Source organism: Phoxinus phoxinus (assembly GCF_949152265.1).
Source record: "Phoxinus phoxinus genome assembly, chromosome: 5".
NCBI classification, from domain to species: domain Eukaryota; kingdom Metazoa; phylum Chordata; class Actinopteri; order Cypriniformes; family Leuciscidae; genus Phoxinus; species Phoxinus phoxinus.
In genome coordinates this window covers 10098548-10159495 of record NC_136880.1, presented here as the reverse complement: position 1 = coordinate 10159495, position 60948 = coordinate 10098548, and the positions used below count along the sequence as shown (strand labels likewise).

The window sequence follows — 60948 nt, the reverse complement described above, 5'->3', positions numbered from 1 at the left end:
CTACAGTTGGATTATTAGACAATGTCGAAATATAGTGAATCTGCAGAGTTTTGCATTTAAAGGCATGTAAAGGGAAACATTGACACAGAGAAGAAAGAGTTCAAACTCTTCACATGTGCTCGCGCTGACCGCTACTGAACATCTGAACACAAACGACGATCAAACGCACATCGACGGATCTTCTTCTGTCTGTTCTCCAAAATGTAGCTAATCAAATGTATATTTCTGCATGCATGTTTAAACTGGTCAACAGTGTCTAAGGCAGGCAAAGGCATTCGTTTTCAAGTTGAGTTCGCACGCCACTGCGCAATACACACATTACCGCGGGATGGCGGGTGTTCATTTCATATGTGGACAATGGTAGCTTATTTATTGTATAAAGTTATAGGCCTATGTCCAAAAAAACGGGTAATGTCATACTTTGAAGTAGTGCTATCATATTGTAATAATCTGTTTGGTTGTAAAATGTATTACCTGAATGAAATTAAATCGAATATCGTCCTGTGGAACGATATTCGTTCCCCACAGGATATATCGTCCTCAGCATACGAAGATAATAGAGATCTTCATCGCTGGCAAAAATTATGCATTTGCAGATTTGCTTTCACTTGACTGTACTGTAGGTCCACAGCCACTTCATCCAACGCTCTTAATGTTCTTAAATCTTCCTGTTACGACTCCGAGTCGAGTGTGAATTGAAAGCGCTTCAGACGATTCAGTGCGTGCAGGAAACTGAACAGATCATACAAACTGATTCGCGAACCGATTTAGACAGATCTGCCCACTTGTTTGATGAAGTCTTTGAACAGAATCGACTCAAAAGAGTGATTCATTTGTGAATTGAGCATCGCTCATGCCCAGAAAAAAGACTCAGCGCGCTTGGAATAAACTACGCATTTAACAACACTTACTGCATTAAAATAAAGTAACGAGAGGAACGTCGCTCAACGTAACGAAGTAAAAGTACCGTTTTTTTATTAGAAATGTACTCGAGTAAAAGTAAAAAGTACCCACATTTAAATCTACTCTTAAAAGTACAATTTTCCCCAAAAAATACTCAAGTAAATGTAACGAAGTAAATGTACTTCGTTACTACCCACCTCTGGTATCATCACCTAGTGAGTTTTACTTTATCAAGCAGCAAAAAAGTTATAGCATGGTGTGTTTGAGTTCATTTCGTTGAAAAGAGCCCTGACCTGCATCAAGCTCTATGGGGGAAAAACACTGGAAGTCAAGTAAAGTTAAGGTAACCCATGGGTCAAACACTTTTGGCCTTTACAAATATAAACTGTAACTCTTTAAATTTGTTCTAATTACCTTGCCCCTCCGTGGATTCTGGCTGCTCCACTTGCCCCTCCGTGGATTCTGGCTGCTCCACTTGCCCCTCCGTGAATTCCTGCTGCTCCACTTGCCCCTCCGTGGGGCTCGCCTCGCAGGGTGTAGGCTGCAGAGTAATCAGCTGATCCTCATTGCCACTGGAATCCTGGGTCCATCCTGTGCAAGTTAACAAGTATTGTGTTTTGCTTATTTAAAACAGAGGTTAACCATAAGCTTGATCTGTACCTGTTTTAACTGTTAGGTAAATGTGTACCAAATTTTCCCCAACCAGATTTGAAAAGGCACTTTTGATTGCAGGAGAACTATTGAGAGTCTACTGGATGTATTAGATATCTGTAATATATTTGATTGATTTTCTATGACGATAACCAATATATCTTTAAGTCAGGAAAATAAAACCCAGAGTGCTCATAATATCTATTGAAAAAAATGACAAGTATAATGTTTGTTTACAGTCTGGGTCAAACAATTCAGTTAAGACTAGACTGTGTGCGCTAAAAAACTTTGGGCTTTATGCCTCAAAGTTAGTAGCAGTGTAAGTTTGTGGTGTATCCAGCAAAAATTTGATGGTTTTCTTTTTCTCTGTGTTATTTCCGTTAATGATCTACATTTTAGCACTGTCCTCGATATTGTTTCAATGAGTATAGATTCATCGTCATTTAATTAATTGACCCAGTGACCAAAACGGGTCTTTGCAAATGTAATGTGTTCAATTAGTATGTCACTACAAAAAATGCTGTGGTCAGTGTGCCTAAACATTAAAAAATATGGTTGTATGTGGGCTGAAAACAGAAATGAAATATGGCTCCTACAAAAACATACCAAACATAATTCTAAAGTTGACAGTATATGCTTGAATGCACTTAACTCTGGGTGCCAAATCCCATTGTAGACCAGTGTGCTGCATGCTATTAATACAAACAGGGCTCAATACACTTAAAATCTACATGTCTACATCTGCAGTTGCAGGAAACTACTGTTTTAAAACAGTTTACTTCAATTCCCATAATCAATTGCCAGGTGTGAATTTTTATGTTTTTCTACCCATTTGCGTCTACATTAAATGTGTTGGTAGAGACCATACAATCAAGATCATACAAGCATTCAGCAGCAGAGGTGAATTTTAGAGGTGAGCCATTCCTTTAAGATTTAAACATTAATAAAATATTTTGTTGTGAACTGTGACTTTAAGATACAGTGCATGCATCTCACCTTCACAAAGGTATTCATAAAATGAACCTATCTTCTGTAGGTAGTCCTGGGCAAAGGTGGAGAGTGTGCAGCGAGGCGTTAATATTTCGCACTTAATTTCTTTTTTTTTTTGTTCTCCTTTCCGAGTAGCAGAACAGGTTTGTAGCCAATGGCATGGAGTTTCTCAAGCTGCAATGACAAAATTGTGTGTTTGCTGTTTAAAGTAATAGAAAAACAACATAAAAAATAACTAAGAATATTAATTTAAATTACAGTATGAATGCAGTTCATGTGTTATTTCTCATCCACTCGATAAGAAAGTTTGATTATTAAATTGCACCTGTAATTCCTTCATAATGCATGCCTGTATATGTTATGAACTCAAGAATTCCTGAGTTTCAATTATATTTGCTGTGTGTTAAAATTTTGCTCTGGTAGATCATTTAGGTATGTGATGTATTACGGTGAAGATGTGATAACTTTATGCTTGTATTACCACCACTAAAATAAAAACTACAAATCACAATTACGTGTGCCTTCAAAGTTGATAGTTAAATTATACTTTTAAATTGATTCTGATGACAAATGATGATGATTCTGATGATTCTGGGAGGACAAAGTATCATTGGGGAAAAAAATATTCAAATTTATCTATATTGGCAAAAAATAATGCCTTTCTGATCTTGCGCTGGCATGCTCAATAACAAATGGTACCACTGAATGTACTTCCTAGATGATCGTTTACTGTCATGTATGAAATTGTACGTACCATGATAGTGGCTTCATCCTTGATGGATGCAGTGTTGTGGTTTTTCTTACGACCAACCACCCATTCCTCTCGCTTCTCATCAAACCTCTGAAGCTTCTTCTTGAGGCGCTGCTTGAGAGGCTGCTCCTTTTTACAATGTGAGCAGATTCTTTGAGCACAAAATATTATTCCCTGACAAAAGGGGCAGATCTTTTTTGTAGACCCCCCTGGCATTATAGCAAACAGTCAAATACAGACAGACAGACAGACAGACAGTCAGATACAGACAGACAGACAGTCAGATACAAACAGACAGGCTGACAAAGATGGGTAAGACAGACAAGTAGACAAAGACAGACAGGGAGAAAAGAAAGAGCAATAGATACAGACCGTGAGATAGATAAAGATTGAAGAGATGGACAGAAATATAGATACAGTGAGAACAGAGAGGATGTAAGATATAGAAAATGAAGAGATAGAGGTTGGCTCTTAAAAGTGCCTTTGGGTTTTTGACAATCAGGTTCGGATAGGTTAGACAGGTGATATGTTTTACAGGATCTGCAGGGAGAACAACAGAAAATGTTAATTATGTAGTGTTATGTTGATATAAGATTTAAAAAGTGTACCCTAATAGTGAGTGATTCCCATTTTCTTATAAATGCTTAGGATAAATAAATACATATCACGTTGTTCCTATTTCCTGTGCTACTGTTAAAAGTCGCGTAACATTTTTTTAAATTCATTTTTATTAATATTAATATATATATATATATATATATATATATATATATATATAACCTATATCTAGGACTAGAACATGTTTTTTTTTTATAAAATCGTAATTTTATTAATTTTGGATGTGTAAATAATGCTTATGAATTCATCTTGCTTATTAGACTGTTGTAAGCGACTTACCGTGGTGGAATCGCGCTGGGCAATGGTTTCTGCGATGGTCGCACACACAGTGACGTGTTGCACAATATTGCGCCAAAATATCAATCATAATTAAAAAGTACAGTCTTAATATTTTATATCCGTGCTCAAAATTTTAAAGGGGTCAGCAAATGTCCAAGTGAAGGAAACACGAGTATGTAGCCATTACATTTAAACACATATCACTTCCCAGAATGCATCCATCTCTTTGCCAAAGGATATGTCCATATAAAGTAATATAAACATTTCTGCAGTAGGCTATATAATTAATTTATTACAACTTCATAATCAGTATTGAGATGAAAGTTCTATAAAAGTAGGCTATTCTTTTTTTCCTTTTTTTTGGCGCAAAAAAACAAAACAAAGTAGGCTCACTATAAACCATTGCAAATTGAAATACCATCGACAATTATAAAATATCCCACAATAAATTAATGAATGTTTTAAGCATATAGAAAATATGCAGTCCTGCAATTATGTCGTTTTAATGTAGTCCAAAATTATATGAAAAAGAGAGGAAAAATCGTGATATTACCGAATTAGAAAAGGGTTTCAGCTATCTACCCTCAACGTTATGGACGTGAGGGGGAAATTACAATATGTGATCGAAAATGATCAAATATCCCACCTAAATTAATGAATGTTTTAAGCATATAGAAAATATACCGTCCTGTAATTATGTAATTTTAATGTATTAAATTATATAAAAAAGAAAGGAAAAAGAGTTAGTGTTAAATAATTAAAGTTCAAAATTCAAAGATGAGGGATTTCTCAAATCTATCGGACGACCCTCTCCGTTGTCAAGTGACGAATGGGGGTACCCTCAACGTCGGCTTTGGACGTGAGGGGGGAAATGACCAAACGGCATAGCCTATGTTGCAAAGAAAAACGTGGTGCAGGCACGGAAAATACGTCCCATTGAAATACATTATATTGAAAGTCGTGTTGTGTGGCACGAAAAAAAAAGAAGGAAATTCGTGCCTAGGACACGAATCAATTCGTGTTGAGTAGCCTACCGATTAGAAAGCAATACAACAAGGATTCAAATCTCCTGATTAAATGTTGAGTGAGTAATGTAGCCCTTAAAGTTTACAAAATGAATAACAATTGTAAAAAATAAATAGTGTGCTCTCGGAAGAAAGACATGGTGCAGGCACGAAAAATACGTGTCCCATTGAAATACATTGAAAGTCGTGCGGAGTGACACGAAAAAAAAGAAGGATATTTGTGCCCTTGGACACGAATAAATAGATTAATGTTGAGTAGCCTAACGAATATAAAGCAATAAAAACGAGGATTAAAATCTCTTGATTAGAGTAGCCTAATGTAGCTCTTAAAGTTTGCAAAATGAATAACAATTGAGAAAAAACAATACTGTGCTCTCGAAAGAAAAACGTGGTGCAGGCACGAAAAATACGTCCCATTGAAATACATTAGATTGAAAGTCGTGCCGAGTGACACGAAAAAATGGGGCAATTCGTGTCCATGAACACGATTCAATAGATTAAATTTCGTGACTATTTCACGAACTGCCGTGAGACTGGGTTGGCCTACAAGGCACAACAAATATATATGTATATATATATATGTGTGTGTGTGTGTGTATTTTGTAAATTTTAAAAAAAAGGAATTTTAACCAGAACAAATCTAAAATGTATTCCCAAAATCATGCAGCCCTAGTTTCTCTTGATATCAGCATGTTCACAGGTTTTTTATATTTTTTTTTTAGGTACCCGTCCTGTTGACTTCAACATGAGCATGAGGAGGTAAAGTGAAAAATCAAACACCTTGGAAATGACAGGTATGTACTATGTTTCAGGAATGGCACAAAGGTGTGTGACTGGTTAAGTCTCTGTCTTTAGGTGTGTTAAATAATGTGCTTTTTTTGCCATTTGTTGTGTATCTTTGGATTATGTTATGTTGTAAATAAATCCAAACAATCAAAAAGCCATTCTTTTTTAAGTCTCCTCATTCTTTGTGCAAGGTAATGCAATGATAGTGCCTGAGAGCTCCTAATAGGGCCATTATGGGAGGGTCTATGTCTTTCTCAGGTGTGAAACACTCAATATTCATGGTGGTTAACGCCTACTCGCATAAAGCTTTCTTACACAAGACATGTCATACAAATTTGAAATCAATATATTGTCTTATCTGAATGAGTATTCAGGATGATTTTCACATAGTTTTGGAGCAAAGATTCTAGGCTACGTGATACAATTTTCAAAAGTCTTGTGAAGAAATAATCAGTTTGGGTTTCTTGACCTTATTTCAGTGACATTTTTTTATTGTCATTTTCACAAACTACGCATAAATGTTATCTCAAAACTACAAAATTTTACATACATGCTGCTGACATATTATTGTAGCAGAGTTTGTGCTGAATGCAGTGTAATAAGACCTTAGCCATGAAAATGTCACAAGTAACAGAAATAAGCGCAAATGTTAGAGCATGTCAGAACACCTCCAGGACCCAGAAAACACCTCAGACCCCAGAGGGTTAAGCTCTAACAAGCTATAACAGACTCACCTTGAAGTTTCTAATGAGTCTGAAGGCCTTAATTAGTTGGATCAGGTGTGTTTAATCATGGTTGGAGCAAAACTATGCAGGACAGTGCGCAGGATTGGACATCCCTGCTATAATGTGATATGGATATATTTGTGTTTGCGTTAATGTCCATTATACCTTTGCCTTTAAGGTGATCCTGCAATTGGAGACGGTGTGACGTTCGCAACAGTCATGTCGAAACTCCAGCATGGTTTTGAACCACAACTTGGTTAGTGACCTATACAACACGTTCTTTCTTGTTCTATTTTCTTAGGATAACTTTTGGCGCTTTTCCACTTCGTGGTACGACTTGGCTCGGTTCGGCCATCAAAAGTGGCTTCAGTGTCTGGCAATTGGAGAATGTGCTCAGGGCACTTATGTCTGAAAATAAAGACTATTAGCCATTTACTTCAGAAACACTTGGAAGAACTCAAAACTATTATTATAGTGTTTCATATGGCCTTAGGCCTTGTGTGCATGGTTCAACAAACATATGGACATCAAAAACATTGCATCTAGCTTTATTAATAAAAAATATTGCATAGTTTTATTAATTTGGGTTATTCAGTTCCCCACGACCTGCAAAAGACATTGTACAGTGGGATGAGTCATAACTACATATAGAAAACATTTCACATTGCACAAGAAATGACTGAAACGTCATAAATCCTCATTGAACAATAAATCACATTACCTGTGTCTTCTGGCAAGATAATTGGCACAGAAATTGAGGGCCTTGCAAAACTCATCTCCTCTAGTGCAAGCCTCCTCTCTTCGAAGGCCTGCTTGACCTTCTTGAGCTCAAGGAGCTGCTGTAGAAAGTTGTTGTCCCCTCATTGGCTTCTTGAAGGTATTGCCTAATGTATTTTAAGACATCTAGCTTCTCCCTCTCCAGCTGCACAAGGTCCTGACTACAGCTACAGACATTCTCAAACTGCCGAGGAGTTGTGGCTGCAGTCTGGACCACTGAAGATGGAGGCTGAGGCCTGGGAGGGTTGTTTGGAGGACTACGAGATGGTAGGGGCTGGGAGATGGCAGATGAAACTGATGGTTCCTCTGAGCATGAATGACCTGACTCAGGCTCAGGTTGAGTTATCCCTACTCCTCTATGGATGTCAATACCCCGACTAATGCCATCTGAAGCACTTGTGCCAAGTCTTGACAAATCCTTTTCTTCCTCTGCTGTGAGAAGGGGGGACTCATTGGTCCCACCACCTGCTTTTTTAATTGCAGTCCTCTTCCTTTTTGCCAGGCTTGCAAAATCCTGCCACTTCTTGCGGATCTCCTTCACTGATCTTTGAACACCCCTGGTTGCAGTTAGTTTGGTAGCAATGTCCTCCCAGATGTTTTGTTTTTCCTTATTTGTATGGTGTCCTTTAAATTAAAAATAACATCTTTGTTTCGCTCTATCTCATCTAAAAGGACATTCATTTAATCTTTGTGAAAGGTATCTTTTCTTGATTTTTTTTGTTCAGCCATTTTGTCAGTGCCTCCGCCTGTAGGTAGGTGCTTTATATAGACTTGACTTGATTGCTAATCCACAACAGATGACAATTATTAGGTTAAACGTTCAGAATACGATTCCATAATAAGGTTATATTTCAGCACTTCGCAAATGGACACCGACTCTTAAGTAGCACATAGAACGCGTTCTTGGTAAATGCATTTTTGGGAAACGCACGTGGAATTGCTGCGTAACCTTGCGCTTAGAGAGCGGTCTTAAGAGCTAAGATACATCGTTATCGGGAAACCCGGCCCAGATTGTGATTTAGGCTACTTGAATCTTCAACTATTTCTGTTTATTGAAATGTGAGCTGCGCTAATTACGCTAGCCAGCCTAAAATTTGTTTTCGCAATCGCATTAATCATTTTAAATCACCTTGTTCTGTTTTCAGTTTGTATATAGTATACAGTATATAGTTCTATATAAGGGAATTTATTTTATTTTATTTAAACTGTTCATTAATTGAAATGTCTGAAATTGTTATTGAAATTGTTATTGCTACCGTGTTCTTTATTTAGGCTATTACAGTTCGGTCCGTGTATCATCCGATCATTTAATTTCCTATTTGGAATGGAATAACGAGAAATTAAAAAAACAGCTCGTTTATTAGTTTTTTTGTTTAGTTTAAAAAACGAAAATTTTTATTTTGGCTCGATTTTTAATTTTTCGTTTGTGGTTTACAAATGGGTTTATGGGTTCGATATTTCGTCCACGCATGTGGGCGGCGCTGAAACGCCCCTTTCATCTGATTGGTCAAACCGCTCCGCCTTCAGTACGAGCTTTTCTTTCTGTCGGCAGAATAAGAGTCAGTACGAGTGCGGCACTAACTAATGTCTGAAACCACCACTCACTTTTAAGTTGCACAATATTTGAAGCAGAAGTATGTTCCAGCGACCCCATTAATGTGAGCTACAGTAGGCTATGACAGATTATTTTAGCATGATGTATTTCTCATTGATAAATACAGTGCAAATAGCCTAGTTCCGTCTCTTTGGATAAAAGGGAAGTGGAAATAAAAATCAACATATAGGCTGAATTGTACCATATATGTCCTTAACATTAGATGTCCGTAGATGACCTATAACTGTTAGCTACGTTAGAGTTAGGGGATAACGCAGTTTGTACAGTATAAAATCATTATGGTTCCCATAAAACATGAAAACCCAACAACCCAATGGGAATATATCCTTGTTGTGTAAAACATCTGTTCATAATCCGTAATTAGGCTATACAATTTCAATAGGCTACGAATAGCACCGGGAGGCGTCTGGAATAACTGCAATGATCAATCCGCATTTTTAAGACAGCTAATTTTATAGGCTAATATTCAGAATGTCCTCGTATAATGCCAACGACCGCTTCCTTTGTGAAATATAGCAGACCACCTTTTTTTAAACTGTTATTTAAGATTATTTGTGCATATATGTTTGTGCATAAATGTCCGGACAGACGGACAGAAGTTTAAATGTGTTAGGCCTATATAAATTTAGGCACATATAACAAGTATTACAAACTACAATAGCCTAAACAGAACATGGCAAGCCATGGCAACTTGTATAGCTTACTTAAAAGGAAAAAAAATTTGCTGAGTAAAAACAGAGCTTGTGTTGTTGAATCATATTTTTTCTAGTATATCTTAAAATATAGAGCTCATGACAAATAAAAGTTCCAGATGGACAAATTTAAACACAAAAACCAGTGTGAATAACAACATCTTAGAGTGGCAAACTTTGAAGTAGGGTTCAAGTTTTAATTAGTTGTACAGCTTGAAGTGTAAAGCTTGTTCTCATACACAGATATGGCCTATTTATGAATGAAATTCATGCATTTATTTGTCATTTAAACTGATGCAAACAGGAAAAGAAAGTAGAAAAGACGTATTATCCTGTCGCCCCCTCTAGTGGAGAGCATTAACTATTACGGCCTTCATTGCTCAGATAATGCAAGTCAATGGATTTTTTGGGAAACTATGTCTGAACAGTTATAAATGATATAAGCGAGTCAGACCAGTCTGGAGGTCTGAGCTGAGTTTGGTGAAGCATTAAAGTGAAGCACTAAGCGGAGTCAATTTCTCATAATAAATAATAATAATGTTTAAAATATGCTGCATGGCTTTCTCAAGTCAACATAATGAAGACAACTCAGAGAAACATTGACCAATTCAGAATGTAATAAAATAGTATTAGTTTATAATAAAACTAATAACATTTTAAAGGTATGCTGTGCTCTTCAACCGACATGATTTTAATGAATCCCAAACCCAGCTAATTTTGACAGTATTAACGTTCACTGATTTTAGCTCCTCTCTTTTCTTTCTCTTTCTTTTCATGTGAACTGAGTAGGCTACATGCTTACATTCATAAATATAAACTTTATTTCTATTCAATTTTCAAAATTAGTAAATTAGTAGTGGTAAATGTTACACACTATAATGGTGTTACATATAATAGTAGCCTACAGTTCAGCCTATTATTGGTTTTTATTTCCACTTCCCTTTTATCCAAAGAGACGGAACTATTTGCACTATCAATGGGAAATACATAATTCTAAAATAATCTGTCATAGCCTACTGTAGCTCACATTAATGGGGTCGCTGGAACATACTTCTGCTTCAAATATTGTGCATAGTAACTTTAAAGTGAGTGGTAGTTTCAGACATTATTTTATTAAAGTGCAATAATGTTAGTGCCGCACTCGTACTGACTCTTATTCTGCCGACAGAAAGAAAAGCTCGTACTGAAGGCGGAGTGGTTTGACCAATCAGATGAAAGGGACGTTTCAGCGCCGCCCACATGCGCGGACGAAATATCGAACCCATAAACCCATTTGTAAACCACAAACGAAAAATGAAAAATCGAGCCAAAATCTAATTTTACGTTTTTTAAACTAAACAAAAAAACGAATAAACGAGCTGTTTTTTTCATTTCTCGTTATTCCATTCCAAATAGGAAATTAAATGATCGGGTGATACACGGACCCAGTTCGTTCATTTGTTTTTAGTTTTTCTATATTTAAATTTCGTTTTTATTTATTTACATTTCGTTTTTATTTATTTAAATCTACCCTACTTTGTCAGTGAGAAAAATATTATAAGACTACTACCTTATTAAAAATATTGCTTAAGTTAAAGGTGCCATGTGTAATTGTCTGGCAAAAAAAATCAAGTCATACTCCACATTCCATACCAGATGGGGGCAGTATACCTCACATATCAAAATATGTGGTGTAGGATATGGTATTTTATAAATCACACACTATAAATATGATAAAGAAGCAGAAACAGATAGTTGCAGTAAAGTAAGATATTTTAATAAGTTGAAGAAACAATAATGATTTGTGACACACACACACACACACACACGATTTGCGCATTGCCATCATGTGTGTATTACAGGTAACGTTACATTGCTTCCTGATATCACGTGCGCAAACACAAATAACTATTTATATATATATATATACTACAGGGCCGTTGAATGCTTGTATCTGATAACCGTGAAGCTCTTGTAATTATTACTTTACCCAACCTCTCCATGTCGAGTGATGCAGTAAACATCAGACAGCGCACGTGAACCGATCATCTCTACTATAGTAAAAAAAACACGAACACTGTTGAAAGATACAGTAGGCTACAAATGACCTGTTCGCGCCACAAATTGTTCTCCGTCCTTAGCGACCGAGTCACTGAATGTGAAACAGCGGCTGCTGTCGTCAGCGAGCAGCACTCTTCAGACAACGAGGGCGCGCGCGCCGTGTTGATTCCTCCGTTTCAGTTTCTCGAACCCGCGCAGTGCGGCGGTCAGAACACGGAGACCATTCTGCCCCTAGCTATGCGTGCGAAAGCATGGGGAGCGATCCCGGGCGTGTCAGAATGGGTGCTGAACGTTGTAAAACAGGGCTATGCGCTGCAGTTCGCTCGCCGTCCCCCGCGCTTTCGAGCCCGGACCGTGACGAGCGGTCCTTTTCTTATCTGATTTGTGCTTCAGAGCGCGGTGATGGTAGGGGTCTCTTGCCAAAGGCTTCAGCCATCCTTCCGCTCTCTTCCCTGAATTGAAATGAAGTAGTGGGCTGTACTTTCCACACGATAGACATCAGGTTCAAGTATGCCCACAAGCCATGCGAGTTATTCGTTTCCTGTATTGCAGGTTGGCTGGTGGTTATGTGCCCCGCATACCGCCTCCCATGGCCGAAACTGGTATTACGACACCTGTCGGGCCGTGGCTAGAAATGCTAATGCTAATTAAGGTTGATATCTCTGCAGCACTATAACTTGACATTTTTTTAATGACATCATTGCCCTTATTTCTTCTCATTCTTTTGATGCGTGTAGCTCATTCTTTGGATATTTTTACCTCAATTTTTACACATGGCACCTTTAAAAGACCTGTGTGTGTGTGTGTGTGTGTGTTTAATATCACTAGTGCAGTGTCCGTTCTTGGAGCATATAAGCTCAGCTCACGTGAGGAGCGCCGCTTCCCGCTCGCACTGTTCTGTAGTTTATTAAAATGTATTAATTCTGAACGTGTTGCGAGACGCAACCGATATCCTGTCTATCTATATTGCACCAAATACGACACTGCACTCCCTTGTGAAGTCGTTTGGATGAACAGTTCTCAAAATAATCGAAATGCAAACGGACAGACAGACATATAGAGATTCCTGCCTTTATTAGAGATAAGAATATGTTTAGCCCTCTCTCTCCGAAGCTTCGAAGCTCAAAAAATGGTATTTGGACCAGCCCTAGAAATTGTTGGAAACTAGAAAAAAAAAAAAAAAACATGTAGCCGATTGTTTGCAATTTTTGTTTTTTAAAACCCAAGCATTGATGTTTAACAGTAAGTGATACATTGATAATAATTATCTTGTGTCAGGATTGCATTGATAACAATCAGTAACATCTGTTTACTTTTAGTCAGCGAATGTAGATGTCTCCGCTGATAATGGCCCTGTCCCAAATGGTACCCGAAGCATTAGTGGTCTTCCTAGGTCCTCCTCCCACCGCACTTTCGCGACGCAACGCTGCTTTGACTGTTGGGAAAGTCTGCTGCGGAGCTCGCATCAGTGTGGGCTCAGCAAAAGTGTGCATCAAGGCCTCGCTGCTGTCTGAAAGTGAGTTGAGCTAAAATGTTTTTAATGCTGAAGTTAACTGATAGCTCTATATGAAATTATCCATGGCGCTGACTCTCTGTCCAGACTCAGATAAACCCCACCTTTGCTCATGACCACTCAAGCCCTAGTTAAGCCCCGCTTTGTACCAAGGTATTCAGCGGATCAGAAACCCCTGGCCGTTGGCCCAATGAGGCACAATCAAGCCCCGGAAGTGACAGTGGAAACATGGCTATTGGGTGAACAATATAGTACTTGTACATAATCTATGAAATTTCATATCTGAACAACTTTGTACCTGTAACAATTATAAAATTATTAGTTCTTAATGAATGTATTTGCACAATAAATTACCTGCTTTGTCTGAATCTTCCCGAAGACATTGTCTTTTGTATGGTTGAGCGCTAAAAGAACAAATGACAAGAGGTAGGTAGGTACACTGGTCGATATAGTACATAGATATAATCATGTTTAATCTAGGAAAAATGCAAACAGCTACATATATTTGCAGAGTGAAGTTGTCCAGTATGAGAGTACACCACCACCTCCTGATCAGGGGCATGTCATCCTGAATTATTTTTTAATATACACACAATAATTGTGGATGTCTGTTTAATGAACTTGAAAGATGTAATGAGGTAATGATATACCTCTGTAAAATCAAATCGGAGCCCCAAAGCCATGTACAGAGTGTACTGTTACAATTCACAAAGTGCAAGAAAATGAGCAGGGTACGTCTTACAGTAATTAACTTCAATAACAATTCAAATTTAACCTACCATCAGTATGTAGATCCCACAGTTGTAACCACCCACCTTAAAACAAGTTTATTAAACTATACACCCACTATACAAGTTAAGATTAAAACAAGTACATACATTTATCTTTACAGATTTCCATCACAGCAGTACACATTATACTTTGTGTAATGAAATAGACTTTTGTTTGAATTTAAATGAAATGTTTCACTACAAATGTAATCGCAGATTTCTCTGTCCACTCTCGGCTGTCAATGAGTTTTGCAATGCTCCTTTAAAAAAAAAAAAAGATGCCCGATTGTTTAGGCATTTAGTCCTTAATGTCAATTAAACTACTATATATATATATATACCATCGTTGCAAACAAGTGTCATATCGGTGGGGTTTTTTTATGCATAACTGTTTATGCACTGGAAATTCCAATGAACACTAAATAAAAGTTCATGAACAAAATGGGGGAAATAAAAAAAGATTACAGTTTAAAACAGAACCACTGTAATCTCTGAACACATACTAAACATGTATATAACCTGAATGTGTCAGGGTATGGTCCAAATGCTGCTTGTTGCATAGAATCGAGAAAATACATTTCTCTTGTCTTTGGTTTCATAATCTGTAAAATGCACATGCAATGTTGTTCACAAACATCTCTGTCAGGCATGTGATTGCCTAAGGACAAAAAAGCAGGAAAATATACCGAGACCCCCATCCCCCCCCGGGGCGGATCTATATGGATATATAGTGAATCAGGACCCATAACAACTTATTTGAACAAAAATAAATACATTTTTATTTTTTATTTTACAGCAACATACAACTTATTATTAACACTGCTCCATCACCACCTCTATCTATAACAACCATGACAAAAATAATATATTTATTAACTTATTTTTGTTTTACATTTTTACCCAACCTTAACAGTTAAATGTGCAACATGCAAACTTTCATGTCAGATGAAGGCCTCAATTTTTGTATGACTCTTTAGCCTTTGTAGCAAGCTTTTTTAGAGCCTCTACACTTTTCTTTTGGAATTTGCGCCTGGCACTCACAGCTGCTGCCACAATGGCATCTTTTGACATTTTCTTGCTGGCTGTGGGCTTCTCAGAGTGATAAGGCCTTTTGTTCAGTTCTTCTTTATTTCTGAGCAGAGCTCTGTACCTTTGGCTCGATAGTTTTACATTTCTGCACAGCTGTACATTAACAGGACTCTCCTTTGTCTTCCGGGAGTAGTGCTGAATGGCCAACACCTGCATGGCCTTCAGGTTGTATTTGACCACTTGATAGGACTCATATGTCTCAACACTTAGGTTGGCAGCTTTGGCTTGCAGGATGTTGGACATTACACTGAATGCTGATTCCACCTGTGGACCATGAAATGGGCATAGTGCAGACAGTGCAAGCTTGCAGAGTGCTGGGTACCTCTGAGTCTCTCTCACAACATTCCACCATAAATCAACTCTTGCCCCCTCTGTCATCTGAGGTAGTGTCATGTCACTTGCATATCTAGAATGGGAAACAACAGTTTAAGCTCATTATTTGCCAAAATAATTCCTTACAAAATAGGCTACATTATACAATTACAAGAAAAATATCAAACATTTGACTTAAAATCTGATTGATTAAAAATCTGTGCAAATGGCATTCCAACAATTATATACACCTGTGTATTTCATGTTGAAATCCAGCTCTCTCCAGTTCATTAAGCTTCACAGTTGGAAACATGTTTGGCAACTTCTGGAGATGAGGAAGAATGTGATGGCTTCCTCGTGCATCTGGGTCCAAGCATGACAGAGTCCTTAGGGTTGGACTGTCAAGAGGTAGCTTTGTTTGAAGGTCACCTGCACAGCTGGTGTAGGCTTGGATTACCTTTGATAAATAGAGTACAGTTTAAGAAACAAGTAAAGACTTACAGTATATGTGGAACCTGCTCCAAGATAAGTTGCTTAGGAAGTGTTTTTCTTTTAAATGAATTAAATGTGTATTGTTATGGTATGATGTCATTATGTCATGTCTAATATTGAGGACCATGTTGGAAATAAGTGTTTAATTCGCTTTCACAGGCTATTCTCATCTAATGATGACATGTTTCAATGTTTTACCTAAATAAACCCATCCTATACCTTAGTTTTGAAAGCCTTCACAACAGGGTGTTTCCTCCCTAGTTGGTCAAGGAGGGATGAGGCCTCAGAGCCAACAAAAGGTGCTGCAAGATGGGCGTCTGTCGATGTCAGGTCAAGCAGCTTCATCTTTGGCCCGGACAGATTCCTTCCTTTGCTGTTTATCAATTCTTCTGGCTTGATGAAGCAAGATAAAAACTCCCTGGCCAGTTTCTCCTGCTCATCATGGAGTTTATGAACCTGTGGGTCCTTGGACTGAAAAAGCAGGACGTAATGTTTCAGCATGGGAAGGACTGCTGAATAGAAGTGGAGCTCAAGGAGGGTTTTCTTGTCCTCAAATAGCACCTGCTAAAACATAGAAACATATTTTCTCTCTGCACCAATCACAGCAATGTACATCTAACAAGCACCTTGAATAAATAAATAAATATTTACTTTAAAAAAAAAAAATCTGACCTTCTTGCAAATCCTGACCTTCCTCATCTTCCCCTCGTTTGTGAAGGTCTTGGACCTGTTCCCCAACTCCTTGATCCGGGCCCTGCCTGTTTCCTGTACTTCACGCTTCTGTAGAATGGCACTGACAATGTCCTTGTATGTACACTTATCTTCATTGCTGAGGAAGGCATAGTAAAACATGACCAGTGCATCCCACATTCGCAATGTTTCCAGACTGACATCCAAGACTGAGAGCCACCGATGTGGAATATAGCACTCTGGCCGCGAGAAATGGATTCCAAATATACTGCAAATTTCTCTGAGGCCATCTTTCATGTCAGCTGACCATTTGTGGTCTGTGTGCAGGTCGGACAGCAAAGACTCAACCCAACGCTCAAAAGGACAGCACAACTTCTTGCTGGCATTATGAAGATGGTGACATGAGTCACCATCGATGTCGAGGAGATGAGGGGCACGGCAGTCTCTGATCTTCTTTTCCAAGCCATTTTTAGAGCCCCTCATAACAGCACAGGAGTCCATGAGAATTGACACCAGATTATCCCATGGGAGATTCATCCTTTCAAAAAGCCCATCCAGTGCACTGAAGAGAGATTCTGCCGTTACAGATATGAGCTCCACAGCTGCAAGGTGTTGGACAACCATCCTCTCGTGTTTATCGGACCAGTAGCTAACAAGCACACCTAATACTCTTTTGTTTGTCTTACTTGTGGCCTCATCAATATTGAGGGAGAAGGGAACACTTCTGATTTCCTCAAGTACTTCATCCAGGATAGTCTTCATCACACCATGGGTAAGCTTGTATGATGCTGATGTCCTGTCCATTGACAGTTCAGCAAGTGCTTTTGGATCTTTGGCCAACTCTTGAGCCAATTTAATAATACCAGACGTGACTGAGAGGGGAAGAGAATTCTCAGCAATAAATCCAAGAACAAGTGCCTGAAAAACAGAATTTGATTAAACACCATACATCCTAAATAAAATCATTTTTAATAATGATTAGTTTATATGATGATATTAGTTTATCATCTTTACTGATTATAATGTAGTCAAAACCATTATTTTAAAGGAGTATTTGTTTTTGAGTATTATCCCCATTGAAAGCGATTTTATTTGCTGCTTTTGATAGAAAATTGGTAGATTTATTTAAGTTCAGCCCACCTCTAGTTATGTCTAAGTTAATAAACACCTGTTTCAAACATTGTAAAAAAAAAAAAGAGTTACTACAAAATTAGAAAACACTTACTTGATCCTGAGCAACACGGTTGCATAGAGGAGGAATTGATCTGGGTGTTGCCGAGTTGTTGTGTGGAGTTGCAACAATGATGTTATCAGCTCGTGCAATCTCAATGTGCATGTTCTGTTGTTGGATCTTCCACAGTTTCATATGTTTTGGATGCATCATATGTTTCCGGAGTGCAATCTTCCCACTTGTGCCATAGTTAATAGGGTGGTTGCAAATGTTGCAAATTGCCTTACCTGGGGCCTCATTTATAAAGCTTGCGTACGCACAAAACGGGGCTGAAAACATGCGTACGCCAGTTCCTGCGCAAAAGGTGGGATTTATAAAGAAAAACTTGACGTGAAAATATGCGCACCTCCACGCAAACTCTGACCCATGCGTACGAACGTTTTGGAGACGGAGCAGTTTGGCGACACCGATGGTGAGCAGGAGTTAAATGTCTTTTTGGTCACTTTTAGACAGAAAATCTAAATAAATTTATACATATACAGAAAGATAATACAAATATAATTTCACTCACCAAGACTATCACTTGAAGCAAATATCCACACCTTAAATGTCCGCGCCAGCGAGCGCGTTTGGCCGTTTAGTGAAACTGACGCATATCTAACGGCAGATGAAGTAAAACTGTAAATCTTCATTATGAGTCCTAATCATAAATAGGCTACAGTGCGTGTTCTCAAAAACAGTTTAAATAAAATAATGATTTAAACTATGTTTTACTTCTGATATAAGTAAATGTGAATAGGAGCGGGCTTCACTCAGTGATTAAAATAAACTTTAAGAGTGCTGGCCTGAATAATTGGAATATTGAGAACAGGAGAGAGGCCGCACTATGCATAAATTAACTTTTTATTTGCACAAACGCGTTTGTGCAAATAAAAAGTTAATTTATGCATAGTGCGGCCTCTCTCCTGTTCTTACTTCTGATATAGCCTAAACATTTAGATGCCATTCTCATTAATGAAGTTAAACTACATGACATTTACTGAAAAGTTAAAATACATATATTCAATAAATAGCCTATAAATATTTGTTGTAGATGCAATGCTTTTGAACACTTTTCCTTTGGCATGCTGTGTTTTAATGTTTTAACTACAGAGATAATTGCTTATCATGATAATAGCAGATTGTGCAAATATAATGCACAACAAGGTCTATCTGTTTCCATTACTACTATAAATCAATTAAAAATACTATTTGGCCAGTGGAATGTAATGTAATGTGACGGCACATCCGTATTTCATATTTTCCTAATGTCTTGTATATTAAACATGTTATCACGTGGATGAATAATCATATGCAAATGATATGCAGATGAGGATATGCATAGTAAAACTAGGCGTTGTAAGCTCCATATATGGTTATTTTGGGGAGGAGACGCATGTGCGCACAATCTTCCGCTGAGTGGGATTTATAAAGTGAATCCTGCGCAGGTTCTGGCGTACGCACGGTTTTATAAGTCTGAATATTTTTTTGCGCACGCCATTTTTGCCTTTTGGGCGCACGTACACTTTTAGTAAGGATTCTACGCACAGTTTTATACAGATGGTACTCAACCAGAATGCCTATTACCGCCGCGACAGGCACCGCGGCGAAACTACCGCGGTAAAAATAATCCAGTCGCATTTCAAAGTCATTCGCGAAATGACCGCCAGGTGGCGCAGAGGGACATTGTGCAAAACAGCCGCTATTGCCGTATTTTGAAATGTAAGCGGGGTTAATGTCAATTAACAGATGAAATAGGCTACTATAGAACATTGTTTAGGACAGAAAAATAGAATCATAATTTAAAAATAGAGACGAGAACAATATAGCCTTTATTTCATATTGTAACCTAGACGTCGGTGGGCGACATAAGCCTATTGCCCGTTGGGAGCAGCGTGATAAAATAATAATAATAACAAAAATAACGAACAAAAATAAATTAGGTGCAAAGAAGCTGATTATTTGTTTACTACTCAACTGAGGAATGAGACGAATGATGAGCGCTTTTCTGGAAGAGATTGGATAAACCGGGCATTTTTAAATAAGTATATTCATGGCCGAGTGGCAGAATTTACGTATCGGTCATATGGATGACACGGGTTCGAATCCCGTTCAAACAAAGATTATTGTACATTTTATATTAGCCTATTAATGCATGTCATAGCCTATTATTAATGCAGACAATCAAACAAACAAAACATTTTTTTTTATACAGGATAGCCTTTTTTTTTGTTCATATAGAGTTTGTAAAACATGGTTTTAAAGGTGCGATTTGCCAGGGGGGACGGGGATTTCCTTCTGGTCTAAACATCCCTGCTTCTGCTGAATTATTTTAATCCCCCCTCCCTCCACAGTAACCAATGCTATAAATTACTTCACCAATAGACCATTTAAAATATATAAAATAAAGATATGCAACAGGCACGTTTAAACGACAAACAATAAAATCAGAACCAGTTTCAGTTCATGGTTCCAGTGCCTTAATGCATGCACGGCTTTCAAAATGTCACAAAGCGTTTTGAGATTATTTTGAATGAAATATTGAAGTTTTTAATTAAGTATTTTGGCACACCACGCCGAGTGGCGCTATCCATTGTTCTAAAGTCGGGTTTTATTGTGGCATGTTGAATTAGTGTTCGGCAGACCCGGCTGCGCGTTCATTTGGATTTATTTTTCTCATAACAGACAGCTAATATAACTTAGGCCCTTTAGGCTACTCCGTGGTTTTTTAGTCATACAGATCAGAGTAGAGTAGCCTAGCCTACATCGGTCAAAACTGTAAACTTGTAGGCTATTCATATTCAAACTTTTATTCAAAAGTTTATCTGTCGTCTCTGCATGTCTCCGGGAACTGCGCGTCACAAAAATGAACCGAAAGCCACTTTCCTCCGCTCAGTCACGATAAGAAATCGGCTATGTCTAAAGCTTTTAAATGTCTAAATATTTAATAAATGTTATCTGATAAGGTAATCCGTATGAAACCGAGAGGTGCAGATCTACTCAAAAGCTGTGAGCGCTTCCCAATGATGAACGGACAAGGGTGAAAATCTCGCTATAATTAAATGTAGTCTCTAGGCTAAATCGCCCTGAATTAAATTGTAAAAATAGATCAGATAATTTATTTGTCGAAATATTGCGATATTGTTTCATTTAAGTTCATAAATATTATATAAATGTTATTTAGTTTAGCAGCAGCACAAAGCACTGTGGTTCGAGATTTATAGGCTATAAAAAAAATAATAATAGATAATTCACAAATCGCGCACCCTGGTTGTAAGGATCCAAAGATCCCAGTGGAATTTAACATTGAGTTGAACATTGTATTCATGACAACAAATGAACATGCCTTTGAACAAATGAACATGCGTTTGTATTTAGGTTTGCTTGGAAAAAGCTGGCCCAAACCGAGGTAGCGTTTTATTTCTTCAATTCTTGAAATAATTAAATGTTTATTAATAAACTTTTATGACAGAAATATTAGCCTATTAGCCTACATGTAGCCTAAATAATTAAATTATTTTATTATCAACACTTTACTAGCCTAATGCTATGTCTAGAATTAAGTGTGAATTGCGACTTCTCTTTGTTTTAAGTCGGTCTCAGACTCAGATCGCCTGTGGGGGGTTGGGGGTTCAGGAGGTGTTAATGTTCTGTCTTTCATATGGAGAGTGAGACTGATGACCAGGCAAAGGCAAAATACTTTTAAAGATAAATCTCTCGATGTGTCCAAATGTAGGCCCTTAAATTATAAATATTGTAGTTTTATGTAGACTATTGTATTTAAAGAGGTTTCACACACACTTTCAGTTGAAGTGTTCAATCCATTTGTTTCAACTGGTTTTGTATAATTTTAACACGTTTGAGTAGTGTGTTTGTCCACAACCTGGCATTATCTAAACATGAACTATCGACGAAACGCGTTCTTGCCAACTAAACGAATGCAAGTGAGCAGCAGATGCAGAGCTCTTTTATTCGCGATCCACCTCGTTTTATTGTACGGTGAATTCGACCAGGCATTCTGTTTGAAGCAAGACTCAATCATGTTACAGTTTTTTTTTCGTGATTTGTCTGGATGACACACAGCGACATCAGTATTATCAGCTGTATAATGGGGTTTTACCCTGAAATCTTGTTTAATTTCGAGAGAGACCCGGCGCGCGCAGTGCAGGGAGACATAAACTAAAATAAAAGAGATCCAGCACGAGAGAGCAAAGAAAATCTTAATTTATGTTGCTTTGAACTATTTTCGTTTTGTAGACTATAGCCTACTGTTTTAATTGTTTATTTAGCTGCAATTTCGTTGGCAATACAGATTTAAAGTGTTGCAAGAATAAGATTCTGTTTCTTACTTAATAAACTAACTCGATGCAACCCTGTTTTAAATAAATAAACTGCCAGGATCTGTTTTTAAAAATTTCTTCCTTTGCTATGACGGGTATCAATTGTCAGTCATCTCAATTTCGTGGATGATTCACAAAACAATAATTTAGCAGATTAAAGATAGCTTCCATTTTCATTTTCTGACGCGATCGGCTGATAATCTTTCCTTCATCAGTTTTGTCGTCTGTGCAGCGGCTCTACTGGAAAGTAGCAAATTTATGTTGTAATGTGCCATTGATAATTAAACAAAACGCTTGACTTCAATAAACAGTTAGGCTACCCATCTAAGCATCAAGAATGGTAAAACATTTAACGCTGTCAGCCAAAGCTAGTGAGATTCGATCTCGCATCGCTTGAAGCTCCGTGAAGCTCGTGCTGTTGCGTTGTCCACTGCGCTACCGTCGGTCCGCTGATGAGACGTTGCTCTTGCAAAGCCTCATTGATGTAGCCTAATATTTTTCTATTGCAATGTTTTGTGTTGAAATGTTTTTATTATTTATTAAATGTATTAGGCCTACATTTAATTTCAGTCTTGTGATTATATGAATTTATTTAACTACATGTTTAACTTGAATTGATCTGTTTTACCACATTTCAATCACTCTCAATGAGCCGCGGTGCGGCGGCAGATTACACAATTGAGAGAATAAACTGACACTTTTCAAAGTCTGCGATTGTAGCGCCTCTTAGCGGTCAAAGCCAGCAAATACACCCCCGCAATTTTACCGCCGCGGGAACGGCGGCGGTAAAAGTCTCATTCTGGTTGAGTACCATCTGTAAATGAGGCCCCTGGTTCTCTAAGTTTGCTAAAGCAATTGAGTGATAAAGTGTTTCCCTCAACTTCGACAGTCTCCAGCAACCAGCTCCATTTAAAACGATTCTTGACCCCCTCCTCGATAGACTTTAATTCAGGGCTGTTAAGTGCTAGCTTGGCCATGACTTTGTGTATGCTGGAAATCAAGAATAATGGAAAATTTTCATTAGAATGTAAGATAGAATCCATATCAAAAAAATATTCATATTTACATTTTTTTGACTATGTCTATCCGCTCTTCAGAAAGGTTGAAAACTAGAGCAGAGCTACAATTTTGACATCGATAGTATGGAGAAAAACTGCCATAAAAAAAAAGCCTCTAAATGCCATCTGAGATTTTCTTCTAAAATGAGCACTTTTATCAAGCTCGTATATTTTGGATCAGTAATTAAACTAGAATGACCATTAATAGGTAATTTTCATTTACCTTAATGTGAAATAACTGAACATAAACATACAAGCTTGATAAAAATGATCATTTTAAAGAAAAAAAGAAATCTCAGATGGCATTTAGAGGCTTTTGCATCTGAAGTCTTCATATATATATATATATATATATATACAGTGCTATGCATAAACTTAGACACCCATGCTAAAGTTGACTAAAAAGAGGAATAAAAAATCATCTTTTGGAAATTGAACTTAATGCCTTAATTTAAAAAAATAGGAAAAATCCAACCATTAAGGACACCAATTTTCTTTGTGAATGAATAATGTATCGTAAATAAATAAATGTTCTTCCTTAAAATACAGGGTGCATAAGTTTGGACACCCCTATGTTAAATTCCCATAGAGGCAGGCAGATTTTTATTTTTAAAGGCCAGTTACTATATGGATCCAGGATACTCTGCATCCTGATAAAGTTCCCTTGGCCTCTGGAATTAAAATAGCCCCACATCATCACATACCCTCCACCATATCTAGAGATTGGCATCGATGCCAAACATTCCCAATCCACAAACATTCACAAGAAATGAATTTATAAGTTGCTAAACCCTTGAAAACGACTTGCTACATAATACAACGATTCATACAGCAAAGTTTTAATGGTGGCTAGTTAACGTTAGTAGCTAAACAAAAGCTAGCAGATACAAATAATGATAATGAACTTGAAGCTTAACGTTAAACATCCTGCCATAGTGAAAAATCAATCAATATCGATTTTCGACATCTAATCAATCGGCAACAAAGTAAAATTAGTAACTATAGGTTATATTAAGACACAAGCAATGATACATACCCAGATCATCCGATCCAGCGATGTTCTTGTTACTGTAGTCGAGCGAGAGCGACTGAGGTAAGTTACTGCAGCAGTGAAATTGAGCAGGTGAACAACCTGAACGCAAATACGTGACGTCCTTGTTGATACTCGTGCTGCCCGGTGTGGTTCTGTTGCACGCGTACGGCGATCGTGGTTCCCTCCCGGGTTACCATGGTGGCGGCAGTGACATCCCCCCCTATTTTTTTTATAGATCTGCATGATTCACGAAGGTCATATTTTTAGGTCAGAAAATCCGGAAATCCGGATTAATCCGGAAAAATCACATCCCTGACTGAGTCACTGCACTCAGGGAGTAGAGACTCTGTGTTGCAAGATTGAGTGTATGAGCAAAGCAGCCCAGTTTCACAAACTCTAGTCTTTTTATGGCTATGTCCATATTTGCTGCATTATCCACAGTAGCAGCTACTACTTTGTCAAAGATGCCATATTCTTTGAGGACGTCACCGATCTCCTCTGCCACGGCATGTCCAGTCTGGGCTGTAGACAGCTTTTGTTTGCAGCACTTTTTGCTTCATTTTGCCCTCCACTAAATAGTGTGCTGTTACAGTTAGGTAGTGGTCTTGAGCAATGCTAGTCCAAGCGTCACAAGTGAGGGCAACAGAGTGGACATCAGCAAGCTCAGAGATTACATTTGATTTTTCCACCTTGTACCAAACTGGGATTAACTGGTTTGCCAAAATAGTCTCTGGTAGGGGGAGTGTACTTGGGGTTGATAGAATGGATCATATCCCTGTGAACACAACACATAACAATAGGATATATATACAGCATTTATTCATCTTTGTTAATGTTAATTTCAACATTTACTAATACTTTATTAAAATCTGGTTAACATGAATTAATGCACTGTGAACTAACATGAACAAACAATGAACAGCTTTATTTCTAATAACTAACATTAACAAAGATTAATAAATACTGTAACAAATGTATTACTCATTGTTAGTTCATGTTAGTTAATACATTAATATTTAATAAATGTTGGGAATGTTAACTCAGTCAAGGTCAGTGTTGGGTATAGTTACTTTGGAAAGTAGTTAATTAGGTTACAACGTTACCATCAATTAAAAGTAATCAGTTACGTTACTGCGTTATCTATTCATAAAAGTAACGCGTTAGAGTACTCATGCGTTACCAAAAATTAAAAGCCGTTTGCAGCGCCTCACACATGCTGCAGCTTGATTGACAGACACGGCCCCCTTTAAATGCACCTAGAAGTCGTGACTCCTGGCAATGAATAACGTCAGTCATCCGACTACATTAACACTGCAGGATAACAATAACAGGAAAGACAGTCATCAATAGGCTATTCCACATAGCGTTTTATTTATTTATTATCACAGAACATATTAATCAAAATTCACACCTTCCCAGCCCGGGTAGTAGAGATGCGCCGATGGGCTATTATTTCAATAAAAAAATCAATAATTATAATGGCGATATTATTTCAGTATAGAAATGCAGACATCCCAAGTCTATCGGAAGTTCCGGGAGTCTCCCGCATATTGATAGCGGCTCACTGATGCCCGCGAATTAGTTAAAATCTCCCGGAATCTAGAGCGAGCGCGCCCGCGAGAGAGACTGTGCTCCAAACCGCGCAGCGCGTGCATGGCAGAGCGGGAGAGAGAGCAAGAGACCGCGCGTGTGCCTTAATGAAGCTGGAGGGTGGTGGGGTATTGAAGCGCAGAAACACTGTCTCGGGATTTTCCTTTCCTTAAAATAACGGATTACTTTTTTTTAAAAATAACGAAGTTACTGATTACTTAACGCACAAAACTAACGCGTTAAGTTACACATTTCACGAAAAAGGTAATTAGAGTACTCTAACGCGTTACTTTATAACGCGTTACCCACAACACTGGTCAAGGTAAATCTTAAATCATTGATTAACATAAACAGTTAACTTAGGCCACATTTACACATAGCCGGGTATTTAGAGAAACGAATATTTCCCCCCCTCCGTTTTCAATAATAACATCGTGCACACAACCCGCATAAATACGCCGTCGAGCGCCTTTATAACTATGCCAAACCTATGGGCGGCAGTGTAGGGAGAAGGATAAAGCCATGCAAGCCAATCAGAATCCTCGGAATCGACAAGAGAGAACCTTAAACCCCGTTTCTCCCAGTTGACACGACAACACATAACCGGCGTTTTCAGAAATCTCCACTCACTTTTTTAGAAATAATCGTTTTCTGGGATAAAAACGGCGTTTTCGAACGTAGGGGATTCTACATCTGAGAAGGGGTGCAGTCTTTTCACCACATATGCAGTAACTTTTCTGTGGCACTCTTCAATTTTCTCAGATGGCATTTTTCCCTGCTTTGCTGCTAATGTGAACGGAGTCTGCATCGGTTTAGCATTAGCAGCAATGATATCAGGACTGCTGCTACTAGTGTGGGCAATTTGCTTAATGCTACATTCATCTACGAGGGGAAAAAATTATTTCAGCAAAGTTGTTGTTCACAATTAGCAATTTAGTGTACACTACCATCCCTTACCTGATTGTGACGATTGTGAAGTGTTGCCCGAGGAGGACGGGACAGTGGCCCTACGCAGCACGTCAAACACGCTACACTCAGTTTGTATACCATGCAGGCGTAGGTGTTTCGTCATATTAGTAGTGCATCCTCCCGTGCAAGAAATAAGTCTGCTGCAAGTGTTGCACTGTGCTGATCCAGGTTTTTTTAAAGTAAAATAAAGCCACACTTTTGAGCGCCGCTTACCGTGCTCCATGTCTGATGTCTGCAACTGATAAAGCGCGCGCGGGACAGCACTTCCGAATCCGGAGATACGGTGGCCACTATGTGCCAAAAACCTGCGCGTTTGGAACCGATGATCGGAATCGACTTTTTTTTCTCTGAACGATTCCAATGGTATCGTTTTTTTCAAAAAACGGTTCCAAGTTGGAACCGGTTTTCGATGCCCAAGCCTATTCTCCTTTAACCTCATTGTAGTCCAGGTTCATGTTGACTTTGTTTGTTGTTGTTGTTTTTCTTTAAAATATACAGTATATACATTTGTTCCAGAATTTTGTCCATACAGTGAAAAGTCAGTAGGATCCAATACTGATTTCATATATGAAACTATTAAGTATATATATATATATATTAGTATAACATACGTTATTCTGTCATGTATTTGGGGAGATGTGTTTATTGGGCATATCTAATAGTGTAGCCACGATATAATTTTGTAATAATAAGAGATGATGGAAGCACATGAAAACATTGCTCTTTTATTATAATGTGGGTGGCTCTTAAAAGAGCCGTTGGTTTAGTTCTGAAAATAACCTTTCATGCCTGTCACACCTGTGGCTGCCAGGGAACTGCACCCTCAGCACAGAAGTATTCAACCAAGGGTCTCCCTCACACGCATGGCTTCGCGTGAAGCATTGTTGCTCCATGCTCTGCTGATGTTCTGCAGTGCAGAGGCTTCTCTTTCAACAGCCAGGGTTTGTGGGTTCCACACAGTCCTTGTTGTCCTCCGCAGGAAGTTGTGTAGAACACAGGTTGCCTTCACACAGGCTTCCACATGGTCTGCCGATAAATTCGACACTGTGCTGCGAGTATACCGAACAAATTCTCAACTGTCAGGCATGTAGTCATCCACCATGGAGACCCAAATGGCCTTTGCCACTTCTGCCACAATACCAGATAGTAGCTGTGTCCCAATGTGAAGGCTGCATCAATCGAAGGCCGCGGACTTCAAATTATGCAGCCTATGCGTCCTTTGATTGTAGCCTTCGTGGAATTTCCTAATTGCGCAACCAGGTGTTCCCGATTACAGCTCCAGGCGCCAAGCAACGGTGCGAGAGTACAGCCATCCTGATAATTCATTTGATATTTGAGTACACAGCTATGGACCCAGAATTGGCTATTGCCATTTTTATGTTTTATATTTCATTGGAGAACATGGTGAGGATGTTTCAGGTCTTGTACTTTCGGCTTAGACGAAGGCTCAAATGTTCATTTATAATTACTTTGATGCGATTTTATAGGCTAGTGTATTCTTTTTATTATGCACATAAATGGACCTTGGTACATACATTTACACAGGTTTTCAACGCTATTTGAATATAAAACCCAGTTGAATATAAAAAAGTCTAGTGCGAATGTTACTCTTTAAGGGGTTCCAAATACGAAGCGCCTATAGAACCTTTTAAGGTTCTATATAGAACCTTTTCTTCTAAGAGTGTACATGTTGTTACTTTCATTGTCAAAATAACCAGTGGTGGTAAGTAAGGAACTACAAACTTCGTTCATGACAAGGAGGTTTTTTCCCTGCAGAATACACTTTTACTCTTGAGACCTTTAGGCCTACATTAGAGTAACGTTATGCAAGATCATTTTGCTTTACTAAGGTTTGAAATATATGACTAGTAGTTTTTCCCCAATGCGGTATTAGTGGTTATTAATAAAGCGTAATAAAGTATCTCAATATTTATTTCATGAGTCAGCCCTGCAAACCGGTTGGTAGAAAACTTAGTGGATAGTGGAAATATGCACTCAAACACTCAGAGACCATCAGATGAAGTCCCACCAGCAGGAGGCCTTACCAGGGGCTCTATTGTGGAGCCTGTCACGGTCCAGCAGCACACCAGGGTCTCCCACTCAGCTCAATACAAGTCTACATCATTCTTTCTTATTTTATGTACTGTAAATTTAAATGTGTATGTTGATTTTGAGATTTTTTAACGTATGTTGTAAATAGTTGGGGGGAAAAAAGGTATAGAATCATTTGTTTCATGTAAAAATTATGACTGTCATTACAAAAATAAACTATGTCCAGAGCAATGAATTTTTATTTACACATTTAAAGTTGCATAAAAATAAATAAATAAACAGATTTTTTTCCCTTTTAAAAAATATAAGTTAAAAAAAGTTAAACAAATATATATAATATTCTCAATCATTCTTTCAAGAAGAGAAAACTCTCTCTTTTGCCTGTCCATCCTCTCCTGTGCTCTCCTCGCCTCTGCAGTCCCATGTCTTCTCTAATCAAGTCAAAAACTCGTCCTCTCGGTCTCTTCTTCGTGGTGCTGCCGGTGCTGATGCTGGTGCTCGTGCTGGTGCCTCTGGCTCCTCCTCACCGTGGGCACCCACTGCTGAACTTGACCCTGGTTTGTCCTCAGGGATTAAGGCAATGAGGACAGGGAGTGCCTCTGTCCCAACACCTCATCCATGAGGACAAACCAGGGCCAAGTTTCAGCAGTGGGTTTCCCACTCACACCCTCACCTGTCCCAGGACACTTGCAATCCTAAGGCAGAGCAAATTAACCATGGCTTGTTAACAACAACAGCACAATACATTTCAGCTAAGATGTGTGTATTAACTTTCTTACTTGGTATTTTTTTTTTTTTTTTTTTTTTTTGCCTGTATGAGAGTTAATTACCTTCCCCAGCAGACCCATTTTCTCCAGAATTGCTATAAAAAAGCAGAAAAGGGTACATGAAAAATTAAAACCTTAAATTAGTTAAAGGTTTTAACCTTATAGTTAAAACCTTTGTAGACGTAGCTTGCATGACACCACTACAAAAACACATAAAAGTAAAACCCCATTGCCTTGTCTACTGCTTTTCTTATTGTTGTGGGCTTTATAGGGTGAGTGATATTTCTTATAATACACAAGTGAGACAGACTAGTGCAAATATTACAATAAAAATGTATTTAATTTATTTATTTAATTGCAATTTAATAAATTGAGCTGTCTGCTCCTTGCTCCCTGAAACAATTATTAAACTAAATATTAGGACAAGTTGTATACCACCTTACAAATGAAGCCACGCAATGGTGATGAATGAGTTAAGATGAAGTTTGTAAGAAAGAAAAACTTGTGGCTTTTAACTCACTAGCTATTTGAGTAAATGAAAACATAATACTTACATTTAAATGTGAATTTGCCGTCCACCACCGAACTCTCGGCCGTCATTTTTTATAATAATAATGCTGTCGTCACCGGCGCGCGATGGCTTATGGGATAGAATCAGGCCGCAAGGATCCGTTTATGCATCCTTTCTTTCACGGGGAAATGAAGGGTGCATTTGGCGTCGCTTTTGAATCAGGGTAGCTTCGTCGCGCCGCGATGACTCAACCGGCCTTCGAATACGGCATTTGGATGATGCCGAATTGAATTGGGACAGCCTTCATCGCGCCGCGGTGACGCAATCGGCCTTAAAATGCGACCTCCAGGTGTGCAGCCTTTGAATTGGGACATCCTTCGTCGCGCCGCTGTGACGTTTCGTCGTGCCGCTGTGACGCAATCGGCCTTCAAATACGGCCAATCGGCCTTCAAATACGGACTTCGGAGGCTGTAGCCTTCACATTAGGACACAGCTACAGTACTGTGCCCAACCCGGTAGCTGGAGGCAATACTGCGGTATGAATTCCCTGTTGCAAGGAACCTGTGGAAATATGTATTAAGAATTAAAGCAGAAATTAATATTAAAAGAAAGCATATTAACCTACAAAAAATATTGCAGTAAAAAAAAAATATATATATATATATATATATATATATATATATATATATATATATATACACACACGTATAATATATATGCATGTATGTGTGTGTATATATATAGCAGAGTTCCTTATCTGCATGTACGGGTATGTATTGAAATGATATATATATATATTTAAATACATACACGTACATGCAGTTCCCTTTCAAAAGCTACAATCGATGCTGCGCTGCTTAGCGCATTGGGAACGTCTTTAATCCTGACCTGCTGTGAATATAGTGTGTAAACACGTCGATGGAATCGACCGGAAGTAATATAGCCTCGGTCGGTGACGTCATCGGCGCGCACCCGCGACGCGAGGCTAATTAGATGAGCCGCAGGTGCATCGTCAGGTCTTTTGTCTTCAGAGACCTTTCTGTGTTTGGTGTGCAAGCATCTATCTCCTCTCTATCTACTACAGATCTTTGTTAGGAGTTATTTAGTTTATCACTGACAGTGTGCAGATTTTCTCTTTCTCATCTCTCTATGATCTAAAAAGGAGTTTAGAAAAAGTAAAGGAGAAAGAGAAATGTGTCAACGGAGTAAGCGCTGTGTCCCTCCATGTTCTCGTCCTATTCAGAACTGGATACACACGCTTACTGCTTTGTTTGTTTGGGAAAGAGCATGCTGCCCTTGCGTTTGAGCATGGTGAATTCGAGCACAGTGGAATGTTCACAGTTAAAGTGCTTCGCGTTCGCTTTGCTTATTTCAAAGGGGTGGCACCCGCAATGCGATTGTGGGGCTCGCGTGTCGATCTGGCTGAGGAGCGAGAGACGGGTGCGTCCTTTTCGCTTGCTCTCTCTCCAGATCGCGATGTCCTTTTGCCTGACTACCGAAGCGTGCCTCGGCGCTTCTTCGGCTCGGGCAGAGGACATGTTAATCTCGTGAGTTTGACGCCTACGAGCGTTCCTCCCGTGATAATAAAAGGAGAACTACTCGGGGCGATCGTTCGTGCAGTGGCCAGACTACACTGATCACAACAAAAAGACACTCAAAGATTATAAATAAAGATGTAAATATAATATATATATTTATACATGACGTCTTTGTGCCCTCGACGTCGACCAATTCGACTATCGCGGGTGCAGAGGCACGCGATTATATGATGCTGTCTCAGATTGGAGAGACGCACGCAAGCTTTCTCTCCCCTGGGATCGTATTATCACATGCATTTTCAGCGGGTCAGGCTGGTACTGCGCTGTACACTACAGGCATACCAGGCTGATCTTATGAAAGATTTAAATACAGCCTGTCATCCAGACCGTGTCTGATTGATATTTGGCTGTATTTGTTGCTGATGAATTGAATGATGATGAGAAATCAGATATTCAATGCAATATATCAAATGCTTGTAATAATTTATTGTCTGCTGTTCTTTGGCCACATTTAATTCTGAGGGATTAAATATTGAAAAAAACAAAAAAAAGCCATCTAAAATAATAATAATTATGATGGACTTTGAGAGTACTGACTCCGAGCACTTCTCTCGTTACGATAAAGAGGTTACTCGAGTTGGTGACTTGTGCAGTGGCCAGATTACAACTAGACTGTCCTCCTTGAGGATCTCCATGACGTTAACTCGTGCATGGGGAAAACCTTATTCTATGTGCCCTTGACGTCAATTTATTAGACTATCATGGGGGCATGTGCATACGATGATGCGCCAGTCCGAAGAGACGCTCGCTGGCTATCTCTTCTCTGTGGCTCATCGTCATTTAAGGAGTCAGCACTCCCCACCATGCTGTGTATAAGGACATCCACGCTGGTGGGGGTCAGACTGGTGCTGCTCTGCACACTATGGCAGTGTTGCAGGCGTACCAGGCTGATCTGATTTAAAAAAAAGAGGGCTCAAAAGCAGAGTGTGGCGAGTTGCGTTCCCCCTCGTAATGACTGGGGACCGGTTTGTCGCGCTCAGCAGCCTCATAATATACCAGAGACAGAAATCCTGAGTTTTTTGTCCCAGGTCTGTGGGGGTGTGCCCCTTCGGGATAGGGCATGTAAAATACATCAATCAGCTCCTACCTGACACCCTCACGAAACCACTGTTACATCCCTGCCACCTTTGGTGATTCAGGGGGTAGCGGTTTCCAGCGAAATGTTGAAGGTTCTGTTGTTTCCTGTTATCGCCCAGGACACAGAACAGTTAACATTCCCCCAATTCGAAGTATTAAATTTGGTACCCTTTAAAGAGACTTTGGCAGTGTGAAAGCTACTGCCGAGTATCTCTTTTTGTGTCCTAAAGACAGTAAAAGGAATATGTTGCCCTCCTCGTTTTAACGGTGTGTTCCCACTACCATAAAACAGAAGTAGGCGCATCTGCTGTCACAAGAAGAAATGGGGGACTGCGTCCGTTTTTAGATCTTTGAGGCTTGAACCGTTCCGTCAGAACGCTCAAGTTCAAGATGCTAACTATCAAATAGATCGTGTTGCAAATTCAACATCATGATTGGATCTTCACGGTCGATCTTAAAGACGCATATTTTCACAGAAATATTGCCACAACACAGGAAGTTCCCGAGGTTTGCTTTTGGGGGCGAAGCCTACCAATATCGGGTTCTTCCATTCGACCTAGCCATGTTACATAGACGATTGACTGATACTGGCACAGTCTCAGGAGCTTGCGCTTTCGACATTAATATCGATCCACGCTTCTCTCTATGGGGTTGAGTTGCAACGCTAAGAAGAGCGTTCACTCTCCAACGTGCTTGGGGTTTAAATGGGACTCTGTCACCATCGGGGGCACAACTGTCCCCCGCGTGTCAAGACCATTTTTAAACACCCTAAAGCAACATCTGGCTAGGTCAGGATAGGTCTCATGGCAGCTGCGTCCACAGGGATCCCTCTGGGCCTTTTGCACCATGAGACCACTTCAGTTGTGGCTCAAATTCACCAAGGGCAAATAGAGGCAAGAGCACGCGTTGGGTGCTTTGTGTCCTTTCTAAAAATCCATGTTTATGGTAAGTCACGCGCTGAACGCTTCGTGTACTTTCTAAAATCCATGTTTATGGTAAGGGTTACGCGCTGTAGCTTCGTTCCCTTTCTACGTGGTTCAGACCCCGGTTCCTCACCTTGGGTCCCACTCTTGGTGCGTCTTCTCGTCGCATAATGCTAACGACAGACGCCTGCCTGTCGGGCTGGGTAGCGGTCTTAAGTGATCGTCCAGCCCAAGGGTTTGGGGAGGCATTATCTTGACTAGCAAATCAATTGCCTCAAGTTGATGGAATATGTATTTCTGGCCCTGAAATACTTTCTCCCTCAGTTGAGAGGCTGTCATGTCCTAGTGCTAGAGCGGCAGCCTCTTACTTAAATCACCAGGGAGGTCTACGCTCACGCAATCTGTACAGAATAGTGAGGCAGATTTTCTCTAGGGCCCGGAAAAGTTCCTGTCACTCAGGGCAGTGTACATTTCCAGGGCATCTGAATGTGGGAGCAAATTTACTGTCCGGACAGAAATTACCAATGGGGGAGTGGAAATTCCACCCAGATGTAGTAAAACAGATCTGGATCAGATTTTATGAAGCGGAGGTGGACCTCTTCGCCGCCCAGCGGACAGCGCAATGTCTCCTCTTCTCTCTGAGTCACCCAGCCCCCTGGGTCTGGATGCGATTGCGCACACATGGCCCAAAATGCGCCTGTATGCGTTTCCTCCAGTGGCTCTGCTCCCAGGAGTTCTAGCCAGAGTTCGCCAGCAAGGGTCTTGCCTCTTACTGATAGCGCTGCGTTGGCCGAACAGAGTATGGTTCTTGGAGATATTTCTCTCCTCAACGGCTCGCCATGGGCGATTCCGGAGAGGAGGGATCTTCTCAGGCGGAGGGTACGATATTCCATCCCAGGCCCAACCTGTGGAATCTTCATGTTTGGCCCCTGATGGGTACCAACTGAGGGACACTGGGCTTTCGCCTGCCGTTATTAAGACCATTCTAAGTGTTAGGACTCCCTCCACTAGAAAGAGTTATGCCAACAAATGGGGTGTCTTTGAAAGGTGGTGTGTTGTACATAATGCAGATCCGGTCAACTGCCAGATTGCTTCAGTTCTGGATTTCCTGCAGGAAAAATGATCAACAGGTACATGCCCCGCCACTCTCAAGGTTTATGTGGTCGCTCTTTGGCTTGCCACGCCTTGGTTGACGGGGTGCCACTCGGGAGACATCCTCTGCTCGCTCGCTTCAATATTGGGGCCAGATGACTGAGGCCTCCCGTAAGAACCAAAGATCCATTCGTGGGACTTAGCAATAGTCCTAGAGGGTCTGGTTGAGACCCCCCTTTTTAACCTCTAGAGTCAGCGTCTGATAAACTTCTGACCATAAAGATGTTTTTTTCTTATGGCTATAACCTCTCTAAAAAGAATCGGGCACATGCAGGCTCTGTCAATATCGTCATCCTGCTTAGACTTTGCTCCAGGAATGGTGAAAGTGATTTTGCATCCTCATCCTGATTACCTGCCTAAGGTACCATTCTCGGCTGTACATCCGGTCACTCTAGAGGCCTTCTGCCCTCCACCGTTCATAACGCCGGAGCAGGAGAGATCTCACAGACTATGTCCAGTCCGTGCTCTTCAGGCCTACGTCCACCGCACTAGCCAGTGGCGTAAGTCAGAGCAACTATTCGTTTGTTATGGGGGCAGCAACAGGGGTGCTGCCGCCACCACTAAACAGACCATGTCACATTGGGTCAGGGATGCTATTGCTCTTGCCTATGAGGCGCGCGGCCAAGCTTCGCCAACGGGTCTAAGGGCTCACTCCACCAGAGGGGTCGCCTCCTCTGCTGCCTTGGCAAGAGGTGCCCCCTTGCAGTTTGTTTGTGATGCGGCAGGCTGGTCCTCTCCGCACACATTCATAAGATTTTATAGTTTGGATGTTCATACCACTCCGGGCTCTCACGTCCTTGAGTCGACATCGCAAGCTAATGTCTAGGGCTTTCCTGCGTTTCTTGTGAGCACACCTACACAGCCGTAGGGAGTCCAGACACCTTCAAGCACGGCGGCGTGGGTATTCTCGTTCCCAATGCGCTAAGCAGCGCAGCATCGATTGTAGCTTTTGAAAGGGAACGTTCCGGGTTACTTGACTGTAACCCTGTTCCCTGAAAAAGCGGAACGAGATGTTGCGCTACTTTGCCGTGCTGATGATGTCCCAGGACTGCTCTTCAGACAAAATATCCTGACGATGCACCTGCGGCTCATCTAATTATAGCCTCGCGTCGCGGGTGCGCGTCAATGACGTCACCGACCGAGGCTATATTACTTCCGGTCGATTCCATCGACGTGTTTACACACTATATTCACAGCAGGTCACGATTAAAGACGTTCCCAATGCGCTAAGCAGCGCAGCATCTCGTTCCGCTTTTTCAGGGAACATGGTTACAGTCAAGTAACCCGGAACGATATGGAACTCTGCTATACACACACATACATGCATATATATTATACGTCTGTGTGTATGTACATAGATACATAATCTGAAGTACTGCTGGAACCGGACTTCATCCAGCCGCAGCTCCTGCACCAGCCGGTGGTACTCGCCGTGCTGACCCCGAGCCCGAATGGTTTCGTGAACCCAGATAGACTGGCGTTTGCGCTTTCGCCATAGATAAACTTTCGCAATGGAAAAAATCGCCCTCTGTTTAGCATTCATTTTTGATACTTAAAAAGCCTTTTTATGTACCGAGTCAATTTATATTTAGTATTTTCCCTCCGGAATGTTTGATTTTAGCGGCAAGAAAACTGATTCGCTGTCACTGGATGTCATTCATAAACATAACTAGACAACCAGTAGTGGGAACGCCCACTAGCGACCTCATCGCCAGCGACTGGCGACATGCAGCGACAAAATCGCTTGTAATGTGTACGAGGCATAAAGGTGTAAAAACAGACTGTTTTTAAAGGGATAGTTCATGCAAAAATTCAAATGATCAATTTATCACCCTCATGTTGTTCCAGAACACTGTAGGAAACGTTTCCTTCTTCTAAGCAAAGACCAGGAGACGTTGGAATCCAGTTTAAGCAAAAGTTATTCTTTATTGAGCGCGTCTTCAGTTTTCATCCAAACAGTCTAAACTGTAACAGTGTACTTTCAATTTATGTACATTTACGGGCCAGGATTACATTGTGATGAGAAATGAAGTATTACAGGTTTTGGAACCTGCCCTAGACCCAGTTAGCATATCTATTCAAACGCTGAGACGCGAGAACAGGGCTGGCAGGATTCTCTTGCTGGAACAGGAGCTCCAAGAGCCAGTTTTCAGTAATCTATCAGTTTTCAGTTATTCTTCAACACAAATGAAGATATTTTTAACGAAATAGGAGTTTCTGTCCTCCATTGATGGCCTATACAACAAACACTTAGGGGTCCAGAAAAGTAGTTAAGACATACCGTATTTTCCGGACTATAAGTCACACTTTTTTTCATAGTTTTGCTGGTCCTGCGACTTATAGTCCGGTGCGATTTATATATCAAAATTAATTAATTCTGACTGAGATGAACCAAGAGAAAACATTACTGTATACTAGGGCTGGTATGGATTTTTTCTTACCGTGGTTGAAAAGCAAGAAATTCCCCCGGTATAGAAATAAACTGCTTTAAATCCACCCCAACAACAGAATTTCACGCAAACACCAGCGCACACACAGAGGCTAAGGCAATTAAACATAATAAGGAACACGTTTATTACATTTATTATTTCACATTTAGAACAGAAATGGAATGATGTCTAATAAAGTGCTGGCAAAACGAAATATAGGCTAGGCTATGGTTTAAATTTTTTGCTAGAAAGACTTTGTTAAATGTTGTTACCTTAGAAAAAAAACGAGCACACTTTGAAATAGTCAAATTTTTATCAGGCAGTAATTAAATTATATTCCAGATTTTTGCTTACATAATATAATGTTATTTTATTATTTTAATTTAATTATGTTGATTACCGGTATATGAAAAGTGAACAGCATGAGTAGGATCATGATGGGTCAGAGATGATTTTGACCACTTTATTAAGTTTGTTTTGCCCCCTTATTTATGTAGGCTCATGTCCTTCAAGGCCAGCACTCACTCTCTGCGGTCTAATGATAATCTCCACCTGGTTGTGCCTAGGGCTCGCACAGAGTTAGGGAAGCAAGCATTTAGAATTTCTGCCCCATCAGCGTGGAATCTGTTACAGAATGAATTAAAACTTGATAACTTGGTCTCCTTTGGTCAATTTAAGAGGCTAGTAAAGTACCAGGAAGCTGGCACAATGGGCACCTGTCCCTGCTTCCCAAATTAGAATAAGTCTATGGTGACAATGGGATGTCTTTTTTTATTTTTTATTTATTAATTTTTTGGTTGATTGAGTGTACTATTAATGTATTATGTCTTGTATGTTCATTGTATTTGTTATATTTTGTATTTTATGTGGAACTTTTATTGCGGCTTTCTTGGCCAGGGCTCCTTCGCAAAAGAGACTTGTTCTCAAAGGATTTCCCTGGTTAAATAAGGGTTAAATAAAAAATAAAAATAAAACCTTTCTTTAAATTGAATTTCGTTTTGTATAAATTGTATCTTAATTTTAATCAATGTTTCATCAACCAATTGCCTGGAATTAATAAATAAGAAGCAAATATAGCAGACATATAATCAGGACGCGGAGGCGCCCGTGCGATCTCTTGCATTGCATTTCGTAGAGAATACTTTACTCTGTGAAAATATTTATTTATTTTTGTCCCTGTGCGCCGATCGGAATTCTGGGGATACAACAGAGCCAATAGGCTATACTATGGACTTCAGCTGTTAAATATCTGCATTGGATCAGTCTCCTTTCTAGAACAGCCAGGAGCTTTAGCCTCGCGGCAGCAGCGCCTTGCGTCACACATAGACCTTAAACAATCAGCATAAATACATAAATTATGTTATTAAAGCATTAACATTCACAATCCACTGTTAATTTAACATAAAAGCAAGCAGGCTGCGTGCATGGTTTGCCATGAATGCGTGCAAGTGCGCGCTCTTTTAATAATTCTTAAAAAGCTGACATCAGTTCATCGTGATCTCATACATCTCTGTTATTATCAATGAAGCTGACTGCGTAATGAATCTTTCATAATATCTTTTATAATCCGAGGATTTGCCAGCATGCAGAATTCAGCAATGAACATAAAGTCTGTTTTGAGCCGTGAGGGGATTCTCTCTTAAATGCTTTTGATTGGCCATTGTGTTCCAGAAATCAACACGTATGTCTGTGATTGGCTACATCGCTCAACGCTGCAAACATGTTACAAATAGAAACTCTGGCTGGTAAATCGTTTTTATTTTGTTTTAGTTGTTCTTGTTGCTTTTCTGCAACAGATGAATAACAATTTATTAGAAATATCTATGAATAAAACATAAAAACGATTTAATCGTTTTATTCTCCTGCAGCCCGCACACACATAGTGAGTGCATTAGGCTACCGCCCACGCTCGCACTCGGCCATCAAATCTAGTCCCGCGCCGCACGTCTCTAGATCACGGGTCCGGCCCGAGTAAAGCGGCGGGAAATATCGGGCTCGGGCAGAGAATCTCAGTTCTAAACAGGACAGAGTAGCGGCAGATATCGCTCATATACTTTTTGTTGACGATGTAGTTAAGGCGACAGGCGCGTGTTGCTTAGGCGGCCTTCTTCCAAAGTGCTGCGGGAAACTCTGTGTTACGTTAACATGCCGGACACCTATTCAGCCTGTTGTTCTGTGTGCTGTTGTGGAGCTGAATAACTTGCCTTTCCAGATTAATTGTCTGTTCTTGGTCTTGGAATTTGTGAAATAAATTTCTAAATAAATGCAACTTATAGTCCAGTGCGACTTATATATGTTTTTTCCTCTTCATGACGCATTTTTTGACTGATGCGACTTATACTCCGGAGCGACTTATAGTCCAGAAAATACGGAAATTAAAGTAACCCATGTGACTCCAGTGGTTTAACCTCAATTAATGAAGTGACGCGAGTGCTTTGTGTGTCTGAGGAAGAAAAATGGGACAAAATGTAGATCTCAGATGCGATCTCACATAACAACCACAGGCGCATACATGTTGAGTAGACGTGAGAGCACATCACTAACATGCTAGACCTTTAAAGTAGGTTGCATAGGCTGTCAATGGAGGGACAGAAAGAGCTCAGATTTGTGTAGTGAAGATGAACGAAAATCATATGGTTTTGTAAAGACATAAGGGTAAGTTATTAATAAAATGTTCATTTTTGGGTGAATTTATAATAATAATAATAATAGTAAATAAAAGTCTACTGTAACTCAGATCAGGGTTTTCTCCTGCGAGGCCAAATCAAGGATAAATAAACATTTCCTTAGACTCCACATTAAAATAAATAAATCTCAAATACCTCACGCACTCATCACTGTGAAACTTGATAGCTGCAAAAGGGAATGAATCTCCACATACAACACATTTTTGAGGTGGTCCAATCAGAGCTATAGAGAGAAAGAGTTGCGACACTCCCATAGACCTACGTTGTAAAAAATGGCAGTGCTTTTAACCGCCTACTTCCGGGATTTGAAGATCGGATTAGTTCCAAACACTGTCATTTGGGCGTTGAACCCCATTCACTTACATTGCTGCGTATCGAGTTGTTCCAGAGGTAACTTGCTGAAATATCGATCTCTTTTGAATTGTCAACTGTCTATATTGTTCTATATCTATATCTATATTGTTCTATGTCTATATTCATATTATTAACATAAATTGTTTGGTTTGTTTGTTTTTTTGATTTTTCAATTTACTTTCTTTTCCCAGCCAACACGTTTATGTGGGGCCCATATGGGTTACAAATGGGCGACAGGGGTACAGAGTGGGCATGGGCTCAAAATGGGCTTCTTATCTGGGGCCCACTTGGGTCAACTGAGTAAGTCCAACATGGGCAAACCCAGTTGGGCTCCCTTTGTGGGGCCTAGGTGGTTCACTAATGGGAAATGAGTGCATGGGTTGAAAATGGGCTACACTTGGGGACTAATTGAGTTTACAGAGGAAGTGCAAACAGTCAAACCCAAAGTTTTTTTTTTTTTTTTTACAGATAGTACACACATATGCACCTTTGAAATTACTTTTATCTATACAAATGTCAACAAAATTGCCATTTTAACAAATTTTCTGCCAATTAAAAGGACCAATACCCTGCAGATACTGTCACAGTGGTGCAGTAAAAAGTATGCACACTTTTACTCACAATATAATTTAAACAGTTACAAAAAGATAGGTACAGACACGGTGACAGATAAAAATAAAAAAAAACTTTTGCAGGATGGATCTCGCGAGATTTCATTCAGCACCATCCCATGGATCTCGCGAGATTTCATTCAGCACCATCCCATCCCCCTCGCCCTTTTCGCGCCCGCGACACCATGCACTCTCTAGTCTCACTCACTCTCTGCTGTAATTTTCAGGAGGAGATTTGGAAGATTCTCGCTGTCTTCGTAGTCAAGGCTAAGTCAAGGTAAGAAAGTTACATTTCACAATATAAATGTTAATTCAAATACATTGTTTTAAAAACACGATGTTAACCAAAAGCTTGTCACTTTAGAATTTCGAATTCCCCCCAGATCGCGCAATATTTTCCCTTGTTATTTCTGGCGCCATGACCAAGCGATCTGTAACTGTAATATTCTTATTTTTTTATGTTATTGTTAATAAACCAACTGTGTTATGACACATTGAATCGAGTTGAGACTCCAACTTTACAATTTTACCTCTGTTTTACGATAAATCCCACAATGATAGCAATTTTTTAATTTGTATAAGATCGATGTGCACATCAAACAGCCAAAAGGAAAGCATTTCCTTATTAATTTTTCGAATGCAATTACAAGGCAAGCCTGTTTAATCCTGTCTGCTCCCGTTTATTTTGTGATCACCATACAGACAACGCCATACAGCGACCATTTCAGCAGCTAACGTTAGCTGTTATTTTAAAAGTGTGCACATTCAATGAAAAAATCCCATTCTCAAATGTTATTTTTTTTATAAATCTTTAATAAATGTCTATTTCGTCACAGAACAACTAGTATCCGCTTAATTATGAGATTCGAGAAGCTTTAACACCATCTGCTATTGTACTGCTATTATAAAGTTACTTTAACACTGCTATTTTTTCCTTTTTTTTATTTAACGTTAGTGCTAATTCAAATAACAAATGGCACAAAATATATCGAATATAGTTAACGTTACACTTTAGAATACTGTTCCAATTCCTTCGTAATTTATGCATTATGAACTCATATAGTAGTTATCTGTATGAAAAACAGCAGTTATTGATTACTTATAGAACTACCACATTCAACATATTAATGTGCAAACAAAGGTTATTTTGTAGAGTTGAGTTCTTCATAAATCAATTTTATTGTATGCAAATAATTGTCCATACCTGGATAGAGAATACCCTTAATTATGACAATAATGGACCAGGTATACTGCCAATTAAGTGATAAGTAACTGTTAATTAGTAGTGTAGCAATCACACAACTCATGGTTTATAATAAAGTTAAATCATTATTAAATACAAGTGAGGTCCTACGAATAAAATAAGTAAAAATACACTAGTTACAAGCATAGGTAAATACAATAGAACAAAAGTTACTAAATTAAATTAAATGTAGTTTTCAGGTACAGGTACAGAACCAGTCCCTTGTTTGTTTGGTTAATAAACCTTTGCAGCAAAAATGTCGTGTTTGACAGATTATTATATCTGATACCATTATTGTATTACCTGAAAAATAACATGGTGGAGATTTCTGCTTTGTTGCAAGGGCTCAAATAAGGAATTTAATCTCACTCTAATGCTCTTTATCTATTTTACAGGAAGCTTGAAAAAAAATGCCCTTACAAACCAGATTACTAGAAGAGATGCTGAAAAGGCAGTGTCAAAGTGGCTAATTGGTGCCAGGGACAGGGGAGGAAACCGTACATCGAGGGCACGTGGTGGAGAGCAAGATGGGTAAAAGTCATTATCATTAAAACTGCAAAGTGTTTAGCCTATATATTTGTGTAAAACACAACATTGTGCTTTTGTCAAACTATAAACTCTTGTCAAACTGTAGGCTAACTTACCACTGTCACCCAACCAAAATCACTCACACACACACACACACACACACATATACACACACACACACACACACACACACACACACACACACACACTGTTTAAAAGCAAAAAATATTTATCCAACCCTATTTAAACAGTATACGTGGGTCCCATCATTCATCATATTGCATTGGAATAAAGTTAAAGTTAATAAAAATTTTAAGGAAAACAAATATATTGATCTGAAATATAGCAAATAAATGTTAAATTCATTCAGGTACAACTACCAAACTTATCTCAAGTTCTTCTGAATAAACGGTGGCAGTCTTTCATTATCAACTCTTGTTGTGGACTATATTGGAGAAGTATTTGTTCTGAATGATGGGCAAATGTTTGGTTTTCTAAATTGTCCTGGTAACCCTCAGTACTGCACACACACTTCAGATCTTGCAGTTTCTACTAATGAGCTAATGAGATGAATCAGGTGTATTAAACCTTAATCCCTCTAATTGTATGTAAGTGTGAACTCGTGAAAAGTGGTAAAAGTTGGTCAAAATTTTAATTTTGTGCCTCCAATATGTGCAGTGTTCCGGGACAGGTTTGAAAACCCCTTATCTACATAAACTTGATTTGGAGCACCAAAAGACTAACCTGACACATCAGTTTGAACTGTGAGATAAGGAATTGCAAAAGTTGAAAAATGGTTGATTTATTTATTTTCTCTTTTCAAAGGGCCGTTGGGAGAGCGACAACAGAGGACTGAGATTCTGCACTTTTGTTTGTGAAATATAGAGTTGTCTGACAGAGGACTGAAAAATTGCACTTTTGTTTGTGAAATATAAAGTTTGTCAAAAGCTTTCACTTTTGATACTTGTCTGTTAATAATACACATAATATGTTAAGAAATATTCTGTTAATAAAGTAAAGCAAGAAGTAATGGTTTCTGTTCATTGATTACATATAATGTTTGTATTTAGGGGTTTACTGTAAAATAAGGTAACATAAAAAGACAAATATGGTAGCCCATATATTTGTGGCCCATAAGAGCCCTAGATAAGACCTATCTGGGTCCCATCATCTTCCCATGTGGGAAGACTCCTGTAGTCCCTAAATGGGAACTACCTAGGCTACCCACATGGGCCCAATATGGAGCCCATTCAAGAGTCCATCATCAACCCATCTGGGCTAACACATGTGGGGCCTCCATGGAAACTGCGGCCAAAATTAGCTGGGTCCCAGTTGCAGGTGGGAATTTTCTTGACTCAAAGTTGTCCTGAGGGCAGAAACATTTGTGATTGGTTCAATCTGACAACCAATCGCAAGAGAGGAGAGAATTGCAGAGGCGGCGCCACCATTTCCAATCTCAACCGTCAAAATCTCACCGCGGTGGCAGGCAAGAGGAACTGGTTATAATCCTTTCAAAGTAAGTTTTTTAAAAACAAAAACGTACTTCAGAAAAACATCACATTTTCAGTATTAATGAGTAGGGGTGTAACGATATACGCGTATTCGTATTGAACCGTTCGGTACGAGGCTGTCGGTTCGGGTTTCGGTAGCTGCTACGCATTTTTCCTGCCGACCAAAATTTCGTTATTTCAGATGTAGGCGCGTTGCACGTGGCAAGCGCGCTCATAAGAGGCCGGCGCGACCACATCATTGCCCAACATCAAATGGCAAACATAATGGAAGTGTTTATTAACGGATCAAACAATAATGCTTTCAAGTTACATTACTCCGGTTTTATTTTGACATTATGAATACAATTGATGCCCTCAAATTTTAATCTGAACTAAAGATAAACCTTTAACTACTACAATATTACATTTCATTTTTCTAAAGAGCTTTTTTGTTTTATATGCTCATAAGAAGAGACAATTATAGCTCTAGAATTGCTCAAAGTAAAAAAAAATATCATACTTTATGATGTTCTCTGGCATTAATTTATTTTTGCTGTATTGAAAATATACTGAACCGAACCGTGACACAAGTGTATCGTATTCAACCGTGAACCGTTACACCCCTATTAATGAGCTAGCTATAAATACTAATAGTAAGTTATGCCATACCTGTAAACCATAAGCGCTAGCTAGTCAAGCTAATCAGGTGAGCTAGAAATCTAGTTAAATTGATCAATTTGGCTTTTCTTCATGACTGTTTAGTCTCATCTGGTCCCAGGGCAGAGACTATTGTTTCTTACAATTTTGTCCCAGGGCAGGTGAATCCCTCCTGGTCTCAGGGCAGAAGTCGTATTTTTCTGTTCTCAGGGAGTCAAAGGGAGTCAGCTGTCTTCTCTGGTCTCAGGGCAGAAGTCGAATTGTTAACACTATACAATAAGGGTGCACTAATAAGCATTAATTCATGCTTAACTAATGCACAGCTAATACTGAATTAATGTATTACTAATGATTATCTAAGCTATTCATTAATGATTGCCTTATTAGCAACTAATGAAGTGTTTGTCTGGTTAATATATTAATTAATATATGAATTGTTATTAATTAAATATTTAATTGTGGATTAATTCCATAATCACTTATTATTAATTATAATTAATTATTGTTAATTATTATTGTTAATTAATTTGTTAATTACCACAATGAGCCAAAGCCTTATATTTCAACTTCCAGATAATAAACTAATATGCATTAATACATTATTAATTACAGCACTAGTAGTGTGTCAATTACTACAATGTTTTTGGAAACCAGTGTTTAATAAACCGCTTTTATAAACTCTAGTGATGGTTATTAATGATTAATTAAACATTAGCTAACAATCATTATGTTGTGACTTTACTTGTTGAGGCACATTATTATTGACTCATCATCTAGTAGGCTAATTGTAGTAATTGACACACTACTAATGCTGTAGTTAATCATGTATTAATGCATATTAGGCTCATTGTGGTAATTAACAAATTAATGAACACTATTAGTAAATAAAATGAGTGATTATGGAGTTAATCCACAATTACATATTTAATTAATAACAATTCATATATTAATTAATATATTAACCAGACAGACTCTTCATTAGTTGCTAATGGGGCAATCACTAATGAATAGCTGATGAATAGCTTAGATAATCATTAGTAATACATTAATTCACTATTATCTCTGCATTAGTTAAGCATGCATTAATGCATATTAGTGCACCCTTATTGTAAAGTGTTACCGTTGGACAAAAGGGAGTCAACTGTCTTCTCTGGTCTCAGGGCAGAAGTCGTATTTTTCTGTTCTCAGGGCAACATAGTTGGACAAAAGGGAGTCAACTGTCTTCTCTGGTCTCAGGGCAGAAGTCGTATTTTTCTGTTCTCAGGGCAACATAGTTGGACAAAAGGGAGTCAACTGTCTTCTCTGGTCTCAGGGCAGAAGTCGTATTTTTCTGTTCTCAGGGCAACATAGTTGGACAAAAGGGAGTCAACTGTCTTCTCTGGTCTCAGGGCAGAAGTCGTATTTTTCTGTTCTCAGGGCAACATAGTTGGACAAAAGGGAGTCAACTGTCTTCTCTGGTCTCGGGGCAGAAGTCGTATTTTTCTGTTCTCAGGGCAACATAGTTGGACAAAAGGGAGTCAACTGTCTTCTCTGGTCTCGGGGCAGAAGTCGTATTTTTCTGTTCTCAGGGCAACATAGTTGGACAAAAGGGAGTCAACTGTCTTCTCTGGTCTCGGGGCAGAAGTCGTATTTTTGTCTGTTCTCAGGGCAACATAGTTGGACAAAAGGGAGTCAACTGTCTTCTCTGGTCTCAGGGCAGAAGTCGTATTTTTGTCTGTTCTCAGGGCAACATAGTTGGACAAAAGGGAGTCAACTGTCTTCTCTGGTCTCAGGGCAGAAGTCATATTTTTCTGTTCTCACGGCAACATAGTTGGACAAAAGGGAGTCAACTGTCTTCTCTGGTCTCAGGGCAGAAGTCGTATTTTTGTCTGTTCTCAGGGCAACATAGTTGGACAAAAGGGAGTCAACTGTCTTCTCTGGTCTCGGGGCAGAAGTCGTATTTTTCTGTTCTCAGGGCAACATAGTTGGACAAAAGGAAGTCAACTGTCTTCTCTGGTCTCAGGGCAGAAGTCGTATTTTTGTCTGTTCTCAGGGCAACATAGCATAGTTGCTAGTGTGGGATGGGCGGTGCATGGGCTGCACGTGAACTGCAGCGTCCCGCAACACAGAGCTGCCTGCGGATGCCTGTCTGTAAATAATGCCGGGGAAAAACTATCGGCGAACGCAGCCGATGCCGATACACGTCAAACCCGCAAATATCGGCCCGATATATCGGTCGATCACTACGGCAGAAGTCGTATTTTTCTGTTCTCAGGGCAACATATTTGGGAAAAAGGGAGTCAGCTGTCTTCTCTGGTCTCAGGGCAGAAGTTGTCTGAGGGCCGGTGAATTCCTCCTGGTCTCAGGTCTGCACTGACCCCAGGCTACCCTGCCCTGGCTTAGAATTAGTTTGAGGCCAGTGTCTTTTCCTCCATTTAAGTTTCACCTCAGGTATGCAAGTATCATAGTTATAGGTTGTCATAAGTATCCAATTTAATGCTTCAGCAGAAATACATGTTTTTAATTTTTGTCTTTTGTCTTTGCCTGTAAAGGGAAACTTAACCAAGCCAAATGAACAGTAAGTTATTCAATATTTTTTTTTTCCTAATCTATGTTACTCATTTGCGTCATCTGCATACATAATTATATAATTTGCATATTTACATCTGACCAGGTAGCGCACATTCCAGTACTTTTTTTTAGCTGGTGTTTTTAGAACGATTATACACATGGGCAACACAAGGTCCGGGCACTTGCAAGATTGTTTTTATGTAATAGGCCCATGATGAGGCTGTAGCCTACCAAAAATTTGTGAAATAATGAGAAGTGCTGGCGCTGCTGTATCATAAAACTTCATTGGCATGGCATTCAACACAACTAGGCTATTTATAAATTGTATAATATGTGGCCCCGACTTGCCTCAACATAGTACATGTGTCTAAAACTTTTGCCCATATGCTCTAGCTGCCCGTTTCAGCCTGTGACATCACTAACTCACAGACAAGCACTTGAAACAGAGCGCTGAAAATGTCTAAAAGTGATAAATGTGAATTTTAGTCTCCAGAGATTATAAAATCTACAAAAGGGGGTACAAAACTACTTTAAAGTAGTTTGTATGCTACATGTAATAGTTGATTGGATTACATTTGTGCCTAGCCTAAGTAAGGTGACCTATTTTGGAACTTTTATTTTCTTCACCCATGCAGACTTAGAAACACTGAAGTCCCAAGGACTTAATAGTGAAGATGTCCTTGGGACAATTGGGCCCTTCAAGATATTGCTGAGTAGTTTGGAGGCCCTTTTAGGCCCATTTGAGCTTCCAGATGAGGTAATTTTCTATTTCTTTTAAAAAATTATCCTCTTTCCCTTCACCTTGACTCTATTGTGATTTATTGCAGTTTATATATATAAAATATTTTTTTATGTATTACTTCCCCAGGTAATGGATGCCTTATTTTATGTCATGAGCAAGTTAACTCATACCTTTTTATAAAACTCACTCACTCACATACATACATACATACATACATACACACAAATCAAATATAGATTTAACATGATTTAATGACTTAAACCATTTCTCTCCCTCGCTTAGAGCCAGCCTGGGACAGAGGCTATTAATAGTCAGGCTATGCGCCTGATTTTGGAGGGCAGCTCCAGGGCCAGGAGTACTTATTTCTTAAAAGTAAGAGTTATGTAAATGTTTAAGGTTATTGTTCAGTGCTGCTGAACACATTAGGTGTCAATTTTATTTATGTTTGTTCATGAATGTTTTCTTCTTTTCCTGTCAGAAAAACATTCTTAAAGGAGCCAGTGCCATCTTTGGGCCCTACTTGCTGGGCGAATGCCACTGGACCCTCTTTGTAGGTTATGCAGAGACTATTATTCGCTAAATAGCATCACACTAATCATTATTGTTGCTGATGATGTGTCATTCTCATTTGTGTTGTTTGAGCTGTTAGTGCAGGGATAGACAACTCCGGTCCTGGAGGGCCACTGTCCTGCAGAGTTTAGCTCCAACCCTAACTAAACACACCTGAACAAGGTAATCAATGTTTTCAGGATTACAAGATAGATACAGCCAGGTGAGTTTTTTATCAGGGCTGAAGCTAAACTCTGCAGGACAGCGGCCCTCCGGGACCGGAGTTGTCTATCCCTGTGTTAGTGCTTCACATTTTAAAAGAATTTCAATCATTTTCAACACAGATTGGTTGAAATTCTCCTTCAAACCTTTCTCATATGTTTTCCCATCTTTTGTATAGCATTGCAACTTGAAGGAGGGAACTATAACTTACATCGACTCCTTGGGGGAGCAACCACAGCATTGCTCCAAAATATTTGAAAATTGGAGGTACAAGGTTTTTGTATTGCTCTATAAAATGAGATAATGAAAATTCAGCAGAGATCTCCTTCACAATTATTTTCTCTAATCTTTCAGTTTATTTGCTGCTAGCAGAGGCTGCCAAGGGCCCTGGAAAATGTTGAAGAGGGAGCATGACTTCCAAAATGACTCTTTGTCATGTGGGGTGTTCGCAATAATGGTACAGTTTTGTCGTTTTCTGCACAATGTTTCTGTTTTCTTTTGAAAATATAAATATTTTTAGTTGAAAGTTTCAGATCAAATATTAATGGATTTTGGACATGGACACAGTACTACCTTCAGCACACGATACAGGAGTCATGATCGTATAATTATTAAATGAGCACCATACTCTTCTCTTGTAATATAGTCCAATTTTTTTTTTACCACAATTTGTTGTTCACATTTATTATAAGTTGCATTATTTAATTAAAATAGACTTTCTGTTGTTCTTTTAGTTTGCCGAAATGGTCCTCCAGGGACAACAAGGGCACCTCCAATGCCTCCCCATAGCTCAAGAGCGGGAGAGACTTGGGACTTTGTTGTTTAACTCCCTTGGTAAGTAGTAGACATTTGTATGGTATGGGTGCTCCTTATTGAGCTCTGCTGGCTACCTGTAGCTGCCTGCATTAAGTTTAAAGGTATTATTATTCTCTGGCACTTAAGTGCGACATACTGTATATAGGCATACAAAAACTATTTTAGGTCTATAAGTAGGGTTGGGTATCGTTTCAATTTTAGCGATTCCGGTTCCGATTCCGATTCTGCTTATCGAATCCGGTTCTTATCGATTCTTGTTTCCGATTCCAATAATAAATAAATAAATAAATAAATAAAAAATAAAAAAAGTCAAAGACAAATAGGCTACGTGATTAAATATTTCTTCCTTTTATTCTTGCCAATTTTAAGCAATAACCAATAAAATTGCTAAAGTTAAAGGAGTCTCTTCAAATAAAGATTGTGTTGATTACATTATTACTCCAGTAGGTGGCAAAAACCGACTGTTAAATTTGTTTTCATTTAATCATTAAAAAACTGTCCTTAATTAAACAGGTATTTATGAACGAGACACTGAATAAATTCGTTTTAAACATGTTTTAATTAATGATTCAAATGAGTAGGCTATTGTTTTTAAATAGACTGATGAGGATAGGAGCAGGCTTCAGCTTCACTCACTGTTTTTAAACTTTTAAGAGTGCTGGCCTAGAAAATTAGAACTGAGTATATGAGAAAGAGGCCGCACTATGCATAAATATTTTTTATTTGCACAAACGCGTTTCGGCACTTGCCTTCTTCAGAACGATTTTAAACCAAATAGATTCTCAGTTTATCATGAATTAGGGGCTGTTCACATATCGCGTCTAAAAACATCCTTCTTTTCACAAGCGCTTGCGCACCCGTCTCGTCTGAACTGCGCTCTCCGTGATGACGACGAGGAAGTATGAGCAGAGGATTCATTGATTCTAGCCCTTGCATTAGCTTTACTGCTAGATATATTTATGGAGATGAGAAATAAAACCCGCTCTGTGCAGTTATGATCAACTGTTCGGCCAAGCTTTTGGTCGGTTGTTTTTTGTCACATGACCTGCGTGCGCTTGCTGCATTCAGCAAAGTTGAGATATTTTCTTCTCACCGCGGCATACGTGCAGCGCGTGCATCACTTTTATGAGCGCTTGCCGCGCGCCTACGTTTGAAATACAGAAATACACGCGATATGTAAACGCCCCCAAAGTCAGGAATCGATAAGCGGAATCGAAATGCGTGCGTCTTATCGAATCCCCGGTTCTTGGAAATTTGTTACCGGTTCTAAAATGGAACCGGTTCTCGATACCCATCCCTATCTATAAGCATGCAGAATGAATCATTATTTTCATGATTATTATTTGGTTTTTGAAACATACTAACATTAAAATGACATTAAGAAACATGTTCATTTCTTTTAGATACGAAGACTCCAAGAAGAAAAAAGGCAAGGGTTAATGATCAAAATATACATACTGTTTCTCAACACATTTTATACTTATCTCAATGTTTTTTACTCTTTTCTAGGCAAAAATCGCCAAGTCTAAAAATACAGGTAAGAACAGCCACAGGCTGGGACTAATTTTAGGTGTATTGAGATTCTATGCAAGTCTATTTGGTAAGTAGGGCTGATGTATGTAGACAAGCTACAACCAAACCTAGTATAATTGTTTACATACATACAGAGGGAGGAATGGAAGTAAATTTGTACCAATGTTGTTCCAAGACTGGTTCTGCTCTTGATTAGCTTAGACACACACACACACACACACACACACACACTTAAATACAGTAGATAGTGATCAGCATTCGAGTCACTCACTCACAACATTCATATAGGGATCTTTTCAGTAAGCAATTGTGTCTTTGATGTATTAACTTTGCTGTTAGGAAAGCACAGAGATCTTTCCTTTGAAACAGTTTGTTCCCTGAATGCTGTTCTCTGATTGGTCTTAAATATAGTAGATGGTGGCCTTGCACAGGAATCTGAGTCCACAGAGGGTGAGCAAGGTAGGAAGATACTGTATTTACAGTCAGCATTCGAGTCACTCACTCACAACATTCATATAGGGATCTTTTCAGTAAGCAATTGTGTCTTTGATGTATTAACTTTGCTGTTAGGAAAGCACAGAGATCTTTCCTTTGAAACAGTTTGTTCCCTGAATGCTGTTCTCTGATTGGTCTTAAATATAGTAGATGGTGGCCTTGCACAGGAATCTGAGTCCACAGAGGGTGAACAAGGTAGGAAGATACTGTATTTACAGTCAGCATTCGAGTCACTCACTCACAACATTCATATAGGGATCTTTTCAGTAAGCAATTGTGTCTTTGATGTATTAACTTTGCTGTTAGGAAAGCACAGAGATCTTTCCTTTGAAACAGTTTGTTCCCTGAATGCTGTTCTCTGATTGGTCTTAAATATAGTAGATGGTGGCCTTGCACAGGAATCTGAGTCCACAGAGGGTGAACAAGGTAGGAAGATACTGTATTTATAGTCAGCATAGTTTTGGCCATGAAATGAGTTGACATTAAAATAAAAACAATCTTTTTTCACTTCTACAGTATTATTCGAAGTGGAGAGTGTTCTACGGTTACCTGACGGGACCAAGGCCAAAAGGTAACTTTGTATGTCATTTATGACGGCAAATGAATGACAATAATAAACGAGCAGATAACTGATGCTGGCGCGCGCGGTAAATGACTTTCGCGAGAGGATAACAGATCTACTCGCGAGGAAACGGGAACTCGCGAGCTCATTCAAACCCTGCGCGCGCGCATGACATCTCCTCGGCGCGCAATACAAGCCATCGTGCGCGCGCATGACATCTCCTCGCGCGCGCGTGATCATTCCCCAAATTAAATGATGTATCATGTCTCAAGTCAAGTGAATTACGGGTCATTGGACTGGCGTCCAATCTCAGCTGACTTCCGGAAAAGGGGAAGTAACCAATGACATTTGATGTTATTAAAACAGTAAGTCCCGCCCCTCGACTGCCAAAAATAAAAGTGTTCGAGCGAGCAAAAGCAGCGAGCAAGAGATCATCAAGCGCGAGAGCGTGGGGAATGATCACGCGCGCGCAATGGCTTGTATTGCGCGCAGAGGAGATGTCATGCGCGCGCACGATGGCTTGTATTGCGCGCAGAGGAGATGTCATGCGCGCGCGCAGGGTTTGAATGAGCTCGCGAGTTCCCGTTTCCTCACGAGTAGATCTGTTATCCTCTCGCGAAAGTCATTTACCGCGCGCGCCAGCATCAGTTATCTGCTCGTTTATTATTGTCATTCATTTGCCGTCATAGTCATTACCATCAATATTTCATACATTTATGTAATTCTTCCTAAGGGTTTAATAGTTCCAAACAATAACTATGCACAGTTATTGTTTGGAACTATTAAACTGTCTACAGATTGCACGATTATATTAGACTGGGTATAACCCTCGGTCTTGCGCGCTATTATATTTAAATTTAAACGATTGGCTCGGTATGTTTTCAAAGTCCGGAACTGTAGGTAAACTTTTGCTGTAAGGACAGGTGCATATCAGTAAAAGTCAGTAATACTGAGTCATGTCTTGAGAAGCTGTTAGGAATAAGTTATTTAAAACCCTTTTTAAGGTGTCATGTATGTGTTCTCCTGTACCTAAAGTGTTATCTACCAACATTTCTACAAGGTAGAAGGTAGAAGATTGTTTTAACTCTATATGCCTGTTTAAAATTTCCACTGATATTGCAGATATAAAGTGACTAGGGAGGAACTGGTTAGAAGGTGCGGGCCACCAGAGGGCTATTCGCCCAATGCTCTGGTGGCCTACTTAAGGAAAGGCAAGAGCCAAAAAGAGGCGCTCATGGCCAAGTTGCACGACTCACAGGTGGAACCAGGACCACGAATCAGGCTGTCAACAAGTGTCAGCAAGTTGTGTGAAGGTAACTGAGGTCTAGAGGTTAAGAACATGATGTGCGAGTGTTGAAGGGCAGTGAACCACCCATCACTTCACACAGCTGAATATAAGAATCTTTTCTAAATAGTCTGGCTAGGCGGAAATCTTTGTTACCATTAAAATATTGGTAAGTTGCACTATTTTGGCAGGATGTAAAGGCATTGAAATTGGTTCTCGTTACGCACAATACAAACACATCGCCAGAAATAACTCTTCTGCATGACATTGGGCAGTGATTTTTATTTTATTTTACCTTGAGTACCACCTTAGAAAATATTAGGCTTTTCCAATACCACCATCTTACACTTAACAGCAGTATGGCATGCAATCAGGGTGAAATTGCAACCTCACTGTGATGTCAAATCATAAGAATGAATAAGACAAATAGCAAAAATTATTTTTAATTTTTAAATCTCGTTTTACAAGTTTTATTATTTATTGTGATTATTGCATAATTGACCTATTCACTTAGAATTTGCCACCAACACAGATGCACATAGATTATAAACTCTGATCTATACTATCAGAAAACAGTGAGATAGGTTGGGTAAACATCTTTTGTTTATAGAAGCTATCTCGTTATCGTGTCTTATGTCTCTATAAGATATTAGCCCACTTAAATGAAGATGAAGATTCTGGGATGGGTAGGCTCAGGAAGAATCCACCTTGCATTTGTCTTACTGAGAGGTCTTGAATTAACAGGACTTTTCTCTTCCCCAAGTAACATTAGGCTGTAATTATGAAATTTTCATAGATCTTATCAACTAGGCGGACTCATCAAATGGCATCATCAAGGCACTTTCACGTGTTGATCAGAACTTTTTTAGAATGATTGAATCTCGTTTCTGTCCTTAACTGTCTAAAATTGTATTCTCTTGCACTGTGTATTTGTAGAAGAATGTCTGGCCCTTGCAGAGGATGTAAATTACATAGGTTTTAAATACCTACCAATTCAAAAAATTGGCCAAGCTTGCCTGGAGGACCAACATCTTGAGGCCATCGTCAAGGCCCAACACTGCAGGTTCATTGATCTGTTGTTAACAATGCCAGTATGCAAGATTAAAAAGGCTTAGATCTACATATGCAGTATTGTATTACAACACCTCTGCCACTGTTCTTTATGTCAATAACATCTGTTTTCAACACTTTTGCAGGCAGACACTAACAAGGATAAAGACAGCGATGGAGGCCAACTGGTCCTATTACAACCTCGCTACGCATGGCCTTGGGCCAGAAATTTTGAAGGGTGCATTTTCTTTAATTGATGCGTGCCTGGTCGAGGCAGAGAACCTCCACTGCCTCCAGAAGTAAATAAAGCATGTCAATTTTAAAGTGGTATCAGCATTTATGGGTAGCCTTGACAAAGGAATAGTCTTAGATTGTTTACTGAATAAACCACTTTGCACAATACAGATGTGATTTAACCCTTGTGTTGACTTTGGGTGAAATTCACCCAATTGTTTTATATCAGAAAATATGGGCCGTAGAAATAAGCGCTGAAAATGTGTAAAAGAAAAAAAATTAAAAATTAAAAATGTTGGGAAAAGCAAAAACAATCTGAAAAAAATGGCGTCAAACGTTGAAGTTTTTTTTCTTCTTTTTTTTCCAAGGTTGACGAGAAGCCAACACAAGGGTGAAAACAATTTGCCAAATACTTGTTAAGTTAAACCATAAGAATGTATGGAAAGCCTTGGTTTTGGACTGAGAATGTTTAAAGAATGATTAAAGCATCAAAGTTATAAAGCAATTTTCTTTATTTGTAATTGTGAGTACATTTTTCTTTGGGATCAATACTTTTACTGAATTACGGGACCTGTGTACTTCACCACTGCTGGTATAATTTACATTTCATATTGGTAAAACACTACTATTGCTTGTGCCATTAATGTAAGTAATCAATATATTTCCCAAAACTTCATAAAACTTTGATTTAATTATCAGTATTTTATTTACCTTATCAACTACCAAGAAAATTCATCAACCAATCAAGACGGGCACTTTCACATGCAAACAATAGCACTTCCAGAATAACAGAATTAAGTTCTTCTTGCTCTTTTTTTGTTTTTAAAGTTCTCAACTACTGCTCTCTGCAGTCTAGCTTTTTTTATTTTTTTACGGTAACCATGTAAAGGGGTAATTTTCCTTTTTCTGGACACAGCAGTGAATTTTCCAAAAGCCAGCTTGTGTGCTCTTTGGATGTTATTGTACAGTTCAGGGGTATGTTCAAATGCTTCGGACTTGCTCCACTCTAGTAGGTCTGATAACATGGACTGTATGGGAGGATTCCCATGGGAGGCTTCAGACAATTGTGCAATTTCATTGGGGTTTGTGAGAATGTCTTGAGGCTTGAGGACATGTGTGACATGTATGCAAACACATCTTTCTCCAAAACTATTAGCAATGCATGTGCACAAAGTCGGAGTTTTCCTATTCACAATACTCATAGTCCCATCACTATTGAAGATGGTTATTTCATCTTCAGTCTGCTGATAGAGGCGGAGGCTGATCATTTCTAGCGCTTTATTACTACGCATTTTTTCAATGTTGATACCTCTCCTGCCTACCTCCATCTTCACCAAGAGAAGATGTTTGCATATGTTTCCCATCCGGAAATTGGTGCATTCACACGTGAAGTGTAACAAGTTAACTTTGTAGGCTGTGTTGGTTGACTGTGACGGCACAGAGCACTGCCCCGCTTCTATGTCCAAATCTTTGCCCACGCCATTTTTAAATAGCAGCGTAGCAGCCTGGTGAGCAGCAGAGCTGGATAATGTCAGTCGTCCTGCTTCGCTGAGGCCATCCATGTAGCTGCAGTAATGAAAAACAAGACACAAATTTAGAATTACAGTAAAATAGTAGCCTTTGCCTCAGATAGGACAGTGGGGAGTGACAGGACACCAGTGTGTGAGAGTGTGCCCTAGCTAGCTGCAACACAGGTAAGGGCACCATCATAAACTTTTTAATGGCACACATTTGGCATATTCTGATTGGATGGCCAATAACAAACTCAAAACCATCCTGTATATTGGCTCTTATTGTTAGATAGATTTTAGCTAAATGCAAGTTTCATTGTGAAGTCATTGTCATGGTAATAGTTTTTTTTAGTGTAACAGCTCCATAAAAAATGTTTCACTGTTAAGACTGTGAGAGGGTGGCAAGCTTCATGATAGTAGTTGTGTCTCATAGTATTTTATTCTATAGCAGGCTGAAATAGCCATTTGGCAAAATCCACATTCCCTGTTAGAGAGATTACTAACCTGTAATACTTTTCTACATCTCCACATAGCAAGAGCAGAAGTTGGTCGACTCTTCGGTTTGCTTGGCCTCGCAGAAACTGGTATTTCAACGTAAGGAAGAATCTTTAAGACAGAAAGGCATGAAAAACTTGACAATTACAAATCGGACACCCACCATACCATCGGCTTCCTATTAAATTGGGAGAAAAAATTGAATAGCAATTCAAAATAACCTATCAGTGTAAAACACTGATTCCTACATGTTTTGTCTGACTTTAGTGAAACCTCCCTCATTCAACCTAAACAGCTGCATTAACTGCTGATTTGGGGAATATGGGTTTCAGCTCGTGGTAAACTTTGCCTCCCAATAGTCAGGCCATGAAGTGAGCCGACCTTGTGGTAAGACGTAACGTTCAGTGCACAGTAAGTCAGTGTTCAGTATGTGGTATTAGGTAAGCCCATGCCATTTTGAGAACAGCTAAAATCCTCTGACTCCCAATATGAAAGTAAATTATTTGAAATATTATTGGCAAATGCAAGTAAAATACCTTTCAGCCTTGTTGTTTGTCTCACTGCTACAGTGATAGAACGTTCTTCCAAAGTTTACCCACAGCTCCGCATAAGTAAACCAATTTGTCTTCAGGTAAGTTGTTACATGGGGACTATCCAAAAAGGTGTCGATCTCACTGCATTTCTTGGCAGATACATTGAGAAACTCTTCCTCCTTAGGGGAAAACATATTTAATCTGAGATCCTTATATACAAACATTAAAAAGAAAAAGCATAATTAATTGTAAACTCACTATTATGTAGACTACAGAATGCATAATTTGGTCAGGACCACTTAGTTGCACTGGGGTTATGAATGTTAAAAAATATAAATACAGTACCGTCAGGCATGCTTTCATTGATGCCATGGCATGAATGACCACATTTCTTTGTTCAGGTGTGTCAGGTGACCTCCATCTGTCTTCACAAGCCACCGGTTAACAGCCTATAACAGAATAAATGGCTTCAGATGCACATTAGGGTATGTTATTTCACCCTGTCACGTGGCAGTTAGTTTCCATTGCTTAGCCAAAAGGGAGTTTATGTTATTGTACTGCAATATAACTCTGTATATCCCAAATTTTCACCAGAAAGCTCAGGGGCCTCATTTATAAAACTGTGCGTAGGATCTTTACTAAAGGTGTACGTGCGCCCGAAAGTCAAAAATGGCGTGCGCAAAAAAATATTCAGACTTATAAAACCGTGCGTACGCCAGAACCTGCGCAGAATTCACTTTATAAATCCCACTCAGCGGAAGATTGTGCGCACATGCGTCTCCTCCCCGAAATAACCATATATGGAGCTAACAACGCCTAGTTTTACTATGCATATCCTCATCTGCATATCATTTACATATGATTATTCATCCACGTGATAACATGTTTAACGGTACAAGACATTAGGAAAATATGAAATACGTATGTGCCGTCACATTACATTACATTCCACTGGCCAAATAGTATTTTTAATTGATATTTGTAATGGAAACAGATAGACCTTGTTGTGCATTATATTTCCACAATCTGCTATTATCATGACAAGCAATTATCTCTGTAGTTAAAACATTAAAACACAGCATGCCAAAGGAAAAGTGTTCAAAAGCATTGCATCCACATCCACAACAAATATGTATAGGCTATTTATTGAATATATATAGGCGATATATATATTAACTTTAAGTGTTTAACTCCTTTAATGAGAATGGCATATTTAATCTAAATGTTTATATCAGAAGTAAAACATAGTTTAAAAATCATTATTTTGTTTAAACTGTTATTGTGATCACGCACTGTAGCCTATTTATGATAAGGACTCATAATGAAGATTTTATAATCATCTGCCGTACAGTTTTACTTCATCTGCCGTTAGATATGCGTCAGTTTCACTAAACAACCCAACGCGCTCACTGGCGCGGACATTTAAGGTGTGGATATTTGCTTCAAGTGATAGGCTTGGTGAGTGAAATTATATTTGCATTATCTTTCTGTATATATGTCTAATTTTCTTTAGATGTTCTGTCTAAAAGTGACCAAAAAGACATTTAACTCCTGCTCACCATCGGTGTCGCCAAACTGCTCCGTCTCCAAAACGTTCGTACGCATGGGTCAGAGTTTGCGTGCAGGTGCGCACATTTTCCCGTCAAGTTTGTTTTTATAAATCACAACTTATGCGTCGGAAGTGGCGTACGCCTCTTTCAGGGCCGGTTTTGTGCGTACGCAACGGTTATAAATGAGGCCCCAGGTATGTTTTATGTAAGTAGAATTCAGGATTTTAAATGGGCATATAATGCAAGTATGTCACAACCACCTGCAATTACATTGCAGACCACTAGTTGATTGCCCTTAAAGCTACCGTCGGCAGGATTTTTTTTATCATATTTCCTAAAACCGAAACTATGCTCCGACAGAACAACATAAATCAGATGGTTTTAGAAAAAAATCCACGCTTCTACCTCCACCTGGAGCTTGTTATTTGTTTGGCAAAAAATCCAATCCAATCACAGGTTGTGCACGCCACACGTGCTTGTAGATTTAAATGTCACAAATAGTGATATTGTATATTCATCGACTTACCTGAAGCACATGGAACCAACAAAGGAGAAGCTTTGCATTTGGGAAAACGCTTTTAATAGCATTAAGCACTCTCAAGTCACGGTCCATCATCACTGACCTGAAACACTGAAAAAGAAAAGAGAGGAAAAAGTTGCACCATACCCAAAAGCATACATTAGACAGAGTGTATTGTAAGAACCTAGTGAGATCCAAATTCCAAAAGCTGTAGCGCAGTGCAGTAGTATTTTCAGATTCAAACATGCATATTTCCTGTAGTTCCAATTACAAAGAAAATAATACATACAGCATAATATAAATTATGCTAACATTTGACTGACCTTGGATAGAAGCTTGGGTTACTCAATTGAAGCTTCTGTAGGCAGAGGCTTACTGTTGCAGTAGTTTCCTTGCTCAGGATAAAATAGGCAAATGGCACGCCTCTTCCAGTTTTGTTTATCAATAACAGTGCATAAAATGCATACCCGTAGGCTGTTATGCCTTTGTATGAAGCATCCATGAAAACCATTGGATGGGGGTTCTCTTCCAAAAGTTGTTTTTGAAATGGTGTTTGTACAACTAAAATGAATGGTTGTTCATTGTGAAGTGGCTGATAAAAACAGATGTTGTCTCTGAGTTCCATGGAAACCAAATGGTCCACACTGACAGAATCACTGTCACCCACACCTCTGAGGTTTTTCTTTAAAAGCCGAATGTCATCAGGGGTCAAGTAAAAGCGGCGGTCTTTTTTGTCCACATGCCCATTTTGTTGAGCCCAATCATAGCTTTTTATTAAGATCTCAGAATTGGAACAACCCTGTTGAAGCCATATTTCGATGAGGGAATGCAGGTCTGGGTGGATGCGGTTTTTCTCTTTAGAATTAGCCTTGTCATGGCCAGTGTGCTGTAGCATCTTTTGGATTATGGCACCTGATATTCCGGCATCCGTGATGACTTTGAAAGAGATGTATGCCTTGCAAGAATTGGCCCGAGTTTGTGTGGCTTCTCCATTACTTTTGCCTGCAGCATGATTCCCACGGTCACAGCCATAGTAATAATAGTCCTGCCGGGGGCAGACTGGGGGTCTGAAGTAGCAATGCTCCTTCTCCTGCACTTCGTTGATGTAACCCTCCATGAACTCCTTGGCATCCCCCCTAATAATAACAACATCTTGGTGGACCCTGGAGTCATGTGGCTTCTTCAACCGTTTTTTAACACCATTCACCCAATGTGTCGCCATATTCTGAAATTAGAAAATACACTATACTTGAACATATAGATTTTCGGAGAAACACAGGCTAAGCATCAAACTGATTGGTCCT

General features: G+C 39.2%; 1 protein-coding gene and 4 long non-coding RNA genes across 5 annotated transcripts; 2 read left to right on the top strand and 3 right to left on the bottom strand.

Annotated features, from left to right (window-relative positions):
• Positions 1–1260: 1260 nt before the first annotated feature.
• LOC306998819 lies at positions 1261–4547 on the bottom strand. Its single transcript, XR_013797670.1, has 4 exons — positions 4193–4547; positions 3299–3835; positions 2551–2718; positions 1261–1494 (listed from the first exon to the last, which is right to left on the bottom strand). It is a non-coding gene; the product is annotated as an uncharacterized lncRNA (long non-coding RNA).
• A 24684-nt stretch (positions 4548–29231) lies between these two features.
• On the bottom strand, positions 29232–30722 carry LOC306999291. The gene is made up of 3 exons (XR_013797814.1): positions 30292–30722; positions 29801–29832; positions 29232–29665 (listed from the first exon to the last, which is right to left on the bottom strand). It is a non-coding gene; the product is annotated as an uncharacterized lncRNA (long non-coding RNA).
• Positions 30723–49236: 18514 nt separating this feature from the next.
• Positions 49237–49886, top strand: LOC306998443. Its single transcript, XR_013797559.1, has 3 exons — positions 49237–49327; positions 49415–49517; positions 49795–49886. It is a non-coding gene; the product is annotated as an uncharacterized lncRNA (long non-coding RNA).
• A 984-nt stretch (positions 49887–50870) lies between these two features.
• LOC306998318 (transcription factor aptf-4-like) lies at positions 50871–55455 on the top strand (the record flags this gene model as incomplete). Its single annotated transcript, XM_079612283.1, has 9 exons — positions 50871–50897; positions 51386–51413; positions 51821–51868; positions 52283–52330; positions 52421–52475; positions 53589–53779; positions 54688–54814; positions 54948–55100; positions 55404–55455. The coding sequence occupies 9 exons, from the start codon at positions 50871–50873 to the stop codon at positions 55453–55455; spliced, it is 729 nt and encodes a 242-aa protein (XP_079468409.1).
• An 830-nt stretch (positions 55456–56285) lies between these two features.
• LOC306999423 lies at positions 56286–57848 on the bottom strand. Its single transcript, XR_013797846.1, has 3 exons — positions 57578–57848; positions 57051–57152; positions 56286–56601 (listed from the first exon to the last, which is right to left on the bottom strand). It is a non-coding gene; the product is annotated as an uncharacterized lncRNA (long non-coding RNA).
• Positions 57849–60948: the final 3100 nt, after the last annotated feature.